This window comes from Rana temporaria, chromosome 4, assembly GCF_905171775.1.
Source record: "Rana temporaria chromosome 4, aRanTem1.1, whole genome shotgun sequence".
In the NCBI taxonomy this organism is placed as follows: Eukaryota; Metazoa; Chordata; class Amphibia; order Anura; family Ranidae; genus Rana; species Rana temporaria.
This window is the reverse complement of record NC_053492.1, coordinates 13,923,575-13,995,663: the sequence shown is the minus strand read 5'-3', so window position 1 is coordinate 13,995,663 and position 72,089 is coordinate 13,923,575. Positions and strand designations below refer to the sequence as shown.

Below are 72,089 nucleotides of genomic sequence, written 5' to 3'. Positions count from 1 at the left end.
TATCTATCGGCGGGCGTAACGTATGTCAGATACGTTACGCCGCCATAAATTAGGGCGCAAGTTCCGTATTCAGAACTTGCGCCCTAAGTTACGGGCGGTGTAACGTATGTGGTCCGGCGTAAGCCCGCCTAATTCAAATGTGGATGATGTGGGCGTGTTTTATTTAAATTAATTGTGACCCCGCGTATTTGCCGTTTTTACGAACAGCGCATGCGCTGTCCGTGAACGTTTCCAAGTGCGCATGCTCCAAATTACGCCGCAAACTGTCAATGCTTTCGACGCGAACGTAATTTACGTACAGCCGTATTCGCGAACGACTTACGTAAACGACGTAAAATACGACGCTGTTCGGTCGTTTCCGACGTCCATACTTAACATGAATAAACCCCTGCTTTATGAGGGGTAACTTGACACCGGAAAAAGCGTTACGCAAACGACGTAAAAAAATGCGCCAAGCGGACGTACGTTTCTGAATCTGCGTATCTACCTAATTTGCATATTCAACGCGGAAGTCTAGGGAAGCGCCTCTAGCGGTCAGCGTAAATATTGCACCCTAAGATACGATGGCGTAGGAGACTTACGCCGCTCGTATCTAGGCAACATAGAGGCGTATCTGATTCTATGAATCAGACGCCAAGATGCGACGGCCCGCACTCAGAGTTACGACGGCGTATCTGGGGGAGCCGTCCACCTGCTCTGTGTATGGAGATGGGTCAAGGGGAGAGGGCAGGAATGCTTGTGGCACGCGGCGGCGTCTGACGTCACCAAAAGTTGTTCCAATGTTTCAGAGCATGCACACTCTCGATGGAAGGGATAGGCGGGCTCCTTTGTCACGTTGAAAGAAAGACATAAGAAGTCCCATTTGCAAGAAGCAGCAAAGAGAAGAAGAAGGGGCTCTGGTCAGATGAGACCAAAATTGAACTTTTTTTACCTAAAAGCAAAACGCTATGTGTGGGGAAAACTAACACTGAACATCCCCCTGAACACACCATCCCCACTGTGAAACATGGTGGTGGCAGCATCATGTTGTAGGGATGCTTTTCTTCAGCAGGGACAGGGAAGCTGGTCAGAGATGATGGAAAGATGGATGGAGCCAAATACAGGCCAATCTTAGAAGAAAACCTGTTAGTCTACAAAAGACTTGAGACTGGGGGATGTTCACCTTCCAGCAGGACAACGACCCTAAACACAGCCAGAGCTACAATGGAATGGTTTACATCAAAGCATATTCATGTGTTAGAATGACCCAATCACAGTGCAGACCTAAATCACATTGAGAATCTGTGGCAAGACCTGAAAATTGCTGATCACAGACGCTCTCCATCCAATCTGACAGAGCTTGAGATATTTTACAAAGAAGAAGAATGGGGAGAAATGTCCCTCTCTAGATGAGCAAAGCTGGTAGAGACACCCCCAAAAAGACTTGCAGCTGTAATTGGAGAGAAAGGGGGTTCTACAAAGTATTGACTCCGGGGGGCGCTATACAAATACCCCACACACTTTTACAGATTTATTTGTATTTTGTATTTTCCTTCCAATTCACAATGATGTGTCACTTTGTGTTGGTCCATCACAGAAAATCCCAATAAAATACATTTACGTTTTTGGATGTAACCTGAGAAAATGTGGAGAATCTCAGGGGGTATGAATACTTTTTCCAGGCACTGTATACAGTAGGTCACGGGGGTATAATCTGTTGGGTATTGTGTATATTGGGGTACGTTAGCAGACAGGGGTTATAATATGTTGGATTACAATATAGGGTATGAACGGGCGTTATGTTGTATATTGGGGTACACTATATATATAGGTCATAAGAGTATTACATTTTAGGGTACAGGATATTATGTATATTGGAGTACAGGCTATTATTTATATGGGGGTTTATTGGGGTACACTACATACAGGTCACAGGAGTGTAATATGTTGGGGTACATATGTATGTTGGAATACAGGGGGTATAATATGTTGGGGTACAGAGAGTATATTGTATATAGGGGTATGCACAGGCCAGATGTATATTGGGGGGGGGGGGTACTATATATAATATGTTGAGGCAAACAGGTATATTATGTATTTTGGGGTACAGGGGTATATATTATATATGAGTAAGGCTCACACTGAAACGCGTCAGCTGTTTTCTTTTTAATGCTCATGTGGAGCCAATACATTTTTGCATCGTGGACTTCTGAGTTGCCGGCTCTTCTCTCTTATATATTGTATATTATATATATTGGGGTATAAAATGTTGGGGTACAGGGTGTATAATATATGTATATTGGGGTATAACATGGAGTACAGGGGAGAATATTATATATTGGGTATAAAATGTTGGGGTGCATGGTGTATAGTATATATATATATATTGGGGTATAAAATGTTGGGGGACAGGGGTGTATAATATATATATTGAGGTATAAAATGTTGGGGTGCAGGGTGTATAATATATATTGGGGTATAAATGTTGGGGTACAGGGGTGTATAATATATATTAGGGTATAACATGTTGGGGTGCAGGGTATATAATATATTGGGGTATACAATGGGGTACAGGGTGTATATTATATATATTGGGGTGTAATATGTTGGGGTACAGGTTGAATATTACATATTGGGGTACAGGTTGTATATTACATATATTGGGGTACAGGGTGTATATTATATATAATGGGGTACAGGGTGTATAATATATATTGGGGTGTAATATATTGGGGTACAGGTTGTATATTATATATATTGGGGTACAGTGTGTATATTATATATATATATTGGGGTACAGGGTGTATAATATATATTGGGGTGTAATATTTTGGGGTACAGGTTGTATATTACATATATTGGGGTACAGGGTGTATATTATATATAATGGGGTACAGTGTATATATATATATAGGGGTACAGGGTGTATAATATATATTGGGGTGTAATATATTGGGGTACATGTTTATTATATATATATTGGTGTACAGTGTGTATATTATATATATTGGGGTACAGGGTGTATAATATATATTGGGGTGTAATATGTTGAGGTACAGTGTGTATATTATATATATATATATATATATTGGGGTACAGGGTGTATAATATATATTGGGGTACAGGTTGTATATTATATATATTGGGGTACAGGTTGTATATTATATATATTGGGGTGTAATATGTCGGGGTACAGGTTGTATATTATATATTGGGGTGTAATATGTTGGGGTACAGGGTGTATAATATATATTGGGGTGTAATATGTTGAGGTACAGTGTGTATATTATATATATATATATATTGGGGTACAGGGTGTATAATATATATTGGGGTACAGGTTGTATATTATATATATTGGGGTGTAATATGTCGGGGTACAGGTTGTATATTATATATATTGGGGTACAGGTTGTATATTATATATTGGGGTGTAATATGTTGGGGTACAGGTTGTATATGATATATTGGGGTGTAATATGTTGGGGTACAGGTTGTATATTATATATTGGGGTGTAATATGTCGGGGTACAGGTTGTATATTACATATTGGGGTACAGGTGGGGTAAAGGAGGCGCTATAGTCAGTCTCTGGGTGGGTGGGCAAGCGGGGCTCAGTGTCTGGGACAGCCAATCACAGTACAGAACACAAAGAACAAAGCTCTGGTCGCTATGGGAACGCAGCCCGCCGGGGAGGAGACACCATAGGGAGGTGAGACCCCTCATAAGTATCAGTGAGCTAAACACTGTATGACGACAGGGATTCCATTCCGCCATATTTGTAGAGGGCAACGTCTTAGGTGACAAACGGCTCTCCCTCCCCCCCTGCCCACATCTGGCACGGCGGCTACGCCCCGCCTCCCTCGGTCACGTGTCCCTCCGGCTTTTCTCTTCTCCCGCCACTTCCGTTTCCGGTCCGCTGTATTAGAGAGCCGGGAGCCGCACACAGCCCGCACGTGTCCAGAGATGGGAGCCTATCTGTCCCAACCCAACACCGCCAAGTGCTCCGGGGAGGGGGGCAACGGAGGAGTCAGCTACGGATACTCCGCCATGCAGGGCTGGAGGGTGTCCATGGAGGTGAGTGACCACCCATCCCCCTCCTCCCTTCCCGCCCACCTACCTGTCTATACCACCCCCCCTAATCATCTACCTAACTATATACAACCCCCGCCCACCTACCTACTTCTATAGATCACCTACCTGACTATACCCCCCCCTCTCATCTACCTAACTGTATATACATCCCCCGCCCACCTACCTACTTCTATAGATCACCTACCTGACTATACCCCCCCTCTCATCTACCTAACTGTATATACAACCGCCCACCTACCTACTTCTATAGATCACCTACCTGTCTACCCCCCCATCTACCTAACTGTATATACAACCACCCATCCCCCGTCCACCTTCCTACTTCTATAGATCACCTACCTGTCTATATCCCCCCTCTCATCTACCTAACTGTATATACAACCACCCATCCCCCGCCTACCTACTTCTATAGATCACCTACCTGACTATACCCCCCCTCCTCTCATCTACCTAACTGTATATACAACCGCCCACCTACCTACTTCTATAGATCACCTACCTGTCTGTACCACCCCCCCTCTCATCTACCTAACTGTATATACAACCGCCCACCTACCTACTTCTATAGATCACCTACCTGTCTGTACCACCCCCCTCTCATCTACCTAACTGTATATACATCCCCTGCCCACCTACCTACTTCTATAGATCACCTACCTGTCTGTACCACCCCCCCTCTCATCTACCTAACTGTATATACAACCGCCCACCTACCTACTTCTATAGATCACCTACCTGTCTATACCACCCCCTCTCATCTACCTAACTGTATATACATCCCCTGCCCACCTACCTACTTCTATAGATCACCTACCTGTCTATACCACCCCCCCTCTCTCATCTACCTAACTGTATATACAACCCCCCCCATCTACCTACTTCTATAGATCACCTACCTGACTATACCCCCCCTCCTCTCATCTACCTAACTGTATATACAACCGCCCACCTACCTACTTCTATAGATCACCTACCTGTCTGTACCACCCCCCCTCTCATCTACCTAACTGTATATACATCCCCTGCCCACCTACCTACTTCTATAGATCACCTACCTGACTATACCACCCCCCCCCTCTCATCTACCTAACTGTATATAAAACCACCCACCCCCCGCCCACCTACTTCTATAGATCACCTACCTGAATATACCCCCCCCCTCTCATCTACCTAACTGTATATACAACCACCCATCCACCTACCTACTTCTATAGATCACCTACCTGTCTATACCCCCCCTCTCATCTACCTAACTGTATACAACCACCTATCCCCCGCCCACCTACCTGTCTATACCACTCCCCCCTCTCATCTACCTAACTGTATATACAACCGCCCACCTACCTACTTCTATAGATCACCTACCTGTCTGTACCACCCCCCCTCTCATCTACCTAACTGTATATACATCCCCGCCCACCTACCTACTTCTATAGATCACCTACCTGTCTATACCACCCCCCCCTCTCATCTACCAAACTGTATATACATCCACCTACCTACTTCTATAGATCACCTACCTGACTATACCCCTCCCTCTCATCTACCAAACTGTATATACCACCCCCCCCCCCCATCTACTTGCCTCCACTCACCTGTCTACACCACCCCCCTCTCTACCTGTATATTCCACCCATCTGTATACCATCTACCCCCCCCCCCTCTTTAACCTACCTGTATATACAACAACCCAATCTACTTAACTGTATATGCCACCCACCTTTCAATATCACCCCCTCCCTGCCTACCTACACGTATATTCCACCCATCTACCTACCTGTCTATACCACCCTCCCCCCTACTATCTACGTGTGTGTAATAAAAATATATATATTACACACCCCCTTACTTGTCTATGCCACCTACATGTGTCTATCCCCTTCCAACCTACATGTTTATAGCACCATCCATGCCTATCCACCTGTATCTCCTCACATAGTATGTGTGTGTATGTGTGTGTGTATATGTATGTATGTATATGTATGTGTATATATATATATGTATATATATGTATATATATGTATATATATATATATATATATATATATATATATATATATATATATATATATATATACTATTTTTTTTTTCTCCACCCATCCCCTGTGTGCCGCAATTTTTTTATATATATATATTAGTTTCGGGGTTCCAAGTTTTTTTTCTAGCAAAAAAACATTGACTTTTAACTTAAACAAGTGTCAGAAAAAGATTTGGGTTTTAAGTGGTTAATCTTCCTGCGTTGACATACAGAAGTTTTAGGAAGCTTTAGGCTGCATTCACATCTGAGCGTTTTGTCGCCTGAAGCGCGACGCTCAAACGCTAGAGGGGGAAAAAAAATACATTACTGTCTATGGAGATGGTTCACATCCCCACTCCAATACGCCTGAAGCTCAAACAAGTTCTGGACCCTTTTTTTGACGTGCGAATTTGGCGGTTTGAGCGTTTGTATTTCCCATAGAAAGTAATGGAAACGCTCGATTCAAGACGAGCGTTTCTACGGGCGTTTTGTCGCTTTAATCAGAACATTTCACCCAGGCAGAAGATAAAAAAAAAAATCTACCAACATAAGTGATGAAAGATGATAATTTTTCCTATTGGCTAAAATAAAAAACGTTGAAGTACAAAAACGTCGGACGACGTTGTATGCAAACGCGCAAATACGCGCGACAAAACGCCAGAAAAAACGACCGAACGACCTACGCTCAGGTGTGGATGCAGCCTAAGTGGTTAATCTTCCTGCGGTTACACAGAGAAGTTTGAAGGAAGTGTTAGTTACAATGTTTCCTGGTAAGAACTTGGCAGACTGCCCAGATTTTCTTATGTACACAGTTTATCCCTTTTGCTCCAAGAAAGGAAGTTGGTTACAATGTTTCATGTTACAAACTTGGCAGGCTGCCCTTTTTCCTTTACACACAGAGAAGTTTATCCCTTTGATCTAAGAAGGAAGAATAAGTTACAATGTTTCCTGCTAAGAACTTGGCAGACTGCCGGATATTTTCTTTTGACAGCCGAGTCTCTCCACTTGTTATATCAAAGAATTGGCAAACTCTGCATTGAAGATCATCAGGGGGGTTGAATCGAGATCACCTTTTTTTTTTTTTTTTTAAGATTAACTGCAGAAGGCCGCAAAGACGCAGCCGGCGCGGCAGGGTGTGTGTGTGTGTGTGTGTGTGTGTGTGTGTGTATTTACAAACGCCACTTTATTAGGTACACCTTGGTGGTAGTAGTGGGTTGGACCCCTTTTGCCTTTATTCCTTATGGCCTAGATACCAGGGCTCGACAAAATCCGGTCGCAATTGTGACCTGACGCCTGGGGAAGCTTAGGCCGCAAAGCCGCTCCCTCAATGGCCGGCGCGGGCCCGCCGCTATCGTCGGTGGGGGCGCACGGAGACACAGGATCCTGTGTCTCCATGCGCCCCTGCTGCACGCCGGCTGGTAATTGAGGCCGCGTCTTTGCTGCCATCTGCAGGCCTAATCTTCCTTCTGTAAACTTTTGGAGCGCCATCTTGTGGTGGCTGTTGGCATTACAAGTAAAACAGCAATCCAGCAATTCTAATGTGTTTTTCACTGCGCCCTGCGGCCTAAACAGAAGGAAGCTTAGGCCTGCAGAAGGCTGCAAAGCCGCCGCCTCATCACACCGGTAATTGAGGCCGCTTCTTTGTGGCCTTTTTGCAGGCCTAAGCTTCCTTCTGTGATCTGGCGCCATCTTGTGGCGGCCGTTGGCATTACAATTAGTTACATTACAAGTAGCCAAACGGCAGTTCTAATGTGTTTTTCACTGCCATCTCCTTCCCTCTAATTTAGAACCCTCAAATATCTCTATCTTTATATCTCTATCTATCTCTCTCTTCCTCCCCCTCTCTATCTCTCCTAGAGAATAAAATGGTGGTTGTTGCAATACTTTCTGTCGCACCGTATTTGCGCAGCGGTCTTACAAGCGCACTTTTTTTTTGGGGGGGGGGGGGGAAATACACTTTTTTTTATTAAAAAATAAGACAACAGTAAAGTTAGCCCAATTTTTTTTTTTTTTTTTTTTTTTTCATATTGTGAAAGATAATGTTGCGCCGAGTAAATTTATACCCAACATGTCACACTTCAAAACTGCGTCCGCTCGTGTAATGGCGACAAACTTTTACCCTTTAAAATTTCCATAGGCGACGTTTAAAACTTTTTACAAGTTGCATGTTTTGAGTTACAGAGGAGGTCTAGGGCTAGAATTATTGCTCTCGCTCTACCAATCGCGGCGATACCTCACGTGTGGTTTGAATACCGTTTACATACGGGGGCGCTACCCACGTATGCGTTCGCCTTCTGCGCGCGAGCTTGGCGGGACAGGGCGCGTTTTTTGGCTCCTAACTTTTTTAGCTGGCTTCGCGATTCCAAGCAAATTTGTCAAACCCTGATACAACAAGGTGGAAACATTTTGGAGTGCAGGGACCTCATTGTCCAGTGGTGAGATGATTGGATCTTTGTGACATGGTGACATTATCCTGCTGGAAGGAACCATCAGAAGATGGGAATACTGTAGTCATAAGGGAAGGACATGGTCAGCAACAATACTCAGGTAGGCCGTGGTGTTTAACCACATGCCAACCGCCGCACGCAGATATACGTTGGCAGAATGGCACACGGGCATGCACAAGGACCTAGATCTATATATCCCCTTTTAAGAAGCAGCATTGTGGAGGAGCGCGCACCGTGACTCCGACTGCGGGTCCTGCGGACTCTATGTCCGTGGGCATACCCGCGATTGTGTCACGGCGAGGGAAATTCTGATGTAAACAAGCACTTCCCCAGTCTTCCTAGTGACGGGACACTGATCGCAGCTCCCTGTAATCAGAAGCTGTGATCACTGTCGTGTCACACAGAGCCCCTCCCCCCCCACAGTTGGAACACATCCCTAGGCACACTTAAAGCAGAGTTCAACCCAGTGCTGTGGAGTCGGTAGATAAATGTTTAGACTCCTGAATGTTCCGACAATCTAAATTTAGTCGGAGTTGGAGTCGGTGCATTGTTTGCGGACTCAGACTCCAGGTACCCAAAATTTCCTCCGACTCCACAGCCCTGCTTCCACCCAAAAGGGGAACTTCCGCTCGATCCACTCCTTGCCGCCTTGCATGCCACATTTGGCATGTTATTTATTTTGGGGGGGGTTGGAGTGGGACATCCTGTCCCACTTCCTCCTTCCGCCCAGGGGCCGCTAAGGAGATACGTCATATCGCCTTTTGGCGGCCCCTCCCTGTAGGTGATCGCTTTGGACACGTGACAGGTCCCAGGCGATCGCCTGTCCAATCAGATAGCTTAACGCCGTTTACGCATGCGCAGTGAGTGCCCGGCCATGAAGCCGAAAGCTGTCACGGCCGGGTGACCCAAGTCAGTGTTTTTCAACTCCAGTCCTCAAGGCCCCCCCAACAGGTCATGTTTTCAAGATTTCCTTTAGATGAAACGACTGTGGTGATTACTAAGGCAGTGAAACTGATCAAATCACCTGTTCAAAATAATGGAAAGCCTGAAAACATGACCTGTTGGTTTGCCTTGAGGACTGGAGTTGAAAAACACTGCCCTAAGTAACAATGAGGACACCGGCCAGAGGGGGGGAGGAGTGGAGCTCCGGGCAACGCGACGCTGGACCATGGAGCAGGTAAGTGTCTGTTTATTAAAAACCAGCAGCTACACTATTTGTAGCTGCTGACTTTTAATAAACATTAAAAATGCCTGGAACTCCCCTTTAAAGCGTTTTTTTTTAAAAGCCTGCAAGGCAAAGGCATAATGAGCTAGTATGACTAGCATACTAGCTCATTATAAATTACTTGCCTTAGATCGAAGCCCCCGCAGCGTTTGTATGAAAATCCGACCGTTTGTACGCTCCATCGGACAATTGTCAGATTTTCCGCGGACGAACGTGGGATAGCATGCTTTTAAAATTGTCAGCCAACAATTGTGTGTCGGATTATCCTATAGTGTGTACACAATTCCGCCTGGACAAAACTCCAAAGTACAAACACGCATGCTCAGAAGCAATGCTCACCATAACACAAGGTTAGCAGAAGTTTCCCAAAGGGTGGCGCTAAAGAGCTGAAAATAAAAATCAGTTTTGTGTGTGTTGGCCAACAATTCTTTGCCGTTTGTAGGCAAGACAAGTCCTACCATTTGCAGAAAATCCTATCGTGTGTACCAGGCTTAACTGTTGTTTTCCTATCATTTGGACCCAGTCTGCCCATTCTTCTGACCTTTTCCTCCACACAACTGCCACTCACTGGATATTTTCTCTTTTTCTGACCATTCTCGTCTATATTCCATCCATCGAGAATATAGATATATGGTCAGGTAAGCGTGGAGGGCCATTCAATGGTATCAATTCCTTCATCCTCCAGGAACTGGCTGCATGCTCTCACCACATGAGGCCGGGCATTGTCGTGTACCAGGAGAAACCCAGGCCAGGACCCACTGCACCAGCGTAGGGTCTGACAATGGGTCCAAGGATTTCATCCCGATACCTAATGGCAGTCAGGGTGCCATTGTGTAGCCTGTAGAGGTCTGTGCGTCCCTCCATGGATATGCCTCCCCAGACCATCACTGACTCGCCACCAAACCGGTCATGCTGAACGATGTTACAGGCGGCATAAAGTTCTCGCGGCTTCTCCAGACCCTTTCATGTCTGTCACATATGCTCAGGGGGAACCTGCTCTCATCTGTGAAAAGCACAGGGTGCCAGTGGTGTACCTGCCAATTCTGGTGTTCAATGGAAAATGCCAATCGAGCTCCAGTGTCCGGCAGTGAGCACACTAGAGGACATCGGGCCCTCAGGCCACCCCCCATGAAGTCTGTTTCTTGTTTGGTCAGAGACATTCACACCAGTGGCCTGCTGGAGGTCATTTTGTAGGGCTCTGGCAGCGCTCATCCTGTTCCTCCTTGCACAAAGGAGCAGATACCGGTCCTGCTGATGGGTTAAGGACCTTCTACGGCTCTGTCCAGCTCTCCTAGAGTAACTGCCTGTCTCCTGGAATCTCCTCCATGCTCTTGAGACTGTGCTGGGAGACACGGCAAACCTTCTGGCAATGAAACGTATTGATGTGCCATCCTGGAGGAGTTGGATTGCCTGTGCAACCTTTATAGGGTCCAAGTATCGCCTTGTGCTACCAGTAGTGACACTGACCCTAGCCAAATGCAAAACTAGTGAAAAACAGTCAGAGAAGATGAGTAGGGAAAATGTCAGACACCTCCACCTATAAAAACATTCCTGTTTTGGAGGTCGTCTCATTGTTGCCAATCTAGTGCACCTGTTAATTTCATTAACACCAAAGCAGCTGAAACTGATTAACAAACCCCTCTATACCCCCCCTCTGTGTACACCCTCTTACCCCCCCCCCCCCCCCCAGGAGTTTAATTGACTCACTTTGACTCTGATTAAAATTATTCCTCTTAATTTTTTTTGAGCAGTGTATATCACCCACCTATATCCTATCACCCCCGTCGCGCACCTATATCTCATCACCCACCTATATCCCCCTTGACTCTGTCTCCTACTTGGTGTGTGTATACCCCTTTCATAATTTATAACCCCTCACCTACTCATCAAAGGGGACTGGAACAGCACACTGTACTTGCCTACATCACTACTAAACCTCCCTCAGAGGGTATGGCCCCCGTATTCCCCCCCCCCCACATTTGTACTCTCATACTGCTTTTGTCATGTAGAGATGAAGGTTGGGGGACCCCTCCCTATAACTCCTCATTCACATTGTGTACCCTCACCTAGACACCCGTCCCAAATGCCTCATCGGGCTACGAACCCTTTACACAAATACCCCCCCACCTGGGAGTACGTTATTTGTAGCCCTCCATGGTACACTCTTCATCCTGATTACAAGAAGGCATTGTTCAGCTTCTCTCTCTTCTCTCTGCAGGACGCCCACAACTGCATCCCGGAGCTGGACGGGGAGACGGCCATGTTCTCCGTTTATGATGGACACGGAGGTCAGTATTCTATTCTCCAGGGGTTAGTAATGACAACCCAACCCCTACGCTGCCCCTCCCACACAGGGGGCAGAAATTACCCCCTACCTCCTAGTATGGGGTCAGCAGTCTGTCCCCCATGCAATGCTGACCCATCTATGCTTTTGGCATGTATGTGATGTATTCTCTGTTCTCTCTATTCCAGGGGAGGAGGTGGCTCTCTACTGTGCCAAGTACCTACCCGACATCATCAAGGATCAGAAAGCCTACAAGGAGGGAAAATTACAGAAGGTTGGTTTCCACACTGGGAGGGGACATGTCCCTGAGATGTGTCAGGAGGGAGATGTCAAGGCTGGCTGGTGTCCCGTAGATTTGGAAGGGGGGGGGGGGGGCGGGCAGACAATGTCCTGTAGATATTGAGGGGGGCCTCAGTGATAAAGGGGCTGTATCCTGGAGATGTAGGAAAGGGGCAGGGAGGGGCACCAGTTGGGTTGCATCCTTGAGATGTCATTTAGGAAAAGGACTGCAGGCCATATTTTAGCGTTTAGGGGAAGGAGAGAAGGGCTGTGTGTTGGGGTGTATCCCAGATGATTGATTGGAGAGGGGGGGGGTTTGAGAAGCCGTATTCTAGAGCTATTGAAGAGGCGTTGGGGGCTATAGCTTGGATATGTGGAGGAGAGAAGGGCGGTGTGTTTTGTAGTGTATCCCAAAGATGTGGGGTCTAAGGGGCTGCATTCTAGAGATATTGGGCCAGATTCACGTAGCGCAGCAGATCTATAGATCCGCTCGTTCTACGTGAATTAAGATCCGCTCCCGCAAGTTTAGGAGGCAAGTGGATAATTCACAAACAACTTGCCTCCAAACTTGTGACGGCGGATCCTAAATCCCCCGGCGGAATTCAAATTCCGCGGCTAGGGGAGTGTACTATTTAAATCAGGCGCGTTCCCGCGCCGATTTAAATGCGCAGGTGCCGTCCGGGGAATTTCCCGGCGTGCATTGCTCCCACTGACGTCACTAGGACGTCAGTGGTTGCGACGTGAGCGGGACTTGCGACGCGCGTGTTCATGAATCGGCGTACGCAAACGACGTAGGAAAATTCAAATTCGACGCGGGAACGCCGGCTATACTTAACATTGGCTGCGCCTGATAAAAGAAGGGATAAGTATACGACGGAAAACCGCTACGAAAACGACGTAAGAACACTGCGACGGGTCCGCGTACGTTCCTGAATTTGCGTATCTCGCTGATTTACATATTTATCGTAAATCAGCGGGAACGCCCCCGGCGCCATTTTTAAATTGAAAAAAAGATCCGACAGTGTAACACAGTGTAACACTGTCGGATCTAGCCCTATCTATGCGTAACTGATTCTATGAATCAGGCGCATAGATAGGACCAGTGTAAGTCAGAGATACGATGGTGTATCTGTAGATACACCGTCGTATCTCTTTGTGAATCTGGCCCGTTGGAGGTAGGTTGGTAGTGAGGGGGCCGTATCATAGAGATGAGGGGAAGGAGAGAAGGGCCATGTGTTTGAGTGTATCCCAGAGATGTGGGTGGGTGGGGGTTTTGAGGAGCCATATTCTGGAGATATTGGGGAAGGGAGAGTGAGGGGGCCTTATTCAGGTGCTATTGAGGGGGGTTGTTGTGAGTATAAGGGGCCATATCCTGAAAATGGGGTTTTGAGGAATAGACGTGTGTCTCAGATGTTGGGTGGGAGGTTTGAGGTGACTGCATTATAGAGAGATGGGGAGGGGGGGGGTCGTGAATAATGAACCATATCCTGAAGATGGGGGGGGGGGTCTGAATAGGGGAAGGGGTGTATCATCAAGGGATCCTTGATGATACGAGCCGTATCTGATATTGGGGATGGTGGGGTAGTAGCTGGGCGTGAGGGGCTATATCATGGAAATGGGTGTAAGAGAAAAGTGCTGTTTCAAAAATGGGGGGGGGGGGGGGGGTGTCAAGGGGCCATATTCTAGAGCTATTAAGGGTTTGGAAGTGAGGAGCCATATCTTGGAAAGGGGGGCTTGGAAAAGGTGAGAAGGGCTGTGAAGGGATGTATTCTAGAGCAGTGGTCATCAACCCTGTCCTCAGGGCCCACTAACAGGCCAGGTTTTATGTATTACCTTGGGGGAGAAACAGACTAGAATACTGCAACAAATGGGATCACCTGTGATATATTTCAGTTATCTTGCAAACTTGGCCTGTTAGTGGGTCCTAAGGACAGGGTTGATGACCACTATTCTAGAGGTATTGGAGGAGGGTTGAGGGGCACTTTCTTGGATATGTCAGGAAGGCAAGAATTGCCCTGCATTGGGGTATATCCCAGATATGTTGGGTGGGAGGTTTGAATTCTAGAAATATTAGATTGGGGTTGGGAGTAATGGACTGTATCAAGGTGGAGATGAGGAGAGATGGCTCTTGTGTTGGGAGTGTATCCCTGAGATGTTGAGTAGGGGTTTGAGGGGCTGCATTATAGAGATATTGGTAAGACTTTCGGTGCAAGAAGCCCTATTTGGAATGTTGAATGAGGGGCTGCGTTCTAGAGATGTTGGGGTGAGGAGCCGTATCCTGGATATGATGGAGAGAAGGGCTGAGTGTTGGGGTGTATCCCAGAGATAGTGGGTGAGGAAGAGGGTTGAGTTGCATGTTAGAGATGTGAGGGTGAGAGAAGAGCCGTATACTAGGATGGTTAGCAGAGATGTTGGGTTGGGGGGGGGGGGGGGGGGTTTGAGGCGCTACATTCCAGAGATATTGGGTGGGAGGGGTTGGAAGTAATGGACCGTATCCTAAAGATGGGGGGGGGGAGAAAAGGGCCATGTGTTGGGCTCTATCTCAGAGATGTTGGTGTGTGTTTGAGGGTCTGTATTCTGGAGATATTGGAAAGGGTTTGGGGGGGGGGGGGCCCTATTCTGGATATGGTGGGAAGGATAGGACTAGTGTTAGGGATTATCACAGATGATTTAATGGGGGAGGGTCTGCATTCTAGAGATATTGGGGAGGCAATGGAGGTAAGGGGCCATGTCCTGGTCACGAGGGGAGAAGGACCATTTAGAGTGGTGTTTCCCGGAGAGGTCTTTGAGGTCTGCACTCTGAAGATACTGGGAAGGATAAGGGGGTTGCCAGGAGTGAGAAGCCATATCCTGGATATATTGCAGCGGGTGGGGGACTTGGAAATTATGCCCTGGGCTTAGGGCTATGTGGTAACACTTGTCATCCTTTGCTAGGCTCTAGAAGACGCCTTCCTCGCCATCGATGAGATGCTGACTCAGGAAAACGTGATCAAGGAACTAGCCCAGATGGCCGGACGACCCATCCATGACCATGATGATAAGAATAAGGTGGCAGATGAAGATGATGGTACGTGTTTGGATAGACTTGATGTGGGGTTCTATTTAGGGAGGCCCCTTTGTATAATTCCTGTCTAATGCTGCTCTTTTATTTCAGTTGACAACGAGGAGGCAGTTCTGTTACACGAGGAAGCCACCATGACTATAGAGGAGCTGCTTACCCGTTATGGGCAGAATTGTGGCAAGGCGCACCGACATAAGTGCGCAGATAAGAAAGATCCCGAGGAGCCGGCCAAGGAGGCCAGTGTGAACGGAGAGCTGGAATCTGAGAAGCAGTGCAAGAATGGCAAGAAGGAGGAGGCCTCCTCTGGGATCTCCTCATCCTCTGATGGAGCTGTAGGGGGCTCCTCATCCTCGGATGGAGCTGTAGGGGGCAGCAGTGCAGCTTTGGGGAGCTCCTCTAAGGCGGGAGAGGAGGCCGTGTCCTCCTCCACCGGAGAGGCTGGCCCATCCTGCTCCTCCTCCTCCGCCCAGCCCCAGAGCACCGACAAGTCCAAGTTCTTCGAGGACAGTGGAGAGTCCGGGGCAGAAGAGGAAGAGGAGGAGAGTGAGGTAAGTGTCTGCTGTACTTCTCCATGACACGTGTTGGTTGACTTGTTTCGTACCTTTGGCATAACTGTAGAAGTTCATTGAACTGCCTGCAAATATTTACACTGGCAAGCCTGTGAAGGTTCCTCCTTCCACCTGATAATATTGAATACAGCGTTTTGTTTTCATTGCGTACCTTATTTTAGACCCAGTGATGTCATCGCTGCAGGCAGATTATGGCTGATGGGAGGGGCCAGCAGGGAGCTGTACATGGCTTTCTGAAACCATCGCAGCCACCCTGACTCGGTACTCCTCCAAAGAGCTCTCTCCTCTGATGCAAGCAGTGGGTTGGTTCTTGGGAGGGGTTTTGCAAATATTAATATGCTTTGCACGTGGGTTCCTTTGGTGGCTTGTCACTTTTTGGGGGGCATGTCACTGGGTGGGCTCCCTTTTTGGGGGGCATGTCACTGGGTGGGCTCCCTTTTTGGGGGGCATGTCACTGGGTGGGCTCCCTTTTTGGGGGGCATGTCACTGGGTGGGCTCCCTTTTTGGGGGGCATGTCACTGGGTGGGCTCCCTTTTTGGGGGGCATGTCACTGGGTGGGCTCCCTTTTTGGGGGGCATGTCACTGGGTGGGCTCGTCACTTTTTGGGAGATCTGAAGCTCAGAATGTCATCTGGCAGAACTGACATCCCCAGTGCTATGGTATTGATCACCAAGCCTTGGGTGTGGAATTAAAGGATGCGTCCAAACAAATACCATACCACCACTTCCTGTTCTGGTGACAATGTTGTCCCAAATGGGGGAGGTAAAAAAATCAGAGCTTCTGATTGGCACAAATGTTTAACTCTAGCATGGTGTTGCAGGGGACAACTTGCCTGTATGTGATTGGCTGACTGGTCCTCTTCACATATCAGGAGTCTGAATATTTTACTGATCATGAAATTCGGCTTTAAGTCTTCTATGTTCTCCAGTCCATGGCCATCTGTTTTGGCCTCCTGCAGATGTGGTCCCCATTTTTGTGTTGTGGGACTCTACCACAGGACAAGCGGGGATGTGAGTTGTGGGGTTTCGGTACCATCTGCTCATGTATGATATACAATACACATGATGATGTCTTCTCTTCCAGGAGGGCAGCGAGGAGGATTACAGCAGCGAGGAGGCGGAGAATGAGGAAGAAGAGGATAGCGAGGAGGTGGAGGATGAAGAAGAGGAGGAGGATGAGGAGGATGATGAAGAGGAAGAAGAGGGGATGCTCCCAGGAATGGATGGAAAGGAAGAGGTAGGTGCTCTTTGAAGGATGAAGCTTTGCTCAGGTTGTTGGGATTGGTCCGTTTGAAGGTCCAGAGACTTGAAGTTGATTTGGTAGCTGGTGCAATGGAGTGTTCACCTTCTGCTGCGGTTTGTAGCACTCAGACAAGGGGGCTGGCGTTGCGATTGGGTGGTGAAGAGCAAATGGTCAACAAATGCAACACAGCTTGAACACTCGCCACAAGGCCTCAGGGTGGGCTACACCTTCTGGTCATTTGACTCTGGCTGCACCGTACCACCACCATGTATAAGACCTGGCTGGTATATCCGCCTGAATGGTGTTTCTTGGCATTGGTAATAAAGATTTATGGGGGCTCTGTATTGGCTCACAAACAGCCATTAACTTTTTTTTTTTTTTTTTTTTACCAAAACCTTGCATTTTCTAGATCTAGACCTTTTGCACGAATACCGTGCATCGTAAAATCGGGAACTACCACCATTTTATTCTCTAGGGTAGTAATGGCAAACCCCTTTGGAGCCCGCATGCCCAAACTGCAACACAAAACCAACTTATTTCAAAGTACCAACATGCAGCCCATCACACTGTAAACTTCAGCACATATTCTGTATCGGCCTACAGCTCACACCTCTGTCCAACCACATGAGTGAGCCACACGTCATCATGTAACTCATAGCACATCACCTCGCCATGCAGCTCATGGCACACTTTTCTCTCCATCATACATCTGATCCTCCTCGCCCTCCCGTCGTGCTCCCCCTCTGCCGCTCGCTGCCTCGCCCTCCCGTCGTGCTCCCCCCTCGCTGCCTCGCCCTCCCGTCGTGCTCCCCCCTCGCTGCCTCGCCCTCCCGTCGTGCTCCCCCCTCGCTGCCTCGCCCTCCCGTCGTGCTCCCCCCTCGCTGCCTCGCCATGGCACAAAACAGTCACGTGGCTCGGCTTTCTCACCAATGGAATAAAGCGGCTGCGCTCAGGCACCCCCCCCGGCAAACGCCACTTCTCCTCCTGTGCCATTCGATTGGCTTTTCATTCCCCAGCCGAAGGAGGCATTTCATTCCTGAGTTGGTCCCGCAGCAATTTCTCCAAAGAGTTGTGCTCTGAGTAAGTGCTGTGTGTGTGATCTGGTGGAGGCAGGTGGTTCGGGGAAGCTGGGCGACTTGTCCTCCTAATAAAGTGTGTATGCGGTTCCTTTGCCCGAAGCTGCTCAGAAGACTGTAGTTCACGTGCCCACAGAGAGGGCTTTTCCATGGCATGCGTGCCATGGGTTTGCCGTCACTGCCCTAGGGTGTCTGCTTTCAGAAAACATATTTGGGGGTTGTATGTTATCTTCAGGGCTCAAGTGATTTATTTTAAACGTGCAAAAATGGGGGGGGGGGTGGCTCTAGCAGAGAAAAGGTTAATGCCTTGGTTTTATTCAGTGCCTGGTATTGGGTTGTTGCCTTTTGATGGTATGATTATCTTTGGCATTAAGTGGGATGTCCTTTTAGTATCTGGTCTAAAGCCCCCATACACACTATTCGATTTTTGTCTTCAGATTTACCAAAATCATATAATATGAGGTCAAACCTTAAGAGATTTAATTTGCATGCAATCAGGCAGGCCCTTGCACGGTTTTGGTAAACCTGAAGACAAAAATCTGCAGAAAGTATAATGGTGTGTGTATGGGGGCTAAGGCTCAGTTCACACTAGGGTTGTCCCGATACCACTTTTTTAGGACCGAGTACAAGTACCGATACTTTTTTTTTTTTTTTTCAAGTACTCGCCGATACTTTTGTCCCCCCCCCCCCCCCCCCCCCCCCCCCCCCCCCCCCCCCACAGATGCAGCTATGTCCCCCCATACCTAGATGCCGCCGCCTAGTTAATCAGCGTGCGGGGAACATTACAGCTTTCATTTGAATAGCTGTCTGTTCCCCGCCGCGTATATAGACACTCCCCCTTGCTCGGGATTGGACGGGTGATCTGCAGTTTGATAGACAGATCACCCGTCCAATCCCGAGCAAGGGCGAGTGTCTATACGCGGCGGGGAATAGACAGTTATTCAAATGAAAGCTGTAATGTTCCCCGCACGCTGATTAAATAGCGGGGGCGTTGCGGTATGCGGCGGGGGAAGGGGGGGTAGTATCGGATCTGGCATCTGGGGCATTTGCGGGAGTGCAAGTACTCCCGTAAATGCTCAGTATCGGTCGCGGTACCGATACTGGTATCGGGACAACCCTAGTTCACACTGCTGACATGGGATTTCCGACTTGTGAGACCCCAAGTTGTATTGTGGGGATATGCAATTAGCGGACCTCCAGCTGTTGCAGAACTACAAATCCCATGAGGCATAGCAAGGCTCTGACAGCCACGAGCATGACACCCAGAGGCATGATGGGATTTGTAGTTTTGCAACATCTGGAGGTCCGCTAATTGCATATCCCTGTTGTATTGCATGTCAAATTCAGAGTTTCCCATGAGAGCCGTCATAACTGATACTACACGAGTCGCTCCGACTTTAGAAATGGTTCCTGCACTACTTTGGTCTGACCTGGGTGCGATTTCAGCCCTTCTACAGACACCTAAATGACATTCAAGTCGGAAGGAAGTCGCAGGCAAAGTCGTAGGACTTTATCATCGCAGCAGTGTCAACCGAGCCTCATCCTTGGTGAATGAATGAAAACTTGTATATCGCGGCGCATGCAAACTAAATCGCCTCTGGGCGCTTGTTGTTCCTGTCTCCTTTGGTATCAAAAGAGATGAGTCTTGATCTTTCTCCTGAATGCTAAGTGGTTCTCCTCCAACCAAATGCTGGTTGGTAAAGCGTTCCATAGTCTAGGCCCTTGGACAGCGAATCTCCTTTCTCCTTTGGACTTGTATCTGGCTTTGGGTATCTGGAGGAGATTTTGATTGGTGGATCGCAGAACGCGATTGGGTTTATGAGCTTTTATTTTTTCGCATAGATAATGGGGAGCATTCCCATAGATACATCTATGCGTTAGACAGAGTGCTTTAAAAGCACTGGTGGTATTGTATTCTTGGTATCTTGACCCCAGTGTATCTCATCTGGTATTTTGTTGTATTCTTGTTTGACAGAGTTGGGAGTCTTATTATCTTGGCATTATTGGTGTAATTTAATGTCTGGTAGGTTTGGAGTTTCTAGAGATGTTCCTCTCAGTATCATCTTGAAATTATTGGTGTCATTTAATGTCTGGTAACTTGTCATATCCTTGTCTGGTAGGTATGGAGACGGTTTCTAGAGATGTTCCTCTCAGTATCTTGAAATTATTGGTGTCCTTTTTTAATGACTGGTCTTCTCTTTGGTAGAGTTTTAAGGGTCTCTCAGTATCTTGGGATTTTATTTAGCTGGTATTAGGTGCTATCCTTATGTGGTACAGTTGTCAAGCTATGAAGACTCCTATAGCCCCATCAGATGGGGATAGCACCCAGTATCCGCTAAATGGCATCCCCAACGATGTCAAGATGCAAAGGGGTGCCTCTCAGAATCTTGATATCGTTGGGGTTGCCATTTAGCAGGGGTTGGGTGCTTTCCCCATCTGGTGGGGCTATAGGAGTCTTCGTAAGTCGACAACTCTACCACATAAGGATATGTCCTTTTAATCCCTGGTATGGGTCCCATCTTTGGTAGGGTTGGAAACGTATTCTGTAGATCTTCCTCCTGGTATCTAGACGTTATGGTGATGTCATTTAATGTCTAGTGGTCACATCCTTGTCTAGTAGGTTTGGAGTATCTCTGGAGATGACACTTGCAAACCCACCAGATAAGGATAGCACCAAAAGTCAAGATTTTTTTTTGATGGCGGGTGGTGTCATTTTAATCCCCGGTATGGGTCCTATCCTTGTCTGATAGGGCTGGAAATGTTTTTAATGTCTAACTGGTTCTATCCTTGTCTAGTAAGGTTGAAAACACACTGGAGATGTTCTCATTATCTTGACATTATTGGGGTGTCATTTAATGCCCGGTATCTTTAGTAGCGTTTTAGGATTTATTTAGCTTGTATTAAAGTGGATGTAAACCCTTTCTTTCTTTCTTTCCTTCCTTCCTTCCTTCTTTCCTTCTTTCCTTCTTTCTTTCTTTCCTTCCTTCCTTCTTTCCTTCTTTCCTTCCTTCCTTCCTTCCTTTCTTTCTTTCCTTCCTTCCTTCCTTCCTTCCTTCCTTCCTTCCTTCCTTCTTTCCTTCTTTCCTTCCTTCTTTCCTTCCTTCCTTCTTTCCTTCCTTCCTTCTTTCCTTCCTTCTTTCCTTGTGGTAGGAGGGGAGTCTTGGCATACACTGTGATAGCTTATTGGAGGAAAGGTGGGCGCACACCCCCTCTACATAGGCGAAGGAATGTGCTGTGAATAGACCAGCTCTCTGCTAGTTTATAGCAGCCACCCGACACACGTTTCAGGCTGGTGATATCTTGTCAGAACTTGTCAGTTATCATACTGATAATAGAAAAACGGAGCAGCAGAAAGATGCAGGACTTGGGGCTTTGCAGAGAGAGAAGAAAACACTACAGATATGTGCCTATGTCAAATGTTATGAATCGGGTTCACATCCACAATGTCAAGATGCTGAGGATTTTACCTTGCATGGGTGTCCTCCTTTTATTCCATGGTATGGGTTGTCTCCTTGGTATGGTTAAAGACTTTCTCTGGAGATGTCCTTTTTCAGTCTCGACATTTCTGGGGTGCTATATCTGGTTGTCTTTGTGAGCGTAATAGTCTCAATATCTTGGGGTGTCATTTGGCTGATATCGGGTGCTATCCTTGTCTGGTAAGACTGTCCAGATGATGCCTAAAAAGATGATCCTACCAGACAAGGACAGTACCCCATACTACCCAAAAACGGAAACCCCCCCCCCCCCCTTGCAACCCTACCAGACAAGGACAGTACCCAAAAATGGAGACCCCCCCCCCCCCCCCCTTACAACCCTACCAGACAAGGACAGTACCCAATACCAGCCAAATGACACCCCAATACTACCCAAAAATGGACCCCCCTATGACTAGGGTTGTCCCGATGCTAGTATCGGGACCGATACCAAGCATTTCCCCAAGTACTTGTACTCAGGGAAAACGCTCCGATACTTTACCGATACCTGAATCCTCCTCCAGTTCCCCCATCCGTTCTGCTCTCTCCCTCCATGCTCCGTGTCCCCCCTCTGTGCCGCTGCCGTTCTGCTCTCTCCCTCTGTGCTCCTGTGTCCCCCCTCTGTGCCGCTGCCGTTCTGCTCTCCCTCCGTGCTCCTGTGTCCCCCCTCTGTGCCGCTGCCGTTCTGCTCTCCCTCCGTGCTCCTGTGTCCCCCCCCCTCCCCTCCGTGCCGCTGCCGTTCTGCTCTCCCTCCGTGCTACTGTGTCCCCCCCTCCGTGCCGCTGCCATTCTGCTCTCCCTCCGTGCTCCTGTGTCCCCCCCACCCTCCGTGCCGCTGCCGTTCTGCTCTTCCTCCGTGCTCCTGTGTCCCCCCTCCGTGCCGCTGCCGTTCTGCTCTCTCCCTCCGTGCCGCTGCTGGTCCTCCCTTCTGCGCTCACCTTTCAAGCTCCATGTCCCCCCTCCGTGCTGCTGTTCCCCCCCCCCCCCCCCCTCCCTGCTCTGTGTCCCCCTCCATGTCCTCCTCCGCCCCCCTCTGTCAGGATGGAGAGCGGCGGTAGGAGCCGCAAAACCCAGCTCCTACCTTTTCCGAATTAACAGTCAGTGATCACTGACTCCGTCCATTCATATGACTGAGCATTGTAAACTGTTTACGTTGCTTCAGTTTATGAATGGATAGGAGCCTCTGTCTCCTGTCCATTCATTTCCAGTGCAGCTGAGAAAGGGACTGAGGAATCTGTGTCCTTGGTCCCTTTCTCAAAGGCGAGATATCGGGGGTCTGTTATGACCCCTGATATCTCACCAAAGCCCCCCCAACAGGGCTAAGGAAAAAAAATGGCAAATATGTATTTTTTACATTTTTTTTTTTTTTTTTTTTTTCTCTCAATTCTTTGTTTATTTCAAGAATTACGCATTACAGCATATAACATTTCAATATTATCAGAAAATTGGGAGTGAGATGGATATATACCTCCTATACATAACACACTGACACATCCACCCCCCTCCCCCAAGAAAGCATTGTAAAAAAAAAAATTTTTTTTTGAATAATAAAGTTGTAAAATAAAAAAAAATAAAAAAAAAATCGGTACTTGTACTCGGTCTTCAAAAAGTGGTATCGGGACAACCCTACCTACAAGACGAGGAGGGTGGCACCAATAGCTAAATGTCACCCCAATAATGTCAAGATACTGAGCAACTTTTTTATTTTTTAATGAGTTGTATACTCGTCTGGTAGGGTTGGAGATTCAGTATCTGGAGATGTTCCTCTACTAGTCTCTTTATCTTCAGTTTTATTTTTTGGTTGTCATGAGCTGTGGTGTCATGGCAATGCCTTCTTTCCTTCTGTTATCTTTGAGCATTATTATCCCAGTCTGTCTGTCTGCAGGTCCCTCCTCTGTTGGGTATGACTGTACCTGTTTGAGTTATTTTATGGTGGACATCAATTCTTAGCTGTGTGATAACTGGTTTTCTTTTACTCCCCAGCCTGGTTCGGACAGCGGGACCACAGCAGTCGTAGCTCTGATCAGAGGAAAACAACTGATTGTTGCCAACGCCGGGGACTCGCGCTGCGTGGTATCAGAGGCTGGTAAAGCGGTGGATATGTCTTATGACCACAAACCAGAGGATGAGGTGGAGCTGGCCCGAATTAAGAACGCAGGGGGGAAAGTGACCATGGACGGCAGAGTGAATGGAGGACTCAATCTCTCCCGGGCTATTGGTAAGTGCTCGGTGGGACTGTATAAAGCAGGGCTCGACAAATCCCAGTCGCCAGGTCGCCATTGCCAATAGAAATGGGGTCCTGGCGACTTGGCTTGGAAGGGGGGGGGCAAAATTATTTTTTTTTTTTGTGTGAGCTGGAGCCATCTGGTGGTGAGCCGTTGGTATTACAAGTTACCACCAGATGTGTGAGCTGGCGCCATCTGGTGGTGGCCGTTGGTATTACAAGTTAAGCATTACAAGTTAAACAGCAATTCTAATGTCATTTTTCACTATTTTCCACTATTTTCACTGCCATCTTCTTCCCTCTAAATAGAACCCCCAAACATTTATATATATTTTTTTATCGTAACACCCTAGAGAATAAAATGGCGATCGTTGCAATACTTTCTGTCACGCCGTATTTGCGCAGCGGTCTTGCATACGCACTTTTTGGGGAAAAAAAATACACTTTTTTTTTAATAAATAAATACGACAACAGTAAAGTTATCCCCATTTTTTTAATATTATGAAAGATAATGTTACGCCGAGTAAATTGATACCCAACATGTCACGCTTCAAAATTACGTCCGCTCGTGGAATGGCGACAAACTTTTACCCTTTAAAATCTCCATAGGCGACGTTTAAAAAATTCTACAGGTTGCATGTTTTGAGTTACAGAGGAGGTCTAGGGCTAGAATTATTGCTCTCGCTCTACCAATCGCGGCGATACCTCACATGTGTGGTTTGAACACCGTTTACATATGCGGTCGCTGCTCACGTATGTGTTCGCTTCTGCGCGCAAGCTCGTCGGGACGGGGTGCGTTTTCTGGCTCCTAACTTTTTTAGCTGGCTCCTAGATTCCAAGCAAATTTGTCAACCCCTGGTATAAAGCCATGGCTCATGGTGTTCTATGTTCATTCCTCTGCGCTCGGGCTGTGATGCTCCCAGTTGTCTGGGGGGGGAGGGGGTGGAACGACATCTCCCCAGCTTACCTCCTGAGCCCAGAGGCTTCCTGCTGACTTCTATATGCATTCTGATGTATGATGTGGTTCTCCCATAGGCGATCACTTCTACAAGAGGAACAAGAACCTTCCTCCAGAGGAGCAGATGATCTCGGCTCTGCCTGACCTCAAAGTGCTGACGCTGAACGAGGAAAATGACTTCATGGTCATAGCCTGTGACGGCATCTGGTAAGGCGTCCATCCACTTCTCGCCCACAATACATTGCAGTGGTGGTTGGCAGGGGTCTGATGTGTTTTTTTTTTTTTCCTCTTCCAGGAATGTGATGAGCAGCCAGGAAGTGGTGGAATTTGTTCATGAGAAGCTTAAACTGCAGGAGCAGTCTGGGGACCCTGTCTGCCTGTCATCCATAGTGGAGGAGGTGAGTGATTACATGACACTTTGCACCTACAATACTAAACTGCACCAATTCCTTTTTACTGGGTGAGGGCAATCTTCTCCCCTCCTGAGAGACCAAATGGTGGCTGTACGCTGTCCGTAGCCAGCTAACACTGGCTTGGTTTTGCACTCCGATGTTTGCCACTTGGCTGCACAATATGTTGGAGGTATGAGGTGCCCCAGTTTTGACAGGTTGCAGGGGTGATATGGGGTATCTGGTGATATGGGGTATCTGGTGATATGGGGTATCTGGTGATATGGGGTATCTGGTGATATGGGGTATCTGGTGATATGGGGTATCTGGTGATATGGGGTATCTGGTGATATGGGGTATCTGGTGATATGGGGTATCTGGTGATATGGGGTATCTGGTGATATGGGGTATCTGGTGTCTTACAAGGAGGGAGTAAGACTGTATTGCGGGGATATGCAATTAGCGGGCCTCCAGCTGTTGCAGAACTACAAATCCCATGAGGCATAGCAAGGCTCTGACAGCCACGAGCATGACACCCAGAGGCATGATGGGATTTGTAGTTTTGCAACATCTGGAGGTCCGCTAATTGCATATCCCTGCTGTATTGGGTCTGTGTGTGTGTACAGGAACATTATGTGACAGAGATTTTAGACATCTAGTTGGGGTGGCGGCATAAAAAGGTAGGTAGGGAAAGGGCAGTATGGTGGATTGAAAGTGGGGTGTATTTCCGCGCCAATGTGGTAATCAAACATAATTATATCACTATGTGAAATAAAAATAACTACTTATAATAACAAGCAGCTCCTCTGAGAACAAAATATAAATCTATACTGTGCAATGGAATAGAGGTGTGGAAGAGGGCGCTAGTGAGATAAATCACCTAATGTGAATAATTCCTAACAATTGGGACACACTCACTAGGGAGGATCCCAAATGGCGGGGTGATACTACTAAAATAAACACTCTGATAGGTATGGATCCAACAGTCAAATCTCTACCTAGAGATATCTTAAGTGTACACAGATAAATCCAAAGAATAAAGTCCGTGAAGAAAATTGAATAAATGCAACAAATAAAGTAGTGAGTGTGTCCCAATTGTTGTGAATTATTCACATTAGGCGATTTATCTCACAATTGGGACACACTCACTACTTTATTTGTTGCATTTATTCAATTTTCTTCAGACTTTATTCTTTGGATTTATCTGTGTACACTTAAGATATCTCTAGGTAGAGATTTATTGACTGTTGGATCCATACCTATCAGAGTGTTTATTTTAGTAGTATCACCCCGCCATTTGGGATCCTCCCTAGTGAGTGTGTCCCAATTGTTAGGAATTATTCACATTAGGTGATTTATCTCACTAGCGCCCTCTTCCACACCTCTAGTATGGTGGATTATATGGGGTGGGGGTGGTAGTATGCAGGTAGAGGTAAGGGACGGATCTATGAAGGGGATGGTGGTCTGTGATGGAGGCATAGGGGTGGTATGGGGGTTGAGTCACTTTGGAGGTATTGGTATGATGGAGGGGGTCAGTATGTTGCTATAGGAATGGAGGAGGATGGTAAACTAAAGGGGCATATGGATGGGGGGAGGGTTAGAATGAAGGGATGGGAAGGGTCAGGATGGAGGGGGCATTATGGGGGTGGGGGAAGTGTCTGTATGGTGGGGGATGGTAAACCTATGGATGTGGGAGGGATTGTATGAGGGGTCTGGATGGAGGTTTAGGGGTGGCGGAAGGGTCCGTATGGAAGGGGGGGGGGTAAACATATGGAGGCATGTCGGAGGGGGTTGTATGGAGGGTCAGGGTGGACGTTTGGGGGGTGGTAAACCTATGGATTCATAGGGATTTTGGAGGCGTTAGGGTGGGGGGGAAGGGTCAGTATGGAGGGGGTGGGAGAATGGTAAACCTATGGAGGCATAGGGATGTGGGAGGGGGTCAGGGTGGAGGTTGGAGGGAGGGATGGTAAACCTATGGAGGCATAGGGATGTTAAAAGGGTTGTATGGAGGTTTGTGGGGGTGGGGGGTAAACCTATGGAGGCATAGGGATGTTGGAGGGGTCAGGATGGAGGCGATGAAGGGGGGATTATGGAGGCATAGGGGTGGGGGAAAGGGGTCAGTATGGAGGGGGGGGGGGAAAACCTATGGAGGCATAGGGATATTGGAGGGGTCAGGGTGGAGGTTTGGGGGGGAGGGATGGTAAACCTATGGAGGCATAGGGATGTGAGGGGGTTGTATAGAGGTATGTGGTTCAGAGAGAAGAGTGTTTTAGGATGGAGGGTAATACGTCGGTATGCAGGCATAGCGGTGGAGGGGTTAGTATGGAGGTATAAGGGGAGTTGGAGTGCTCAGTCTCTTTTGCCACTTTGATGAGTGCCTCTGCGGCACTTGTTGCCGCTATGAATAAGGGATGCCATTAGCGGACATGACTTTATTTTTTTTCTTCTCTCGGCAGCTCTTGGACCAGTGCTTGGCTCCTGACACCTCCGGCGACGGTACAGGCTGTGACAACATGACCTGCATCATTGTGCGCTTCAAGCCCTTCTGCCCCAGCAAGAGGAAACTGGAGGACGGGGAGATGGGCAGCGCGGACTGCAGCGACAGTAATAAGAAGGCGAAGAGGGATTAGCAGGACGCTGCGGCGCCCTCATTGGACTTTGAACACTCTACAGACTTTTACGAGTATTTGTCCCTTTAATTTTTTTTTTTTTTAGAGTTGGTTCTAAAGGCCGCTGTACAAATGTGTTTCGATGTTGGGTCTGGGCCAAATGGTGCTCATGTTGGGGAGGGAGGGTTGGGAGTCGGATTGGGGGAGGGAAGGGAAATGGGGGGCTCGCTATCAATTTGTGTATAATTTTTTGTAATCATTCCATGATCCCCTCCCGCTGGCCCTGGAACCTGTGGATGAATTTTAACATGCCTTTTTATAAACCTGTGTCTCCTGAATCAATCTGGCGCCGGTTGGGCGATTTACGTCGGCCAGTATGAACTGTGGATGGCTGTGGTGGAACTCTTGAATGATGGCGGTGTAGCAAGTCCTGTGGCACTGGCATTAAATGGTTAATGAGGCTCCTGTGTAAATCACTGCCGATTCGCATTTACCAAGGGCATGTCGTGGGGAGGAGGTGTGTACTGCTGCTGACTGAAGAGGGGAGTGGTGTTGGTGGCCTCAGCGGTCAATTAGGGCCAATATCTCTATTAATGGCAGTGAATGTTGGCTTATTTGCCCAGTGCCATCGTGTGTTGGGTGGAAGCAGAAGCCCTGAGGTAAGGTTTGATTGCATTGTTTGTCCAGCTGACAGAAGAAAAGGATCCTTCCTTTGAACATGCGCTCACATCTGGGTCGGGCAGCCTGAGAGTCGGCACTCCACTGTGATGGGACCAATGTCTTCCTGGTTGGGTTATCTGAGAAGGTGAATGGGTCTCAAACTGGCTGCCCTCCAGCTGTTGAGAAACTACAAGTCCCATGAAGCACTGCAAGGCTAACCGTTACAAGCATGACTGTCAGGCAGAAGCATGATGGTACTTGTAGTTCCGCAACAGCTGAAGGGCCACTGTTAGAGACCCCTGGTCTAGAGCAGTGATGGCGAACCTTGGCACCCCAGATGTTTTGGAACTAAATTTCCCATGATGCTCTTGCACTCTGCAGTGTAATTGGGCATCATGGGAAATGTAGTTCCAAAACATCTGGGGTGCCAAGGTTCGCCATCACTGGCCTAGAGGTAGGTTCCATACAAGGTGATTAGGGCTGGACCCCAGCTGAGTACAGGTAGAAGGGTGCTGTCACTGCACTTCAACATTCTCCATTAATGTCTCATCATATCTCCAGCAAGTGCTAGAGGCTTCTATGGGTGCAGGAGTCTGAGTCTGGCATTGTGGCTTGGTTTCCCTCCTGGCATGGGGGGGGGGGGGGGGGGGGGTTAAGTGCCTGGCAGGCTAGTGGTCTGGCAATGGGTGGGGGTTTGGGTGCCTGCCAGGCTGGGCTGGTGGTCTGGTCTGGCATGGGGGGGGGGGTTGGGTGCCGACTGGGCTGGTGGGAGGTTGGGTGCCTGGTGGTCTGGTGGGGGGTTGGGTGCCTGCTGGGCTGGCATGAGGGGGGGGGGGGGGGGTTTGGGTGCCGGCTGGCATGAGGGGGGGGGGGGTTGGGTGCCTGCCAGGCTGGTGGTCTGGCATGGGGGGGGTTGGGTGCCTGCCAGGCTGGTGGTCTGGCATGGGGGGGGTTGGGTGCCTGCCAGGCTGGTGGTCTGGCATGGGGGGGTTGGGTGCCTGCCAGGCTGGTGGTCTGGCAATGGGGGGGGGTTGGGTGCCTGCCAGGCTGGTGGTCTGGCATGGGGGGGGGGTTGGGTGCCTGCCAGGCTGGTGGTCTGGCATGGGGGGGTTGGGTGCCTGCCAGGCTGGTGGTCTGGCATGGGGGGGGGGGGGGTGCCTGCCAGGCTGGTGGTCTGGCATGGGGGGGGCGGGGGGTTGGGTGCTCGCCAGCTCTGAGTCTCTCCTTTGTAAATGGCAACCGGGTAGTGTGGTTTCACAATAAGGTGGCTCCCCCCCCCCCCCCAATTTTCTAAGAACATTTTCTTAGGTTTCAAATGACGGCCTTAAAATAGGGTACATCAGTCAGTTGTCAGACACTGATGAACTGGGTCTGGTCAACGGTGACTTCTGGTCATGAAGGGGTTTACATGTTTTCCCGGGGGGGGGGGGGGGGGGGTGCATGCCATTGGCTCAGGGACAGAATTTTTTTTTTTGGGGGGTGATGGAGGCAATGGGTAATGAGAAGGTTGGGATATGTGAAAACGGGGGAATGAGTAGATTGGGGATAGGATGGGGTGAGGGGACAATGAATAGAGGGGGGTGGCTTGTTCGGATAAGGGTTGGTAATGAAGTGAGGTATGACGGTTGGTAATTGAGTAAGGGGTGAGAGTGTTAAATGGTAATTTTGGTACAAAGGGACACGGGGTCGGTGGGCATGGGATGAGGGTCATAGATGGGGTGTGTTTGTAGGAAAAAAATGCTCTGAAAAATCAAGAGAAAAAAAAGTGGGGGCTTCTAAAAAGGTTATTGGGTAAAGATGCTTCTCTTGCTCACATGGTTTGGCCCTTTAACAATTGAGCTGTGGGGTCAGTTTTTTTCTCGGGCTGAAGTTTTGGATGGAGCTGGCTTGCAGTTTTTCTATATTGGAGATGTAATGGGCCTGTACGTGGCTTGCAAGGTGTGCAGACCCATCTTCACCAAACCCTCTGCAATGACCTAGCTGGCTATTCTGCCTGGACACCAAGCTGTACCTGGGCTCACCTATTGGTTAGGACAGGAGGGCTCATCCAGAGGAGGCCACAAAGGGTATACGTTAAACATTTGCACCTTTCCCAAGGTTCTTGGTGGGCTTTGACATTAAAGTGATACTAAAGGTTCGCTTTTTTTTTTTTAAAGTGGAGTTCCACCCATAAATATAACATTACATCAGTAGTTTTAAAAAAATGTCATTAGTCCTTTAAGAAAAAAACAATTTTTTTTTAGATGCCTTCAAAGTGTTGTTGCTAGGCAGAATGGTTAATCTTCCTGCACCTAGGTGCTTAAGCTTCCTAACCTACACCGCACAGACTCCTGGGAATGTAGTGGGTGTAACTTTCCAGGAGTCTGTGCACTCCCCAGTCTCGAAGAATCATGTGACTTGGACAGCACAGGTGCTGAAACCTGATCTGAAAAAACTATTACATTGCTGAGCATGTGCGAGATCTGCAAGGCTGAAATCCAGGAAGTCATACAGTCTGGCTTCATGATGCCCACACTTAAGATGGCCCCAGTCAATTTCTTTTTTATAAAGTGTCTAAATGCTGTAACAACCTAACAAAACGGACCTTAGTTTACAGACTAACTTTACTAGAATACATTAAGCTTGTGTATTACAGGGGTATTTATATTTAAAAAGTGAAATTGTGGCCGGAACTCCGCTTTAAATAACAAACATGTCCTACTTGCCTCCACTGTGCATCTCGTTTTGCAGAGTGGCCCCAAACTGTGTTTTCTGGTGGCTCTCGGCTCCTCCCTACCACATAAACCCCCCCCCCCCCCCCCCCCGGGAAGCACACCCCCAAGAGGGTAATCTTTGCGCTCCCAAGTACTGCATTTGGCATCCATAGCTGCTGAGTGCAGGACTCGGCCCTGCCCCCCCGCTTCATTGGTTTTGATTGACAGCCGCATAGGATGTATTAAAGCGGAGGTTCACCCGTACAATATACTTTTTCCCTCTAGATGGATGCTCGTTTTGTCTAGGGGAATCGGCTAGGTGTTTTAAAATATGAGCTGTACTTACAGTTTACGAGATGCATCTTCTCCGCCGCTTCCGGGTATGGGCTGTGGGACTGGGCGTTCCTATTTTGATTGACAGTCTTCCGAAGAGAGGCTTCCGACGGTCGCATCCATCGCGTCATGATTTTCCAAAAGAAGCCGAACGTCGGTGCGCAGGCGCAGTATAGAGCCGCACCGACGTTCGGCTTCTTTCGGCTACGAGTGACGCGATGGATGCGACCGTCGGAAGCCTCTCGGAAGAATGTCAATCAAGAAGGAACGCCCACTCCCGAAGACCCATACCCGGAAGCGACGGAGAGGATGCAGCTCGAAAACGGGTAAGTACTGCTCATATTTTAATACAAATAGCCGATTCCCCTAGACCGAACGAGCAGGAATCTAAGGGGAAAAGAGAAAAAAAAAAATGGGTGAACTCCCGCTTTAAGGTGAAAAAACGGGAACCTTTACAGCCCCCTTATTAAAATATAACTCTTGATTGGGAACAGTTCAAACTCAATCTGGAGTCACTTGAAAACACAACAGAAAGTGAGAGGGAATCTTCCCAAAGTAAGAAAAAAAAAAACGCTCACACTGACCACCAGAGCAAGTGTCCCCTTACTGCCTATAGCGAACACCATGGCTTTCTATCCAAGGGACAAGTATAGAAGGTGAATCTCCCAAGTAGGTCCTTGCACACCAAGCTCACCCCTGAGGGAGTTGGCGGGATGGATCTGTAAGGTGGTGTCCTCTTATTACTCTAACAGTTGTGGGGGGGTCCTGACTGTTGGCAGTGCTAGACCCCGGTGTAGGGTCACATTCACCCGGTTTCAACTGTCATTGCTGGATGGGAAGGATTGATGTGGTGGGAGATGGGGATGTCCCGATACCAAGCATTTCCCCTTGTACTTGTACTCGAGGGGGGCGCGAAATGCTCCGATGCCTCAGCCGATACCTGGGCAGGCATGGGAGTTCCAAGTCGACCCCCCGTGCTGTCTTTTAACCACTTAACAACCGCCTTACGTATAGTAACGGCAGCAGCTGCTGCCACAACCGAGGTATCTATCTTTAGTGCCAACGGTCCTGTAAACGATAACGGCGGTCTCCGCAGCGGATTCGCCGCGAGATCGCCCTTATCGGTGGCGGGCGAGGGGCCCTCCCGCCGCTCTCCCGCGCCCTCCGCCGCTTACCGGAGCAGTCGGTAGCTGCGGAGGTGATCGGGTCCGTTGCGAGTGAGGGAAAAATCGCCCCCACCCATCTCCATAGCTCTGCTGGGCGGAAGTGATGTCAAAACGTCAGTCCCGCCCAGCGTCTTAAAGCAACATTTTTTTTTTCTGTCATTTGAAAAAATGACAGTTTAATTTTTTTTTTATTTTTTTGCATTTAAGTCTAAATATGAGATGTGAGGTCTTTTTGACCCCAGATCTCATATTTAAGAGGACCTGTCATGCTTTTTTCTATTACAGGGGATGTTTACATTTCTTGTAATAGGAATAAAAGTGATACATATTTATTTTTTACACTAAAATAAAAAAAAAAAGAAAACAAAACATTTTTTTTTTTTAAAATGCCCCGTCCCGACGAGCTCGCGTACAGAAGCGAACACATACGCGAGTAGCGCCCGCATATGAAAACGGTGTTCAAACCACACAAGTGAGGTATCGCCGCGATCGTTAGAGCGAGAGCAATAATTCTAGCCCTAGACCTACTCTGTAGCTCAAAAAATGCAACCTGTAGAATTTTTTAAACGTCGCCTATCGAGATTTTTAAGGGTAAAAGTTTGACGCCATGCCACGAGCGGGCGCAATTTTTAAGCGTGTCATGTTGGGTATCATTTTACTCGGCGTAACATTATCTTTCACGATATAAAAAAATTGGGCAAAAATTATTGTCGTATTTTTTAATTCCAAAAAAGGATTTTTTCCCCAAAAAAGTGCGCTTGTAAGACCGCTGCGCAAATACGGTGTGACAAAAAGTATTGCAATGACTGCCATTTTATTCCCTAGGATGTCTGCTAAAAAAATATATAATGTTTGGGGGTTCTGATTAATTTTCTAGCAAAAAAATTGTGATTTTTACATGGAGAGAAGTGCCAAAATAGGCCCGATTGTCAAGTGGTTAACCACTTCTATAACAGGTACTTACGCAGCTTCCCGCCCAAGCCAATTTTCAGCTTTCAGCACTGTCGCACTTTGAATGGCAATTGCGCGGTCGTGCTACACTGTACCCAAACAAAATTGGTGTCCTTTTTTCCCCACAAATAGAGCTTTCTTTTGGTGGTATTCGATCACCTCTGCGATTTTTATTTTTTTTGCACAACTAAAAAAAGGCTGAAAATTTGGAAAAAAAAATACGTTTTTATTTTTTTCTGTTAATTTTTTTGTAAATAAGTTTTCTCTTTCAATTACGGGCACTGATATGGCGGCACTAATGGGCACCGATGAGATGGCACTGATGGACATTGATGAGGTAGTACTGACGGGCACAGATGAGGTGGCACTGATTGGCGGCGCTGGTAGGCGGCACTGATGGGCACACATAGGCGGCACTGATGGGCACACATAGGTGGTACTGATGGGCACTCATGGGCGGCACTGGGCACTCATAGGCGGCACAGATGGGCACTCATGGGCGGCACTGATGGATACTTATGGGTGGCACAGATGGGCACTGGGCATGGATGGGCACTGTGGGGTGGCACTGATGGACACTGGGGTGGCGCTGGCGCTGATGGACACTGGGGTGGCAGCACTGATTTTTGCCAGGTTGCCAGTCAGTGCCCATTTGTGGGCACTGACTGGCATCTTTTTTTTTTTCTTTATGCTTTTTTTTTTTTTCTGTCTTTTTTTTTTTGCCCACCCTGGTGCTCCAGGGTGGGCATCCCTGGTGGTCCAGTGTGGCGATCCGAGGGGGGGCTGCGCTGATAAACAATCAGCGCTAACCCCCCCCTGTCAGGAGAGCCGCCGATCGGCTATCCTCTCCTCGCGTCTGTTAGACGCGAGTGAGGAAGAGCCATCGGCGGCTCTTCCTGTTTACATTGTGATCAGCCGTGGTTGGACACGGCTCATCACGTGGTAAAGAGTCTCCGCCGGAGGCTCTTTACCGAGATCGGAGATGCAGGGTGTCAGTCTGACACCCCGCATCACCGATCGCCGCGATGCGCGCCCCCACGGGCGCGCGCGGCATGAAATCCTGCAGGACGTTCTAGAACGTCCTGTCAGGATTTCATAACCACTTCCCGGACGTAAATCGGCCATAGGCCGGGCGGGAAGTGGTTAAAATAACATGTAAATAAAAAAACCACACTAACAATCCACCCCCCCAAAAAAAAAAAAAAAACACAGAAAATCACTGTAAAAAAATACTGTCACATGACATAAACAAAAAAAAAAAAGTATCGGTACTTGTACTCGGTCTCAAAAAAAATGGTATCGGGACAACCCTAGTGGGAGACCTACAGTGGAGGGGGGGATTTGACCCCCTGCTAAATTTGTTGGTTTGCTCGCTGACAAATGGTCGGTCTATAATTTTAATGGTAGGTTTATTTTAACAGTGAGAGACAGAATAACAAATATCCAAAAAAAATGCATTTCTAAAACGTTATAAATTGAATTTCATTTTAATGAGTGACATAAGTATTTCACAAAACATGACTTTGTACTTGGTGACAATCGGAGAGGTCGGACGTTTCTTGTAGTTGGCCACCAGGTTTGCACACATTTCATTGGTGACTTCCCCCCCCCCCCCTTCTCTTTGCCGATCCTCGCCAAGTCGTTAGATTTGCTGTAAACCCTTACAGACCACTTTAACCCCCGGACCATATTGCTGCCCAGAGACCAGAGCACTTTTTGCGATTCGGCACTGCGTCGCTTTAACAGACAATTGCGCGGTCGTGCGACGTGGCTCCCAAACAAAATTGGCGTCCTTTTTTCCCCACAAATAGAGCTTTCTTTTGGTGGTATTTGATCACCTCTGCGGTTTTTAATTTTGGCGCTATAAACAAAAATAAAGTGACAATTTTGAGAAAAAATTAATAATATTTTTTTACTTTTTGCTATAATAAATATCTCCCAAAAATATATCAAACGTTTTTTTCCTCAGTTTAAGCCGATACGTATTCTACCTATTTTTCGTAAAAAAAAATCGCAATAAGCATTTATTGATTGGTTTGCGCAAAAGTTATAGCGTTTACAAAATAGGGGATATTTTTATGGCATTTTTATTAACTTTTTTTTTTTTTACTAGTAATGCGGCGATCCGCCATTTCCCCCCCCACCCCCTGGTACTGCGACATTATGGCGGACACTTCAGAAACTTTTGACACATTTTTGGGACCATTGGCATTATAGCGATCAGTGCTATAAAAATGCATTGGATTACTATAAAAATGCCACTGGCAGTGAAGGGGTTAACACTAAGGGGGCGGGGAAGGGGTGAAGTATGTTTCCTGGGTGTGTTCTTACTGTGGGGGGGTGACCTCACTAGGGGAAATGACTGATCGCTGTTCATACATTGTATGAACAGAGGATCAGCATCCCCCCCCCCCCGACAGGACCGAGAGCTCCCGGTCCCCGCTCTGTAACGAGCGATCGCGTGTGCCTGGCGGTGATCGCTCCCGCCGGGCACAAGCGCACAGGACTGGGGGGGGGGGCACGCGCGCCCCTAGTATCCTGCGAGAGAGCCGACGTAGAGCTACGGGCTCTCGCGCAGGGGAGCCAACCTGCCGCTGTAAAACGGCGGCGGCAGGTCGGCAAGTAGTTAACCTACGGGTAAGGCTAGATTAAGTCTTACCTGTAGCTGCAACAAATATCTCCTAAACCTACACGGTTTAGGAGGTATTTGCAAAAGAAAGGCACAGATGTGCCGTAGACAATGGCGCACTGAGCGTGCCGCTTTCAACAGTGATCATGCAGTTAGTGGCGGCACCCGCACATGTGCGGGGGTGATGTCATTGCGGCTCCGGCCAGTCACAGCGCCGGAGTCGCATAATGCGGAAGTCACTCGTGGAGAGAGACGGAGGACAGCGAGCACCGCTGCTGGGGCATCGATCTTGGGTAAGTACTACATAATGAGCCAGTATGCATACTAGCTCATTATGTCTTTGTCTTGCAGGATGTTTTGGGAAAAGAGGGTTTACTTCCTCTTTAACCACTTAAGGACCGCCTCCTGCAGATATACGTCAGCAGAATGGCACGGCTGGGCACAAACACGAAAGTCCTCTTTAAGTGCCTAGTCGCGGGCCCGCGACCTGGTCCGAAGCTCCGTGGACCCGATCACCGCTGGAGTCCTGCGATCGGTCCCTTGAGCTGAAAAACGGGGCGAGCTGCGTCTTAACGAGTGCTCCTAATCAGCTTGTTGCCCATATAGAAGACACCTGGGAGACCTTGCTGATTGGGGATCAAATACTTATTTCACTCATTAAAATGCAAATCAATTTTATAACTTTTTTGAAATGTGCTTTTTTGTTTCTGTTTTTTGTTCTGTCTCACTGTTTAAAATAAACCAACCGTTACAATTATAGCCTGATCTTTTATTTGTCAGTGGGCAAGTGTAAGAAATCAGAAGGGGATAACATACTTCCGCCTCCCTGTATTAAAGCAGTTACTGTCCATAGCAAGGTGGGTCCCACATAATCCTCCTATGATCTTTAACACCTACACCCAACTCTACCCACATACTAAACCCCCCCCATCTCTACAACTCCCCTCTAATCCTCCCTATATCTCTCACTCAACCTCCATCATTCCCCTCAATACTCTATCACCATCCTGCCCCTAGAACCCATCAGCGCAGTTCAGAAAATTTCAAAAATTCTCAGTTGCTGAGGTGTTCAGCTGTGTTGTCCTCGGGCCTTTCTAAGTGTTTTACAAGGCTATCTGGCGCCCCCTACCTCTGGTCACATGCGGTATTGCATGACATTGAAATCAATGCGGAACAAATTTTTTTTTGTTTCCATTGACTTCAATGGGGAAAATCGCTTTGATATGAGAGTGATTTGGATTACCAACATTCTCCTGGAACGGATTATACTCGTAATCCGAGGTTCTGCTGTATCTCTACCTCCTAGATCTCTAGAAATTTTGATCTCCCTCCTTTTCATATCCCCTCTAGTGCTCCAGAATTACAAGATCTCTTGAATTCCCTTCATCCATTTTATATTTCTAGAAATCCCTTGGCCTCCATCCTTTCCCCTCCCCCCTCAACCGTTTTTTTCAGTCTCTCAAAGGTTGGGCTTGTCGTCATGTTTTTTTTCCAACCTCACCTAAGACGTTCCTATATCTCTAGAATTATCTTCATCCTGCTCCCCCTCCTTCTCAATCCTGCCCTTTAACTAGATCTCTAGAATTCTCTTGGCTTTCATTCTGCTTGCCACCATCCCTCTATCTCTACAATTCCACCCCGCCCCCTACTCCACCTCATCAATTCTTCCAACCTCACCCCCCCCCCCCCCCCAATTCCCTATATTTTTTGAACCTCCTTCCCCCCTCTTGGGTTTTTTTTTTCCCCCCCTCAGAATTCCTCCACCCTTGTTACCATATTTCTAGACTCTACCTTTTAACCCCCCCCCCCATAGATTTCTATATCTATATATGTCCTGTGCCTCCAACTATCTGTCTATCGCTCCCATCAATTCCTATAGCTCCAATTTTCCCCTTTCTTTGGATTTCCCCTGACCTACATCCTCTGTTCCCATATATCTCTAGAATTTGTGACTTTCATCCTTTGCACCCCCCCCCCCAAATATTTTTAGAATTTACCCAACCTGTATCCTACCCCCTCCCCTATATTGCTATAGATTTACCATGGCCTTCATCTTTCCTATAGCTCTAGACTTCCCCTATGTATGTCCTAGGATTACTTTCCATCTATTCCCATTCTTGCATGTTTTATAATAATTTTCTTCATTCCCTCTATCTAGATTTTTCTACTGCCCCCATTCCTCTATCTCTGGATTTATCCTCTCCTATATCTCTTAAAATTCTCCTGCCTTCCATCCTTCCCTCTGTGTCTTGGATGATTCTTCTGGCTACCACATGTTCCCCATCCTTTATTTTTCTAGGGTGCCTCTTTTCCCTATAACGCTAGAATGCCTTCTGCCACCTTTGCCTCTTCCCGCCTCCGTCTCTTGCCTCCTCCGTTCTGCCCACCTTCCCTCGAAGGGATATGCACCTTCCCTCGAAGGGATATGCACCTTCCCTCGAAGGGATATGCACCTTCCCTCGAAGGGATATGCACCTTCCCTCGAAGGGATATGCACCTTCCCTCGAAGGGATATGCACCTTCCCTCGAAGGGATATGCACCTTCCCTCGAAGGGATATGCACCTTCCCTCGTCCCTTTCCCCAGACTTCCCTAGTGAGACACGCTCAAATTATCTCTGGTGAAGAGAGCAAGTCATTGGCAACCCTACTAGCGATCTACGCCTATTAGTGGGTTCAGTTGTGGAACAAACCAAGGTGCCCATCTTTGAGGATTGGGTCCTTCCTAGCTGGACCTCCCAGCCATCCCATGCGGTGGCTTCTATGAACTTATCTGCCCCCTTTTCCAGGGTGGCATTGCCGCCCCTCCCATCCTTCCATCCCCTTGGAGAAATATTATCTCTGTGCTTTCACCTAGAAGGAATGGGAGTACTTTCTACATGATAGGTGCAGCTACAGACATTGGGCCAGATTCAAGAAGCAATTGCGCCTGTGTAACCATAGGTTACACAGCGCAATTGCTTACTTGCTCCGGCGTAGCGATTGCTCCTGATTCAGGAACATCGCTACGCCGACTGCAGCCTAAAATCTGCGTGGCATAAGGCTCTTATGCCTCGCAGATTTTAGGCTGCATTCTTGCGTTGGCCGCTAGGGGGCGCTCCCATTGTGCTCAGTGTATAGTATGCAAATTGCAAACTAACACCGATTCACAACGTTGTGCGAGCCCTGCGTACGCAAATTACGTAGTTTGCGTACGTCGGGTTTCGCGTAAGGTTACACATCCTAATAGCAGGCGCAGCCAATGCTAAAGGATACCCACGTTCCTGCGTCGCGATATTTAAAATCTACGTCGTTTGCGTAAGTGAATCGTGAATGGCGCTGGACGCCATTCACGTTCACTTTGAAGCAAATGACGTCCTTGCGACGTCATTTGCCGCAATGCACGTCGGGAAAGTTTCCCGACGGAGCATGCGCTCGGCGCAGGAGCGCGCCTAATTTAAATGATTTCCGCCCCCGGCGGGATAATTTACATTGCGTTCGCTTACGCCGGGCAATTTTGCCGGCACGCCCTCGCAATTTACGGAGCTACTGCTCCGTAATTCGAGGGCAGCACAAAATATTTGCGGGGGCGCAGGGCAAAATCGGTGCCCTGTGCCTCCGCAAATAAAGCGCAAGTGTACCTGAATCTGGGCCAATGTCCAGATATTGGATTTTTCAGATGGCGATTCCCTACACCAGGGATATTCAATAAGCGGACTTCTAGCTGTTGCAGAACTACAAGTCCCATGAGGCATAGCAAGACTCTGACAGCCACAAGCATGACACCCAGAGGCATGATGGGACTTGTAGTTTTGCAACAGCTGGAGGACCGCTAGTTGCATATCTCTGATCTACACCATAAGAACAATCATAGCGGCTGATCGTCCTTACTAGAGGCTGCCATCGGTGAGTCGGAGAATGGATCCCCGGCCCCGAATGTTTACCATAGAGATTTCCGAGTGACCAGATGGTCGCCGGAGTCTCCATGATCGTTCTTGCTGGAGGCTGCCATCGGTGAGTCGGAGAACGGATCCCCGGCCCCGAATGTTTACCATAGAGATTTCCGAGTGACCAGATGGTCGCCGGAGTCTCCATGATCGTCCTTACTGGAGGCTGCCATCGGTGAGTCGGAGAACGGATCCCCGGCCCCGAATGTTTACCATAGAGATTTCTGAGTGACCAGATGGTCGCCGGAGTCTCCATGATCGTTCTTACTGGAGGCTGCCATCGGTTAGTCGGAGAACGGATCCCCAGCCCTGAATGTTTACCATAGAGATTTCCGGTGGACCAGATGGTCGCCGGAGTCTCCATGATCGTTCGGAGGACGGGCGCCCAGCCTCTGTATTCAAACAAATGGCGCCAAAAATCGTTTTTGGGGGATTTCAGGCTTTCCAGTCTCGTGGTGAAATGTGAGGTCTTATTGTGACCCCCCTCCCCCCCCCATATCTCACTGTAAAGAGGACCTGTCATGCCCTATTCCTATTACAAGGGATGTTTACATTCCTGTAATAGGAATAAAAGTGATCAAAATTATTAATATTATTATTTTTTAAGTGTCAAACTAAAAAAATAAAAGTTAAATTAACTAAAATGTAATTAAAGGGCCCCTGTCCCCGCACACAGAAGCAAACGCATACGTAAGTCCCGCCCCCATAGGAAAACAGTGTTCAAACCACACATGTAAGGTATCGCCGCAAACGTTGGAGCGAGAGCAATAATTCTATCCCTAGACCTACTCTGTAACTCAAAACATGTAACCTGTAAAAAAAAAATATGTAAAGGGTTAACTATGTGGATTTTTTAAGTTTGGCGCCATTCCACGAGCGTGTGCAATTTTAAAACGTGACATGTTAGGTATCTATTTATTTGGCGTAATATTATCTTTCACATTATGCAAAAAAAAAAATTGGGCTAACTACTTTATTTGTATTTATTTTTTTAAAGCACAAAAAAAAAAAAAAACGCTTTGAAAAAAAATGCTGCGCAAATACCATTCAAGTTAAAAAAAAGTTGCAAAGACGGCCATTGTAATCTCTAGGGTCTCTGCTAAAAAAAAAACATAATGTTTGGGGGTTCTGTGTAATTTTCTAGCCAAAAAATACATGTAGGAGAGAAGTGTCAGCATTGATCTGGGTAGCAAGGGGTTAAATCCGCCGCTAGGGGGCGGGGGCGGTCGCAGTTTTACACACGCTGACGTGGCCACACCTTTACAATGCGGGGGCGGGGCCAGAACTAATAAAGGTCGGTGGAGAGAGCTGGATCCCCCTCTCCGGGTGGATTGGAGGGGGCGGGGACAACGGGATCTTTTGTGACGGAGAAACGTCGGATTGGTCGTTTTAAGTGTAGGCGGGGGGAACCTGAGGTCATGTGACTCGTAGGAGGGTGCTGGTCGGAGTGAGGGGGCGTATCCGTCTTAGAACTACACCTCCCAGGAGGCAGCGCGCCACCGGAAGTACACCGGCGATCTCAGCTGTACGGACCGGAAGTGCCGGAGAGAAGATAGAATGCCGAGGAGGAAACAGTCCCACCCCCAGCCTGTGAAATGTGAGGCATCAGAAACCTCGTACCTCCCTCATATTACCATCCCCCAACATACTGCACCCCAGGACTGACCCTCCCCCACCTGTCTTCAGCCTGAGACTCCTTATATTACCATCCCCCAATACCCCCTCATATTACCCCACCCCCATTACACCCTCAGAAACTACCCCCCTCATTTTACCATCCCCCATTACACCTGCTACTACCTCTCCCCCAATACTCCCCCCCTCCCCCTACACCCTCCAACTGTCCTGAGACACCTCCCCCCACCATATATCCGTCCTTCATTCTATCCCTCCCACCATATATCCGTCCTTCATTCTATCCCCCCCACCATATATCCGTCCTTCATTCTATCCCCCCACCATATATCCGTCCTTCATTCTATCCCCCCCACCATATATCCGTCCTTCATCCTATCCCCCCACCATATATCCGTCCTTCATTCTATCCCCCCACCATATATCCGTCCTTCATTCTATCCCCCCCACCACATATCCGTCCTTCTCTCTATCCCCCCACCACATATCCGTCCTTCATCCTATCCCCCCACCATATATCCGTCCTTCATTCTATCCCCCCCACCATATATCCGTCCTTCATTCTATCCCCCCACCATATATCCGTCCTTCATTCTATCCCCCCACCATATATCCGTCCTTCTCTCTATCCCCCCACCACATATCCGTCCTTCATCCTATCCCCCCACCACATATCCGTCCTTCATCCTATCCCCCCACCATATATCCGTCCTTCATTCTATCCCCCCCACCATATATCCGTCCTTCATTCTATCCCCCCACCATATATCCGTCCTTCTCTCTATCCCCCCACCATATATCCGTCCTTCATTCTATCCCTCCCACCATATATCCGTCCTTCATTCTATCTCCCCCCACCATATATCCGTCCTTCTCTCTATCCCCCCACCATATATCCGTCCTTCATTCTATCCCCCCCACCATATATCCGTCCTTCATTCTATCCCCCCACCATATATCCGTCCTTCTCTCTATCCCCCCACCATATATCCGTCCTTCATTCTATCCCTCCCACCATATATCCGTCCTTCATTCTATCTCCCCCCACCATATATCCGTCCTTCTCTCTATCCCCCCACCATATATCCGTCCTTCATTCTATCCCCCCACCATATATCCATCCTTCATTCTATCCCCCCCACCATATATCCGTCCTTCATTCTATCCCCCCACCATATATCCGTCCTTCATTCTATCCCCCCCACCATATATCCGTCCTTCATTCTATCCCCCCACCATATATCCGTCCTTCATTCTATCCCCCCACCATATATCCGTCCTTCATTCTATCCCCCCACCACATATCCGTCCTTCATTCTATCCCCCCCACCATATATCCGTCCTTCATTCTATCCCCCCACCATATATCCGTCCTTCATTCTATCCCCCCACCATATATCTGTCCTTCATTCTATCCCCCCACCATATATCCATCCTTCATTCTATCCCCCCACCATATATCCGTCCTTCATTCTATCCCCCCCACCACATATCCGTCCTTCATTCTATCCCCCCACCATATATCCGTCCTTCATTCTATCCCCCCCCACACCATATATCCGTCCTTCATTCTATCCCCCCACCATATATCCGTCCTTCATTCTATCCCCCCACCATATATCCGTCCTTCATTCTATCCCCCCACCATATATCCGTCCTTCATTCTATCCCCCCACCATATATCCGTCCTTCATTCTATCCCCCCACCATATATCCGTCCTTCATTCTATCCCCCCACCATATATCCGTCCTTCATTCTATCCCCCCACCACATATCCGTCCTTCATTCTATCCCCCCACCATATATCCGTCCTTCATTCTATCCCCCCCACCATATATCCATCCTTCATTCTATCCCCCCCACCATATATCCGTCCTTCATTCTATCCCCCCCCCCACACCATATATCCGTCCTTCATTCTATCCCCCCACCATATATCCGTCCTTCATTCTATCCCCCCACCACATATCCGTCCTTCATTCTATCCCCCCACCATATATCCGTCCTTCATTCTATCCCCCCACCATATATCCGTCCTTCATTCTATCCCCCCCCACCATATATCCGTCCTTCATTCTATCCCCCCCACCATATATCCATCCTTCATTCTATCCCCCCCACCATATATCCGTCCTTCATTCTATCCCCCCCCCCCCACACCATATATCCGTCCTTCATTCTATCCCCCCACCACATATCCGTCCTTCTGTCTTTCCCCCCACCACATATCTGTCCTTCTGTCTCCCCCCCCCCCCACCACATATCCGTCCTTCTGTCTTTCCTCTCACCACATATCTGTCCTTCTGTCTTCCCCCCCCCCCACCACATATCCGTCCTTCATTCTATCCCCCCACCACATATCCGTCCTTCTGTCTTTCCCCTCACCACATATCTGTCCTTCTGTCTTTCCCCCTCACCACATATCTGTCCTTCTGTCTCCCCCCCCCCCACCACATATCCGTCCTTCTGTCTTTCCCCCCCACCACATATCTGTCCTTCTGTCTTTCCCCCCCACCACATATCCGTCCTTCTGTCTTTCCCCTCGCCACATATCTGTCCTTCTGTCTTTCCCCCCACCACATATCTGTCCTTCTGTCTTTCCCCCCACCATATATCCGTCCTTCATTCTATCCCCCCACCATATATCCGTCCTTCATTCTATCCCCCCACCATATATCCGTCCTTCATTCTATCCCCCCACCATATATCCGTCCTTCTCTCTATCCCCCCACCATATATCTGTCCTTCATTCTATCCCCCCACCATATATCCGTCCTTCATTCTATCCCCCCACCATATATCCGTCCTTCATTCTATCCCCCCACCATATATCCGTCCTTCTCTCTATCCCCCCACCATATATCTGTCCTTCTCTCTATCCCCCCACCATATATCCGTCCTTCATTCTATCCCCCCACCATATATCCGTCCTTCTCTCTATCCCCCCACCATATATCCGTCCTTCATTCTATCCCCCCACCACATATCCGTCCTTCTCTCTATCCCCCCACCATATATCTGTCCTTCATTCTATCCCCCCACCATATATCTGTCCTTCATTCTATCCCCCCACCATATATCTGTCCTTCATTGTATCCCCCCACCATATATCCTTCCTTCATTCTATCCCCCCACCATATATCCGTCCTTCATTCTATCCCCCCACCATATATCCGTCCTTCATTCTATCCCCCCCACCACATATCCATCCTTCATTCTATCCCCCCACCATATATCCGTCCTTCATTCTATCCCCCCACCATATATCTGTCCTTCTCTCTATCCCCCCACCATATATCCGTCCTTCATTCTATCCCCCCACCATATATCCGTCCTTCATTCTATCCCCCCACCATATATCCGTCCTTCATTCTATCCCCCCACCATATATCCGTCCTTCATTCTATCCCCCCACCATATATCCGTCCTTCATTCTATCCCCCCACCATATATCCGTCCTTTATTCTATCCCCCCCACCACATATCCATCCTTCATTCTATCCCCCCACCATATATCCGTCCTTCATTCTATCCCTCCACCATATATCCGTCCTTCATTCTATCCCCCCACCACATATCCGTCCTTCATCCTATCCCCCCACCATATATCCGTCCTTCATTCTATCCCCCCACCATATATCCGTCCTTCATTCTATCCCCCCACCATATATCCGTCCTTCATTCTATCCCCCCCAAGACATATCTGTCCTTCTCTCTATCCCCCCACCATATATCCGTCCTTCATTCTATCCCCCCACCATATATCTGTCCTTCTCTCTATCCCCCCACCATATATCCGTCCTTCATTCTATCCCCCCACCACATATCCGTCCTTCTCTCTATCCCCCCACCATATATCCGTCCTTCATCCTATCCCCCCACCATATATCTGTCCTTCATTCTATCCCCCCACCATATATCCGTCCTTCATTCTATCCCCCCACCATATATCCGTCCTTCATTCTATCCCCCCACCATATATCCTTCCTTCATTCTATCCCCCCACCATATATCCGTCCTTCATTCTATCCCCCCACCATATATCCGTCCTTCTCTCTATCCCCCCACCATATATCCTTCCTTCATTCTACCCCCCACCATATATCCGTCCTTCATTCTATCCCCCCACCATATATCCGTCCTTCATCCTATCCCCCCACCATATATCTGTCCTTCATTCTATCCCCCCACCATATATCCGTCCTTCTCTCTATCCCCCCACCATATATCCTTCCTTCATTCTATCCCCCCACCATATATCCATCCTTCATTCTATCCCCCCACCATATATCCGTCCTTCATTCTATCCCCCCACCATATATCTGTCCTTCATCCTATCCCCCCACCATATATCCGTCCTTCATTCTATCCCCCCACCACATATCTGTCCTTCATTCTATCCCCCCACCATATATCCGTCCTTCATTCTATCCCCCCACCATATATCCTTCCTTCATTCTATCCCCCACCATATATCCGTCCTTCATTCTATCCCCCCACCATATATCCTTCCTTCATTCTATCCCCCCACCATATATCCATCCTTCATCCTATCCCCCCCACCATATATCTGTTCTTCATTCTATCCCCCCACCATATATCCGTCCTTCATTCTATCCCCCCACCATATATCTGTTCTTCATTCTATCCCCCCACCATATATCCGTCCTTCTCTCTATCCCCCCACCATATATCTGTCCTTCATTCTATCCCCCCACCACATATCCGTCCTTCATTCTATCCCCCCACCATATATCCGTCCTTCATTCTATCCCCCCACCATATATCCGTCCTTCATTCTATCCCCCCACCACATATCCGTCCTTCATTCTATCCCCCCACCACATATCCGTCCTTCATTCTATCCCCCCACCATATATCCGTCCTTCATTCTATCCCCCCACCATATATCCGTCCTTCATTCTATCCCCCCACCATATATCCGTCCTTCATTCTATCCCCTCGCCACATATCTGTCCTTCTGTCTTTCCCCCACCACATATCTGTCCTTCTGTCTTTCCCCCTCACCACATATCTGTCCTTCTGTCTCCCCCCCACCATATATCCGTCCTTCATTCTATCCCCCCACCACATATCTGTCCTTCTGTCTTTCCCCTCGCCACATATCTGTCCTTCTGTCTTTCCCCCCACCACATATCTGTCCTTCTGTCTTTCCCCCTCACCACATATCCGTCCTTCTGTCTTTCTCCTCACCACATATCGGTCCTTCTGTCTTTCCCCCCCCACCACATATCTGTCCTTCTGTCTTTCCCCCCCACCACATATCCGTCCTTCTGTCTTTCCCCTCGCCACATATCTGTCCTTCTGTCTTTCCTCTCACCACATATCCGTCCTTCTGTCTTCCCCCCCCCCCCCACCACCACATATCTGTCCTTCTGTCTTTCCTCTCACCACATATCTGTCCTTCTGTCTTCCCCCCCCCCCCACCACATATCCGTCCTTCTGTCTTTCCCCCCCACCACATATCCGTCCTTCTGTCTTTCCCCTCGCCACATATCTGTCCTTCTGTCTTTCCCCCCCACCACATATCTGTCCTTCTGTCTACCCCCCACCACATATCTGTCCTTCTGTCTACCCCCCCCCCACCACATATCTGTCCTTCTGTCTACCCCCCCCCACCACATATCTGTCCTTCTGTCTTTCCCCCACCACATATCCGTCCTTCTGTCTTTCCCCTCGCCACATATCTGTCCTTCTGTCTTTCCCCCCGCCACATATCTGTCCTTCTGTCTTTCCCCCCCACCACATATCCGTCCTTCATTCTATCCCCCCCACCATCTATCCGTCCTTCATTCTATCCCCCCACCATATATCCGTCCTTCATTCTATCCCCCCACCACATATCCGTCCTTCATTCTATCCCCCCACCATATATCTGTCCTTCATTCTATCCCCCCACCATATATCCGTCCTTCATTCTATCCCCCCACCATATATCCGTCCTTCATTCTATCCCCCCACCATATATCCGTCCTTCTCTCTATCCCCCCACCATATATCTGTCCTTCATTCTATCCCCCCACCATATATCCGTCCTTCATTCTATCCCCCCACCATATATCCGTCCTTCTCTCTATCCCCCCACCATATATCCGTCCTTCATTCTATCCCCCCACCATATATCCGTCCTTCTCTCTATCCCCCCACCATATATCCGTCCTTCATTCTATCCCCCCACCATATATCCGTCCTTCTCTCTATCCCCCCACCATATATCTGTCCTTCATTCTATCCCCCCCACCATATATCCGTCCTTCATTCTATCCCCCCACCATATATCCGTCCTTCATTGTATCCCCCCACCATATATCCGTCCTTCATTCTATCCCCCCACCATATATCCGTCCTTCATTCTATCCCCCCACCATATATCCGTCCTTCATTCTATCCCCCCACCATATATCCGTCCTTCATTCTATCCCCCCCACCACATATCCATCCTTCATTCTATCCCCCCACCATATATCCGTCCTTCATTCTATCCCCCCACCATATATCTGTCCTTCTCTCTATCCCCCCACCATATATCCGTCCTTCATTCTATCCCCCCACCATATATCCGTCCTTCATTCTATCCCCCCACCATATATCCTTCCTTCATTCTATCCCCCCACCATATATCCGTCCTTCATTCTATCCCCCCACCATATATCCGTCCTTCATTCTATCCCCCCACCATATATCCGTCCTTCATTCTATCCCCCCCACCACATATCCATCCTTCATTCTATCCCCCCCACCATATATCCGTCCTTCATTCTATCCCCCCACCATATATCTGTCCTTCTCTCTATCCCCCCACCATATATCCGTCCTTCATTCTATCCCCCCACCATATATCCGTCCTTCATTCTATCCCCCCACCATATATCCTTCCTTCATTCTATCCCCCCACCATATATCCGTCCTTCATTCTATCCCCCCACCATATATCTGTCCTTCATTCTATCCCCCCACCATATATCCGTCCTTCATTCTATCCCCCCACCATATATCCGTCCTTCATTTTATCCCCCCACCATATATCCGTCCTTCATTCTATCCCCCCACCACATATCCGTCCTTCATTCTATCCCCCCACCATATATCCATCCTTCATTCTATCCCCCCACCATATATCCGTCCTTCATTCTATCCCTCCACCATATATCCGTCCTTCATTCTATCCCCCCACCACATATCCGTCCTTCATCCTATCCCCCCACCATATATCCGTCCTTCATTCTATCCCCCCACCATATATCCGTCCTTCATTCTATCCCCCCACCATATATCCGTCCTTCATTCTATCCCCCCCAAGACATATCTGTCCTTCTCTCTATCCCCCCACCATATATCCGTCCTTCATTCTATCCCCCCACCATATATCTGTCCTTCTCTCTATCCCCCCACCATATATCCGTCCTTCATTCTATCCCCCCACCACATATCCGTCCTTCTCTCTATCCCCCCACCATATATCCGTCCTTCATCCTATCCCCCCACCATATATCTGTCCTTCATTCTATCCCCCCACCATATATCCGTCCTTCATTCTATCCCCCCACCATATATCCGTCCTTCATTCTATCCCCCCACCATATATCCTTCCTTCATTCTATCCCCCCACCATATATCCGTCCTTCATTCTATCCCCCCACCATATATCCGTCCTTCTCTCTATCCCCCCACCATATATCCTTCCTTCATTCTATCCCCCCCACCATATATCTGTCCTTCTCTCTATCCCCCCACCATATATCCGTCCTTCATTCTATCCCCCCACCATATATCCGTCCTTCATTCTATCCCCCCACCATATATCCGTCCTTCATTCTATCCCCCCACCATATATCCGTCCTTCATTCTATCCCCCCACCATATATCCGTCCTTCATTCTATCCCCCCCACCACATATCCATCCTTCATTCTATCCCCCCACCATATATCCGTCCTTCATTCTATCCCCCCACCATATATCTGTCCTTCTCTCTATCCCCCCACCATATATCCGTCCTTCATTCTATCCCCCCACCATATATCCGTCCTTCATTCTATCCCCCCACCATATATCCTTCCTTCATTCTATCCCCCCACCATATATCCGTCCTTCATTCTATCCCCCCACCATATATCTGTCCTTCATTCTATCCCCCCACCATATATCCGTCCTTCATTCTATCCCCCCACCATATATCCGTCCTTCATCTATCCCCCCACCATATATCCGTCCTTCATTCTATCTCCCCACCACATATCCGTCCTTCATTCTATCCCCCCACCATATATCCGTCCTTCATTCTATCCCCCCACCATATATCCGTCCTTCATTCTATCCCTCCACCATATATCCGTCCTTCATTCTATCCCCCCACCACATATCCGTCCTTCATCCTATCCCCCCACCATATATCCGTCCTTCATTCTATCCCCCCACCATATATCCGTCCTTCATTCTATCCCCCCACCATATATCCGTCCTTCATTCTATCCCCCCCCAAGACATATCTGTCCTTCTCTCTATCCCCCCACCATATATCCGTCCTTCATTCTATCCCCCCACCATATATCTGTCCTTCTCTCTATCCCCCCACCATATATCCGTCCTTCATTCTATCCCCCCACCACATATCCGTCCTTCTCTCTATCCCCCCACCACATATCTGTCCTTCTGTCTTTCCCCTCACCACATATCTGTCCTTCTGTCTTTCCCCCCCACCACATATCTGTCCTTCTGTCTTTCCCCCCCACCACATATCTGTCCTTCTGTCTCTCCCCCCACCACATATCTGTCCTTCTGTCTCTCCCCCCACCACATATCTGTCCTTCTGTCTTTCCCCTCACCACATATCTGTCCTTCTGTCTCTCCCCCCACCACATATCTGTCCTTCTGTCTTTCCCCTCACCACATATCCGTCCTTCTGTCTATCCCCTCGCCACATATCTGTCCTTCTGTCTCCCCCCCCCCCCACATATCTGTCCTTCTGTCTCCCCCCCCCCCCCACATATCTGTCCTTCTGTCTTTCCCCTCACCACATATCTGTCCTTCTGTCTTTCCCCCCACCACATATCCGTCCTTCTGTCTTTCCCCTCACCACATATCTGTCCTTCTGTCTTTCCCCCACCACATATCTGTCCTTCTGTCTTTCCCCCCCACCACATATCTGTCCTTCTGTCTTTCCCCCCCCCCACATATCTGTCCTTCTGTCTTTCCCCACCACATATCTGTCCTTCTGTCTTTCCCCTCACCACATATCTGTCCTTCTGTCTTTCCTCTCACCACATATCTGTCCTTCTGTCTTTCCCCTCACCACATATCTGTCCTTCTGTCTATCCCCCCTCACCACATATCTGTCCTTCTGTCTTTTTTCTCACCACATATCTGTCCTTCTGTCTTTCCCCCCCACCACATATCTGTCCTTCTGTCTTTCCCCCCCCCACCATATATCCGTCCTTCTGTCTTTCCCCTCGCAACATATCTGTCCTTCTGTCTTTCCCCTCGCAACATATCTGTCCTTCTGTCTTTCCCCCCGCCACATATCCGTCCTTCTGTCTTTCCCCCCACCACATATCTGTCCTTCTGTCTACCCCCCCCCCACCACATATCTGTCCTTCTGTCTTTCCCCCCGCCACATATCCGTCCTTCTGTCTTTCCCCTCACCACATATTTGTCCTTCTGTCTTTCCCCTCCCACCACATATCTGTCCTTCTGTCTTTCCCCCCACCACATATCTGTCCTTCTTCTGTCTTTCCCCCTCACCACATATCTGTCCTTCTGTCTTTCCCCTCGCCACATATCCGTCCTTCTGTCTTCCCCCCCCCACCACCACATATCTGTCCTTCTGTCTTTCCCCTCACCACATATCTGTCCTTCTGTCTTTCCCCTCACCACATATCCGTCCTTCTGTCTTTCCCCCCCACCACATATCTGTCCTTCTGTCTTTCCCCCCCACCACATATCTGTCCTTCTGTCTTTCCCCTCGCCACATATCCGTCCTTCTGTCTTTCCCCCCACCACATATCTGTCCTTCTGTCTTTCCTCTCGCCACATATCTGTCCTTCTGTCTTTCCCCTCGCCACATATCTGTCCTTCTGTCTTTCCCCTCGCCACATATCTGTCCTTCTGTCTTTCCCCTCGCCACATATCCGTCCTTCTGTCTTTCCTCTCACCACATATCCGTCCTTCTGTCTTTCCCCTCACCACATATCTGTCCTTCTGTCTTTCCCCCCCCCCCACACATATCTGTCCTTCTGTCTTTCCCCTCACCACATATCTGTCCTTCTTCTGTCTTTCCCCCTCACCACATATCTGTCCTTCTGTCTTTCCCCTCGCCACATATCTGTCCTTCTGTCTTTCCCCTCGCCACATATCCGTCCTTCTGTCTTTCCTCTCACCACATATCCGTCCTTCTGTCTTTCCCCTCACCACATATCTGTCCTTCTGTCTATCCCCCCTCACCACATATCTGTCCTTCTGTCTTTCCCCTCACCACATATCTGTCCTTCTTCTGTCTTTCCCCCTCACCACATATCTGTCCTTCTGTCTTTCCCCTCGCCACATATCCGTCCTTCTGTCTTCCCCCCCACCACCACATATCTGTCCTTCTGTCTTTCCCCTCACCACATATCTGTCCTTCTGTCTTTCCCCCCCCCCCCACCATATATCCGTCCTTCTGTCTTTCCCCTCTCCACATATCTGTCCTTCTGTCTTTCCTCTCACCACATATCTGTCCTTCTGTCTTTCCCCTCACCACATATCTGTCCTTCTGTCTTTCCCCTCGCCACATATCCGTCCTTCTGTCTATCCCCCCCACCACATATCCCTCCTTCTGTCTTTCCCCTCGCCACATATCTGTCCTTCTGTCTTTCCCCTCACCACATATCTGTCCTTCTGTCTTTCCCCTCGCCACATATCCGTCCTTCTGTCTTTCCCCCTCACCACATATGCGTCCTTCTGTCTTTCCCCTCGCCACATATCTGTCCTTCTGTCTTTCCCCTCGCCACATATCTGTCCTTCTGTCTTTCCCCTCGCCACATATCCGTCCTTCTGTCTTTCCCCTCACCACATATCCGTCCTTCTGTCTATCCCCCCGCCACATATCTGTCCTTCTGTCTTTCTCCTCCCCTACATATCGGTCCTTCTGTCTTTCCCCCTCACCACATATCTGTCCTTCTGTCTTTCCCCCCCACCACATATCTGTCCTTCTGTCTTTCCCCTCACCACATATCCGTCCTTCTGTCTATCCCCCCGCCACATATCGGTCCTTCTGTCTTTCCCCCCACCACATATCCGTCCTTCTGTCTTTCTCCTCACCACATATCCCTCCTTCTGTCTTTCCCCCCACCACATATCCATCCTTCTGTCTTTCCCCTCGCCACATATCGGTCCTTCTGTCTTTCCCCTCGCCACATATCCGTCCTTCTGTCTTCCCCCCCACCACCACATATCTGTCCTTCTGTCTTTCCCCTCGCCACATATCTGTCCTTCTGTCTTTCCTCTCACCACATATCTGTCCTTCTGTCTTTCCCCCCACCACCACATATCTGTCCTTCTGTCTTTCCCCTCGCCACATATCTGTCCTTCTGTCTTTCCTCTCACCACATATCTGTCCTTCTGTCTTTCCCCTCACCACATATCTGTCCTTCTGTCTTTCCCCTCGCCACATATATGTCCTTCTGTCTTTCTCCTCACCACATATCCCTCCTTCTGTCTTTCCCCTCACCACATATCTGTTCTTCTGTCTTTCCCCTCACCACATATCTGTCCTTCTGTCTTTCTCCTCACCACATATCTGTCCTTCTGTCTTTCCCCCCACCACATATCTGTCCTTCTGTCTTTCCCCCCACCACATATATGTCCTTCTGTCTTTCTCCTCACCACATATCCCTCCTTCTGTCTTTCCCCTCACCACATATCTGTTCTTCTGTCTTTCCCCTCACCACATATCTGTCCTTCTGTCTTTCTCCTCACCACATATCTGTCCTTCTGTCTTTCTCCTCACCACATATCTGTCCTTCTGTCTTTCCCCCCACCACATATCTGTCCTTCTGTCTTTCCCCTCCCCACATATCCGTCCTTCTGTCTATCCCCCCCACCACATATCCGTCCTTCTGTCTTTCCCCTCACCACATATCCGTCCTTCTGTCTTTCCCCTCGCCACATATCCGTCCTTCTGTCTTTCCCCTCGCCACATATCTGTCCTTCTGTCTATCCCCCCACCACATATCTGTCCTTCTGTCAATCCCACTTACACATATCTGCCCTTCTGTCTGTACCCCCCACCCACGCACTTACAGTTAGGTCCATATATATTTGGACACAGACACAATTGTAGAATTTTTCAGGTATTTAACAAAGCATATTTAAGCTATAGCTATGTAATGGATATGGGCTGAAAGTGCACACCCGCAGGTTTAATTTGAGGGTATGTACGTCCAAATTGGAGGAATGGTTTAGGAATTACAGCTTTTAAGAATATCCACCCTCCCCCTTTTTTTCAAGGGACCAAAAGTAATTGAACAATTGAATCAAAAGCTGTTTCATGTCCAGGTGTGGGCTACTCCTTCGTTATTTCTTCATCAATTAAGCAGGTAAAAGGTCTGAAGTTGATTCTAAGTGTGGCATTTGCATTTGGAATCTATTGCTGTGAGCCTACGTCATGCGTTTAAAGGAGCTGTCCATGCCATTGTAAGGCTTCAAAAAGGAAACAAATCCATCAGAGAGATAGCAGCAACATTAGGAGTGGCAAAATCAACAGTTTGGTACATTCTGGAGAAAGAAGAACGCACTGGTGAGCTCAGCAACATAAAAAGTCCTGGATGTCCATGGAAGACAACAGTGGTGGATGATCGCAGGATCCTCTCTATGTTAAGGAAAAACCCATTCACAACATCCAGACAAGTGAAGGACACTTGTCAAAGTCTACATTTAAGAGAAGACTTTACAAGAGTACGAGTGGGAAGAAGATAAGTTCACAGAGTCCTGTTTTAGGCGAGGAAACTTATTATGGTACACTGGAAGGATGAGGCTCCCCCAAACCTTGAAAGAATGGATTGCTAATATTGGGACAGTGCTGAGATTGGAGAAACTGATATATCAACATAGGGGTAGTGCTCATAAGTTCAAGAAATTGTTGGCAAGATGGTTGGATTCATTCGTGAATCGGCGTATATACCTAATTTACATATTCGGCATGTAAATCTACGGAAGCGCCCCTAGCGTCCAGCGTAAATATGCACCCAAGATACGACGGCGTACTAAGACTTACGTCGGTCGGCTGAAGGCAGATTTCAGGCGTATCTACGTTCAAGAATACCGCGCATAGATACGACGGCGCATCTTGTTACTTACGCGGCGTATCAATAGATACGCCGGCGTAACCTGTACGTGAATCTGGCCCATACTTTCAGCCCAGATTCAGCCAAATGCAGCAAACTTGATTGGACGGCGCTTCACAGAACAGATGGACAATGATCCAAAACGCAAAAGAAACCCAGGAGCTTTTGAAGGAAAAGAAGTGGAATATTCTGCAATGGCCGAGTCAATCACCTGATCTCAACGCAATTGAGCATTTCACTTGTGTTCACTGTGTATAAAAATGGTTGCACTTCCTAAAATTTGTATTTGATATTTATGTTCAACCCCTTGAATTAAAGCTGAAAGTCTGAACTTCAAATTCATTTGGGTTGTTTTGTTTTAATTTTTATTCTGGTGGCATACAGAGCCAAAAAGTATGAAAATTGTGCCTGTGTCCAAATATATATATATATATATATATATATATAGACCTAACTGTATCTTTACTCCTGTCTAGAACACCCCCCGCCACTTCCACCAACATATACATTACCCCCCCCCCCCCTTTACATATCTGTCCTTCTGTCTATTCCACCTTCACCACATATACGTCGTTCTGTCTATACCCCCCCACCATCCGTGTCTGCTCTAATTAATGTCTCTCTCTGATTTGACAGGCGGTGGAGGGGCGGAGCCTTTAGGTTCTGGCGCCAGCACTGTTGTCCTGGAGTCAGATCTTCTCCTGAGCGATGATTTAGAGCTGTGTGGTGGCACTGAGCGTCTTCTCTCCTTCTCCCGGGACTCGGAGGGTGAGTCTCTTCTCTCCCTATAGGGTGCTGTACACCAGAAGAGGGTGATTGTCTCCTCCCTGTATACAGATATAATGTATATAAAGGCCTCAGCTGCATAAACATAGGCCTGCATATACAGTATCTCCCAAAAGTGAGTACACCCCTCACATTTTTGTACATTTTTTATTCTATCTTTTCATGCGACAACACTGAAGAAATTACACTTTGCTACAATGTAAAGTAGGAGTGCAACGGATCGTCATTGTTCCGTGATCCGAACGGGTCAACGTCCGCGGATCGGCACACCACCCGATCCACGGATTGAGCCCATAGGAAAGACCACGGCTTCGCCCTAGCTCCGGAGCGGCGGCCATTTTGGTACACCCGGCGGCGGCCTAGGTGAGCTTCCCAGAGCGGTGCTGACTGGGGAGATGTGGACATTACAGTCGGGGAGATGGGGGGAAGATGCGGAGATTGCAGTGGGGGAGATGTGGACATTGCAGTGGGGAGATGGGGGGGAGATGTGGACATTGCAGTGGGGGAGATGTGGACATTGCAGTGGGGGAGATGTGGACATTACAGTGGGGGAGATGTGGACATTACAGTGGGGGAGATGTGGACATTACAGTCGGGGAGATGGGGGGAAGATGTGGACATTGCAGTGGGGGAGATGGGGGGAAGATGCGGACATTGCAGTGGGGGAGATGGGGGGAAGATGCGGACATTGCAGTGGGGAAGATGTGGACATTGCAGTGGGGGAGATGTGGACATTACAGTGGGGGAGATGTGGACATTGCAGTGGGGGAGATGTGGACATTACAGTGGGGGAGATGAGGGGAAATGACGTGGACATTGCAGTGGAGGAGATGACGTGGACATTGCAGTGGGGGAGATGACGTGGACATTACAGTGGGGGAAATGTGGACATTACAGTGGGGGAAATGTGGACATTACAGTGGGGGAAGATGAGGGGAGATGACATGGACATTACAGTGGGGGAGATGACGTGGACATTACAGTGAGGGAAGATGAGGGGAGATGACGTGGACATTACAGTGGGGGAGATGACGTGGACATTACAGTGGGGTAAGATGAGGGGAGATGACGTGGACATTGCAGTGGGGGAGATGTGGACATTGCAGTGGAGGAGATGTGGACATTACAGTGGGGGAGATGTGGACATTGCAGTGGGGGAGATGTGGACATTGCAGTGGGGGAGATGTGGACATTGCAGTGGGGGAGATGTGGACATTACAGTGGGGGAGATGAGGGGAAATGACGTGGACATTGCAGTGGAGGAGATGACGTGGACATTACAGTGGGGGAAATGTGGACATTACAGTGGGGGAAATGTGGACATTACAGTGGGGGAAGATGAGGGGAGATGACGTGGACATTACAGTGAGGGAAGATGAGGGGAGATGACGTGGACATTACAGTGGGGGAGATGACGTGGACATTACAGTGGGGGAGATGACGTGGACATTACAGTGGGGGAGATGACGTGGACATTACAGTGGGGGAAATGTGGACATTACAGTGGGGGAAGATGACGTGGACATTACAGTGGGGGAAGATGAGGGGAGATGACGTGGACATTACAGTGGGGGAAGATGAGGGGAGATGACGTGGACATTACAGTGGGGGAGATGACGTGGACATTACAGTGGGGGGAGATGACGTGGACATTACAGTGGGGGGAGATGACGTGGATATTACAGTGGGGACGATATATCGTGGTGATCCGAAAAATGATCCGATCCGTGGCTCTGATCCGAGGAACGATCCGAACTGTGAGTTTTTTGATCCGTTGCACCCGTAATGTAAAGTAGTGAGTGTACAGCTTGTATTAGGCTTCTTCCACACGAGGCAGAGTCCACCAGCTCAGCAGGAGATCGCTCTGTTGATCTCTGCTGAGCCGGGCGGATGACAGGTCTGTCTTTGCTTACTGAGCAGGGAGGGGCCTGTCAGAGTGCCGCTGATCCCTATGGAGAGATTGGATGAAAACGGACAGCATGTTCCGTTTTCATCAGATCTCATCCGATCCGCCAAAACGCATGGCGAACGTATCACTATACATCTGATTTTAGCAGATCAGATGGCAGACTGGTGTTAGCGGACACATCTCCGCTGACATCCATCTCCCCATAGGAGTCAATAGATGGCCCGCTTGGATCTGCCTGAAAAAAGGACAGGTGAATCTGAGCGGGCTTGCGATGTGAAAGGGGCCTAACAGTGTAAGTTTACCGTCCCTTCAAAATAACACACAGCCATTAATGTCTAAACTGCTGGTAACAAAAGTGAGTACACACCTAAGTGAAAATGTCCAAATTGGGCCCAGAGTGTCAATATTTATTGTGGCCACCATTATTTTCCAGCACTGCCTTAACCCTCTTGGGCATTGAGTTCACCAGAGCTTCACAGATTGCCACTGGAGTCCTCTTCCATTCCTCCATGATGACATCACAGAGCTGGTGGATGTTAGAGACCTTGTGCTCCTCTACCTTCTGTTTCAGGATGCCCCACAGACGCTCAATAGGGTTTAGGTCTGGAGCAGTGGCGTACCGCGCGCAGGGGGTGGGGGACAGACCACCCTGAGTGCCACACACTGGGAGTGGCACCCCAGTGACAGCTGACGCAGTGGCGCGGTGACAGGCAGGTTAGAGCAGGGAGAGAGGCTAGCTGCAGTTGCAAGGGGGGGGTGCGGGGTGACACCACTGCACCTGACTAACCATCCCCTCCTCTCGCAGCCGCGGGCTGTCTGAGCGGACCCGGATGTCACACAGACACAGCCGAGCAGAGTGAAGCCGCCTCCCCCTCCTCTCTGTTTATGTGTACACAGGGGAGGGGACCTGCTGTGCGTGTGCCACGCTGATCTGAGATACTGAATGGGGGGTCTGCACTGAAGGGAGGGGGTCTGTGCAACATGCAGGGGGTCCAGAGCTGTGAGTGCAATGTAAATGGGTGCAGGATACTGCATAATGTAAAGGGGAACAGAGATACAGGGTGCTGTGTAATGGAAAGGGGTCCAGAGATGCAGGGTGCTGTGTAATGGAAAGGGGTCCAGAGATGCAGTGTAATGTACATGGGTTCCAGTAATCCATGTCCTTAGTCTGCTTGTCTTCAGAAAACTGTTTGCGGGCTTCTTTGTGCATCATCTTTAGAAGAGGCTTCCTTCTGGGATGACAGCCATGCAGACCAATTTGATGCAGTGTGTGTCGTACGGTCTGAGCACTGACAGGCTGACTCCCCCACCCCTTCAACCTCTGCAGCAATGCTGGCAGCACTCATACGTCTATTTCCCAAAGACAACCTCTGGATATGACGCTGGGCACGTGACCTTAACTTCTTTGGTTGACCATGGCGAGGCCTGTTCTGAGTGGAACGCTGTATGGTCTTGGCCATCGTGCTGCAGCTCAGTTTCAGGGTCTTGGCAATCTTCTTATAGCTTAGGCCATCTTTATGTAGAGCAGGGGTCTCAAACTCAAATTACCTGAGGGCCACAAGACAAGTTTTCATATGCCATGGGGGGCCGCATGCAAACTTTCAAACTTCAAAAACAACAGTACTGGTGTCAGCGAACACATTATTAACCCCCAGCACTGGTGTCAGCGAGTGCATTATTACCACCAGCACTGGTGTCAGCGAGCGCATTATTACCACCAGCACTGGTGTAAGTCAGGGTTTGACAAATTTGCTTGGAATCTAGGAGCCAGCTAAAAAAGTTAGGAGCCAGAAAACGCACCCCGTCCCGACGAGCTTGCGCGCAGAAGCGAACACATACGTGAGCAGCGCCCGCATATGTAAACGGTGTTCAAACCACACATGTGAGGTATCGCCGCGATTGGTAGAGTGAGAGCAATAATTCTAGCTCCTCTGTAACTTAAAACATGCAACATGTAGATTTTTTTAAAGGTCGCCTATGAAGATTTTAAAGGGTAAAAAAGTTTGTCGGCATTCCACAAGCTGACACAATTTTGAAGCGTGACATGTTGGGTATGAATTTACTTGGCGTAACATTATCTTTCATAATATTAAAAAAAAAATGGGGATAACTTTACTGTTGTCTTATTTTTTTATTAAAAAAAGTGTAATTTTTTCCCAAAAAAGTGCGCTTGTAAGACCGCTGCGCAAATACGGCGTAACAGAAAGTATTGCAATGATCGCTATTTTATTCTCTAGGGTGTTAGGATAAAAAATATATATAATGTTTGGGGGTTCTAATTAGAGGGAAGAATATGGCAGTGAAAATAGTGAAAAACAACATTATAATTGCTGTTTAACTTGTAATGCTTAACTTGTAATACCAACGGCCACCACCAGATGGCGCCAGCTCACATCTGGTGGTAATAACTTGTAATACCAACGGCTCACCACCAGATGGCACCAGCTCAAAAAAAAAAAAAAAAATGTTTTTCTTTCTCGTACATCACGGGACACAGAGCGGCATATTCATTACTATATGGGTTATATGGAGTACCTTCAGGTGATGGACACTGGCAATCTCAAACAGGAAGTGCCCCTCCCTATATAACCCCCTCCCATAGGAGGAGTACCTCAGTTTTTTCGCCAGTGTCTTAGGTGTTGGTCATGGTTTAGCTTACCTCCACATCCTTGGGATTAAGGTGGGCTAACCGGTTCTGTCCAAAGGCCTCAGTGCTAAAGTGGTCAGCAACCGGACCCCAAACCATTGGGGTGTAGCCCATAATGCTTTCTGTTCAGAGAGCTGGGCCCAGAACTTAGAAACCTTTGGGGGCCTAATGTTTCTGTTGCCAGGGTGCTATATGGGCCCAGGACAGTGGCTCCTTCATAGGAACCCAGGGCCTGAAGGTCTAGACACCACCCACGGAGATGGGGGAAGATTGGACCTCTTGCTGTGCAAAAGTCCTGCGGCATGGAGCAGGTAAGTATTGGGGGAGCTTGCGGAACTTGGTTCTTAGCAGGTTCCCTACAGGGGGTGCACAGGGGGACAGGCCTGGGTATGCTCTGCATTGGCAAGGAATCACTATGTCTATGACAGAGACAGGATGATTCAATCTTTTTTCCCCAGTAATATGTGACCTCCCTGGTAAGTGTTGTTTAGCTGGGCTGCTGGCGCTAGGTGTGGGATCTCTGTGAGAGGGGAGCCTTTTCCCATGCTAAAAGGAGGTCTGTGACCTACCTAAAGGGCTTACCTGCCTGGGTGCCTGCGTTGCTCCGTCCTCCTCCATGTGTGATGGCCCCCGCTGACGGGCGCGCGTGCCCGAGATATAAACGATGTTCGCGCCGTTTCCGTGGTGGGGGCGCGTCCCGGTGGGCGGCGAATCACAAATAAAGGAAGGGGAGGTCCTTCCATTAGCTGCCAAGAGCTCAGTGTCATCCTGAGCTAGAGGAGAGGAGGACACAGAGCGGAGCACGCCGAGGACACCCGGTGGCGAAAGGAAGAATTGCAGTTTTTTCTAAGGACTGTCAAACCTACAGATAGGTTTTCTTTTCCTTTTTTCAGCAGATGGCTATTGGCAATACTTAGTGGGAGACAGAGTGGTTTCTTTTCCTCTTCAAAAAAAAAAGAAAAAAGAAGAAGGGAAAGAACTGCTGATCTCCCTTCTCAGTTTGGGCGTTAGTCTCTATCGCTCCCAAACCGACAGATCCCCTTAGCTACGTCTGTGGCTGGGTGATAGCAGGTGTACCTCGGTATTGTACCATGCCTTCTGGGTCAGAGGATACAAAGGGTGGGGATTCCCCCGCAAAATCCGAGGGCTCAGACACGGCTATGCCGCTGCTCTCCCCACAGGACATATCAGGGCACGCCTTGATGGGACCTGGGGGATCTGGTGCTGGGGCTGATCCAGGTCAGTCCAACCCCGGCTTTGTCACTGAGAGAGTTCTTGCTGTTTCTTTAGGTGAACTAGAGAAAAGAATGGCAAAAAGGATAGCTAAAGCTATATCGGGTAGAAAGCGGACTAGGTCTCCGTCACCCGAGCAAGAACCCTCAGACACAGAAATCCTTTCCCTAGGGGAATTGGATAGACTTGACGCTTTGGACCAGGGTGGTTCAGAGATCGAGGATCTGGATACTGAGGGGTCTGGTTCAGCCTCCCAAGGGGAAAGTTTGTGGGTTCAGGCCTTAACGGACATGGTCCATGAGGCATTTAAGTTACCCATACCAGAACCTCAAGTATCGGCGGTTTCAGCTTTAGGCTCTTTAAGAACGCCTCAAAGCAACGCAGTTTTCCCGATCCATCCTCTACTCGAGGAGGTCATGTTTCAGGATTGGATTAAGCCAGATAGAGTCTTTTTACCACCTAAAAAATTCTCTGTTTTATATCCTATGGAGGAGAAATTCTCCAAAAGATGGGCGCCCCCGGCGGTGGACGCAGCCATCTCCTATGTGAACAAATCTTTAACTTGTCCGGTGGAAAACGTACAGGTGTTTAAGGATCCGGTTGATAAACGCTTGGAAACATTACTGAAAGCCTCCTTTACTTCAGCAGGGGCGATAGTTCAGCCCGCTGTGGCTGCTATTGGAATTACCCAAGCATTATCAGATAAGACTAAGCAAATGCTTAAACTTATCCCTGCCCAGCAGGCAGAGGAATTTTCGGATATACCGAGGGCTATACGCTTTACGGTGGATGCTATCAAGGACTCCATCCAGCAGGCATCACGTTTATCCTTATTTCTAATCCATATGAGAAGGCTCTTATGGTTGAAGAGTTGGGAGGCTGAGCCCCCATGCAGAAAGCTCCTGGTAGGGTTTCCCTTCCATGGAGGACGACTCTTCGGAGAAGATCTGGATAGATATATTCAGACTATATCAAGCGGCAAAAGCACTCTCTTGCCAGTCAAGAAGAAAGCCCGAGGGCCCGCGTTTAAACGCCAGCCCTCCCCGGGACAGGGGCCCTCTAATACCAGACAGTATCGACGGCCTCCTGCAAGATCAGGCTTTAACAATAAGTCACAAGGCCAAGCCACTGGGGGCAAGAAGCAGTGGTACCGCAAGCCTGCGAAGCCAGCCCCCAAGTCGGCCTTATGAAGGGGCGCCCCCACCCACGATGGTGGGGGGAAGGCTACGTCTCTTTGCAGAAGTTTGGGAGGCCAGCATTCCCGACTGCTGGGTACGGTCTTCCGTGGCCACGGGCTACAAACTAGAATTTTCAGAATTCCCTCCTCCTCATTGCCAGGAGTCAAGAGTACCAGGCGACCCGGTGAAGGGAGCCGCGTTGATGGCGGCATTGAATCATCTGCTGTGCCAGAAGGTGATAGTAGAAGTACCAGTCCAGGAACAGGGCTTGGGGTTCTACTCCAACCTGTTTATCATCCCAAAGCCCAACGGCGATGTCAGGCCAATTTTGGACTTAAAGGGAGTAAATGCGTACCTAAAGGTCCGCTCATTCCGGATGGAAACTATTCGGTCAGCTGTCGCCGTGCTCCAGAAGGACGACTTCATGGCGTCCATAGACATAAAGGATGCTTACCTTCATGTGCCAATTTTTCAGCCACATCAGGTATTTCTACGCTTCTCGGTGGCTCAGCGTCATTTCCAATTTGTGGCGCTCCCCTTCGGGTTGGCTACGGCCCCCCGGGTATTCACGAAGGTCCTAGCCCCAATCCTAGCCAATCTAAGGACCCAAGGGGTCACGGTCCTAGCTTACCTGGACGACCTCTTGGTCGTAGACCACTCGTTTCCTGGCCTGGAACGAGCAGTCGCCCTCACGGTTCAGTACCTCGAGAGGTTCGGCTGGGTCCTAAATCGAGACAAATCAGCATTTCGGCCCACAAGGCAGCTGGAATATCTCGGCATGAGATTGGATACAGAACAACAGAAGGTGTTCCTACCTCTATTAAAGGTCAAGGCCATCAAAGAGCTAATACAAATAGTTCTGAGCAAGAGAAAGCCAACTGTTCGCCTATGTATGCGGCTACTAGGCAAGATGGTGGCCACCTTCGAGGCGGTACCGTATGCTCAGAGCCACACTCGCATCTTGCAGGCAGCCATCCTGTCAGCATGGAGCAAGAGGCCTCAGGCCTTGGAGATTCCTTTGCCACTCTCACCAAGAGTCCGGCAAAGTCTATCTTGGTGGTTAAACCCTCAGAATCTCCTGAAGGGAAAGACGTTCAGTCCTGTGACCTGGAAGATAGTAACCACAGACGCCAGCCTGATCGGCTGGGGAGCAATTTTGGATGGTTGCACTCGCCAGGGCACTTGGGCAGCGGCAGAGAAGCAGTTGCCCATCAATATCTTGGAGCTCAGAGCTGCCCGACTAGCCCTCAGGGCTTGGACGTCCAAACTGCAGGGGTTCCCGGTGAGAATACAATCGGACAATGCCACGGCGGTGGCATACATAAATCACCAAGGGGGAACCAATAGTCAAGCCGCTCAGAAAGAAGTGAGCTTGATTTTCTTGTGGGCAGAAGCCCATGTGCCCTGCATATCGGCTATATTCATTCCCGGAGTGGACAACCTACAGGCGGACTTCTTAAGTCGCCAGACTCTATTGCCGGGGGAGTGGTCTCTGCATCCACAGGTCTTTCAGACACTCTGCCAGAAGTGGGGAGTGCCGGACGTGGATATCATGGCATCGAGACTAAACAAGAAGCTAGACAGGTTCATGTCCCGCACAAGGGATCCCAGAGCCTGCGGAACCGATGCGTTAGTTTGCCCTTGGCATCAGTTCAAACTTCTTTATGCATTTCCCCCGCTCCAGTTACTACCCCGCCTGCTGCGCAGGATCAGGGTGGAGCACATACCAGTCATCCTGGTAGCTCCAGCATGGCCCAGAAGGGCATGGTATTCACTAATCCTGAAGATGGTAGTGGGAGACCCTTGGACTCTTACTCTACGGCCAGACCTGCTATCGCAAGGTCCGATCCTCCACCCTGCCTTACGGCATCTAAATTTGACGGCCTGGAAGCTGAATCCCTGATTCTCAGGGGTAGAGGTCTGTCTCAGAAAGTAATCTCTACCCTAATCAGAGCCAGGAAACCGGTCTCTAGGGTGATTTATTACAGGGTCTGGAAGGCCTATGTAGGCTGGTGTGAGTCCAAGCGATGGCTTTCTCGCAAGTTTACCATCGATAGAGTATTAAGTTTTCTCCAGCTCGGAGTGGATAAAGGACTGGCATTAAGCACAATCAAAGGACAGATTTCAGCTTTGTCAGTGTGGTTTCAGCGGCCGCTGGCCACCCACTCGCTAGTTAAGACCTTCCTTCAAGGGGTCTTACGTATTAATCCTCCAGTTAAATCCCCGCTTTGTCCGTGGGATTTAAATCTTGTTCTGTCAAGTTTACAGAAACAACCTTTTGAGCCGTTGGCTGAAATTCCTTTGGCTTTACTAACAAGGAAGTTAGTATTTTTGGTCGCCATAGTTTCCGCCAGAAGAGTCTCGGAACTGGCAGCCTTATACTGTAAGGAACCATATCTTATTTTACATAAGGACAAGGTCGTTCTCCGCCCTCATCCTTCCTTCCTACCAAAGGTTATATCCCGTTTTCATCTAAACCAGGATTTGGTATTACCATCCTTCTTTCCTAAACCTACTTCCAGAAAGGAAGGGTTGCTGCATAACTTGGATATTGTCAGGGCCATGAAAGCCTATCTTAAAGCTACAGAGAAGATCCGGAAAACAGATGTCTTGTTCATTTTACCGGATGGGCCCAAGAAGGGGCAGGCAGCTGCAAAAATCCACCATCTCAAGGTGGATTAAACAGTTAATCACTCAGGCCTACGGCTTGAAAGGGTTGCCTCCTCCGTTATCATTAAAGGCTCATTCTACTAGGGCCATGGGCGCCTCCTGGGCAGCACACCACCAGATCTCTATGGCTCAAGTTTGCAAGGCGGCAACCTGGTCTTCTGTCCACACGTTTACAAAATTCTACCAGTTGGACGTAAGAAGGAATACTGATACAGCCTTTGGGCAGGCAGTGCTGCAGGCTGCAGTTTGAGACCCTCGGATTCCGGGGGCTCCCTTTTGAGTTAAATTTAAAAATTATTTTTCTCAACTAAGTTGGATTTATTATGATTTGAGTATATCTCTAAATTAAATCCTTTTGTCTTGGGAAGATGTCTCCCTCCCCTCATTGTAAGCATTGCTTTGGGACATCCCACATAGTAATGAATATGCCGCTCTGTGTCCCGTGATGTACGAGAAAGAAAAAGGGATTTTTAATACAGCTTACCTGTAAAATCTTTTTCTTGGAGTACATCACCACATGTACATGTACTCCAAGAAAAGGATTTTACAGGTAAGCTGTATTAAAAATCCCTTTTTTTTTTTGCTCCCCTCACTTCCACCCTGCCTGAGGGCCATTTATAACTGGTCCGCGGGCCGCAAATGGCCCGCGGGCCGGTACTTTGAGACCACTGATGTAGAGCAACAGTTCTTTTTTTTCAGATCCTTAGAGAGTTCTTTGCCATGAGGTGCCATGTTGAACTTCTAGTGACCAGTATGTGAGAGTGAGAGCGATAACACTATTACATTGTAGCAAAGTGTAATTTCTTCAGTGTTGTCACATAAAAAGTTAGAACAAAATATTTATAAAAATGTGAGGGGTGTACTCACTTTTGTGAGATACTGTAGATGTGGCTCCTGGGTAATTATCTGTTCTATATTGTCCCCACAGATTCAGTAGAAAGTAAGTTGGAGATCCCGCGTTACCCGCTGAGCGAGGATGAATATTCGGCGTACCAGCCGCTCAGCACGGACAGCGATCCAGAAGAGGCGGGTGTGGGGGGTCTGCCCTCTCCCTGTGGGCCCTGCGAGTCAACAGAGAGCAGCCGCTGTCAGTACCAGGAGCACCATGAGGACGTGACCTCAGAGAAGGAGAGGCTACTCTTCACCTGCCGCCTGTGTCCCTTCTCCACCCATTACTCCAGCCACCTCAAGAGGCACATGAAGACTCACAACGGGGAGAAACCCTTCTGCTGCCCGCACTGCCTCTACGCCTCCTCTCAGCTTGTCAACCTCAAACGTCATCTTCTGACCCACACCGGGGAGAAGCCTTTCCACTGCGAACTCTGCACCTTCTCCTGCAGCAGTCCGGGCAACTTGAAACGCCACCAGAAGGTCCACACACAGGACAAACCCTTCACCTGCCACCTGTGCCCTTACCGCTGCAACCAGAGCCGCAATCTGAAACGCCACATCCTGGCGCACCGGAGGGGGCAACAGAAGGAAAGGCGTGAAGAGGCCAAAGAGACGAGGAGCAGCCCCCCCCCTGATGGTCAGTTGCAGGACTCATCTCATCTCATTTCTGTCCCACCCTCCATGATATGCCCATGTACCCTGACCAAAGGTGTCTGTGATGCAGAGTCTGTCCCTCCCATTGCAGGGTGACATAAATGGAATATCCTCTGACTACTTCAGGGGAACACAATGGGTTGTTGTAAGACATAATGCCGCCCCCTAGGATAACACACACACACACAGCAGGGACCTGTGTGAAATACTTTGCCCCACCCAAAGAAAGATAACAAACAAGCAGGATAGACATGGGGTATGCTCCTCCCATTACAGGGGGACTCAAACTAGACCTGTGGGCAGCTCCTCCCTCTGCAGGGTGACTACGATGGGATCAACAAGACATGGAGTCAGCCTCTCCTTTCACTGCATGGTGACTGAAACAAGACCTCTAACACAGCATGTACCTGTAAGACCTTGTCTGCCCCTTTCACTGTAGGGTGACATGGAAGGGATCAGCATGGTGACAATGAATGGAGCTACAGGACATGGAGTCAGCCCCTTCTCCTACTGCATGGTTACACAACTGAGACCTGTAAGCCAGTTCCTCCCACTACAGGGCGGCACTGCATGGATTCATAAGACCTTGTCTGTCCTTCCCCTTACAGGGTGACACAGCATAGACCTGTAGGACCTTTTTCGTTCTTCCCATTAGAGTGACACAGCATAGACAACCTGTAGGACCTTGTTTGCCCTCCCACTGCAGGGTGACACAGCATGGACCTCTAGGACCTTTGTCTGCCCCTCCCACTGCAGGGTGACACAGCATGGACCTCTAGGACCTTGTCTGCCCCTCCTACTGCAGGGTGACACAGCATGGACCTCTACGACCTTGTCTGCCCCTCCTACTGCAGGGTGACACAGCATTGACCTCTAGGACCTTGTATGCCCCTCCCACTGCAGGGTGACACACCATTGACCTGTAGGACCTTGTCTGCCCTCCCACTGCAGGGTCACAGCATAGACCTGTAGGACCTTATATGCCCCTTTCACTGCAGGGTGACAGAGCATTGGCCTGTAGGACCTTGTCTGCACTCCCACTGCAGGGTCACAGCATAGACCCGTAGGACCTTGTCTGCCCCTTCCACTGCAGGGTGACAGAGCATGGCCCTGTAGGACCTTTTATGCCACTGCGGGGTGACACACCATGGACCTGTAGGACCTTGTCTGCCCTCCCACTGCAGGGTCCCAGCCTGTTGGACCTTGTCTGCTCCTCCTACTGCAGGGTGACACAGCATGGACCTGCAGGACCTTGTCTGCCCTCCCACTGCAATGTGACACAGCATGGACCTGTAGGACCTTGTCTGCCCTCCAATTGTAGGGTGACACAACATGGAGCTGTAGGACCTTGCCTGTCCCTCCCATTGCAGGGTGACACAGCATTTACCTCTAGGACATTGTCTGCCCCTCCCACTGCAGGGTGACAGAGCATGGACCTGTATGACCTTATATGCCCCTCCCACTGCAGGGTGACACACCATGGACCTGTAGGACCTTGTCAGTCCTCCCACTGCAGGGTCATAGACGTGTAGGACCTTATATGCCCCTCCCTCTGCAGGGTCCCAGCATAGACCTGTAGGACCTTGTCTGCTCCTCCTATTGCAGGGTGACACAGCATGGACCTGTAGGACCTTATCTGCTCCTCCCAATGCAGGGAGACACAGAAAGGATCAGCTAAGCATGGGATTCTTTCCATCCCACTACAGGGTGACTATGAAGGGAGCTACAGGACATGGAGTCAGCCTCTTCCATTGCATGCTGACCTAAACAAGACCTGTGAGCCAGTTCCTCCTACTCCAGAGTGACATGGCATGGACTTTTGAAAACTAGTCTGCCACCTCCCATTGCATGATGTCTCTAACCACTCCCACTACAGGGTGATACAGCATGGACCCTGTAAGAGCTTGTCTGCCCCTCCCACTGCAGGGTGACATGAAAATGGTCAGTTTGCTCCTCCCATTCGGTGAGAGTTTCCATCCCCAGTGTCTCCACCTGTTCGTAGGGCCATCCTCCCCATCCCAGGTGACATGTTGGGAGGTCCTCATCATTCCTCTGGTGTCCCCAGCCTCATCTAATGTTTCTCCTCCTCTCACTGCAGATGTGTCTGTGGCAGCCCTGGCCCTCCCGGTGACCTCCGATGACCTGGAAGTCTTTCTGCCAGCTTGTGTCCACTTAAGCCGTGCTCCGTCTTCGCCCGTTCTGCAGCCTACGGCAGATGACGGCCTCCCAGAGCTGCTTTTCCCCTTCACGTGCCGCTCTTGTGGCACGGTTCTGGATGAAGGCAGCCCTCAGGACGATGATGGTGAGATGGATGGACAGTTCTGCTCCCGTTGTAGCTCTTCGGGGAGCCCAGACAAATGCTTTTCTTGCGTTTTGTGCCCGTTTGTCACCCACTACCAGAACCATTTATCCCGCCACATGAAAACGCACAGCGGGGAGAAGCCCTACAAGTGCCACCTATGCTCCTATGCCTCGGCACACTATGACAACCTAAAGAGACACCAGCGGGTTCACACCGGGGAAAAGCCCTACAAGTGCCAGCTGTGTGACTATGCCTGTGGCAACCTCGCCAACCTAAAGAGGCATGGGCGCATCCACTCTGGGGACAAGCCCTTCCGCTGTGGCCTATGTAACTACAGCTGTAACCAAAGCATGAACCTCAAACGTCACATGCTGCGTCACACTGGCGAGAAGCCGCTCCGCTGCCCGCAGTGCCACTACACCACCGGCCACTGGGACAATTATAAGCGTCACCAGAAGACGCATGGACACTCTGGAGAACTCAGTGAGCCCCCGAGGTCTGACGGATCTTAGAACCTTTAACTGCTCTGCACAAGTTTGGTTTATAGCGCAGTCTAGTATGCTGCGGCAGAAGTGTAAGCTCCTTGGGCTAAGGCTGGCCGCACAATACTGACCCCCTCTGTTATGCTGTATGTCCTCATATTGTGAATATTATGGAGTATTGCATGGCTGGTTCATGTGCTCGTCCCATAAACATTCCAGGATGTCAGATTGTGAGTGGAGCTAATTTTTTATGGTATTCCATGGTGGAGAGCGTTCTGTCCTCACACGTCTTATTCTGGCCAATGCTGGGTGAGGCATCCTTCACTCGCACCTTATTCTATCCAGTATTTGGTGGAGCATCCTTCACCGACACCGATTCTATCCAGTACTGGGTGGAGCATCCTTCACCGACACCGATTCTATCCAGTACTGGGTGGAGTATCCTTCACCGACACCGATTCTATCCAGTACTGGGTGGAGCATCCTTCACCGACACCTCTTATTCTATCCAGTACTGGGTGGAGCATCCTTCACCGACACCTCTTATTCTATCCAGTACTGGGTGGAGCATCCTTCACTGACACCTCCTAACTATTGCAGGGAGCCTGCCCTTACACCTTGTATTCTATCCAGTGCTGGGAGAAGCCTTTGGGGGCCCACACACAAGACAGTATACCATACATTTTGGCTACACGTTACCATATTTTTGTTGGCCAATCTACTTATCAGTGATCAATCAATAACACCGACATTACTGACGTTCTTATCAGTGACCGATCAGTAATGCTGATGTTCTTGGTGACCAATAAATGATTCTGATATGTTCTTATCAGTCACCGTATGGGAGACCGATCTATAACGCTAACACGTTCTTATCGGGGACTGATCAATAACGCTAACGTGTTCTTATCGGGGACTGATCAATAATGCTAACGTGTTCTTATCAGGGACTGATCAATAATGCTAACGTTCTATCGGCGATCGATCAATAACGCTAACGTGTTCTTATCGGGGACTGATTAATAATGCTAACGTGTTCTTATCGGGGACTGATCAATAATGCTAACGTGTTCTTATCAGGGACTGATGAATAATGCTAACGTTCTATCAGCGATCGATCAATAACGCTAACGTGTTCTTATCGGGGACTGATTAATAATGCTAACGTGTTCTTATCGGGGACTGATTAATAATGCTAACGTGTTCTTATCGGGGACTCAATGCTAACATGCTATCGGCGATCGATTAATAATAATGCGTTCATAACAGAGTCCGATAAATAATGCTAATATGCTCTTATCATAGTCCGATCAATAACGCTAAAGTGTTCTTATCGGAGTCAGATCAATAACGCTAAAGTGTTCTTATCGGAGTCCGATCAATAATGCCAAAGTGTTCTTATCAGAGTCAGATCAATAACGCTAAAGTGTTCTTATCGGAGTCAGATAAATAACGCTAAAGTGTTCTTATCGGAGTCCGATCAATAACGCCAAAGTGTTCTTATCGGAGTCAGATCAATAACGCCAACGTTTTCTTATCGGAGTCAGATAAATAACGCTAAAGTGTTCTTATCGGAGTCCGATCAATAACGCCAAAGTGTTCTTATCGTAGACCGATAAATAATGCTAACGTATTGTTTTTGGAGACTGATCGCTAATGCCAACGTTCATATTGGAGACCGATTAATAACGCTCATGTGTTCTTATCAGAGACAGATGACTAACGCTAAAATGCTCTTACCGGTAACATATCGATAACAATGACGTTATCGGTGACTGTCAATATTGCTGACGTCATTTTGCTCCCTGGAATTGTACAATTATCACTACTGTTAGCTAACCAATATGAAATATTGGCCTGTATATGGCACCCACACCACAGACCCTCTACAAGTCTCACACATATCTCCCTCACACGCGGCTCTGTCACATCTCCCTCACATGCACGGCTCCTCCACACGTAGTTCCCTCGCTCACCTCTCTTACCTGCGGCTCTCTTACATTAACCTCTCTCACATCCGGCTCCTTCCCACACATCTTCCCTCACTCATGGCTCCATCACACACATCTCCATCACAAGCG

At 48.8% G+C, this 72,089-nt stretch overlaps 2 protein-coding genes across 2 annotated transcripts; both read left to right on the top strand.

The window, feature by feature from the left end:
- Window positions 1-3,876: 3,876 nt before the first annotated feature.
- PPM1G (protein phosphatase, Mg2+/Mn2+ dependent 1G) lies at window positions 3,877-28,387 on the top strand. Its single transcript, XM_040347980.1, has 10 exons — window positions 3,877-4,055; window positions 11,981-12,050; window positions 12,235-12,320; window positions 15,260-15,392; window positions 15,480-15,934; window positions 17,039-17,191; window positions 23,730-23,964; window positions 25,006-25,135; window positions 25,224-25,326; window positions 27,774-28,387. The coding sequence occupies exons 1-10, from the start codon at window positions 3,945-3,947 to the stop codon at window positions 27,945-27,947; spliced, it is 1,650 nt and encodes a 549-aa protein (XP_040203914.1). The 5' UTR covers window positions 3,877-3,944; the 3' UTR covers window positions 27,948-28,387.
- A 13,346-nt stretch (window positions 28,388-41,733) lies between these two features.
- ZNF513 (zinc finger protein 513) lies at window positions 41,734-71,727 on the top strand. Its single transcript, XM_040347979.1, has 4 exons — window positions 41,734-41,879; window positions 55,893-56,024; window positions 66,608-67,207; window positions 69,323-71,727. Exons 1-4 carry the CDS (start codon window positions 41,840-41,842, stop codon window positions 70,036-70,038), a joined length of 1,488 nt encoding a protein of 495 aa, XP_040203913.1. The 5' UTR covers window positions 41,734-41,839; the 3' UTR covers window positions 70,039-71,727.
- The last annotated feature ends 362 nt before the right edge of the window (window positions 71,728-72,089 follow it).

Coding starts and splice junctions, on each gene's coding strand:
- ZNF513 (XM_040347979.1), top strand. CDS start 41,840: ATGCCGAGGAGGAAACAGTCCCACCCCCAGCCTGTGAAAT. Junction 41,880..55,892: donor CCACCCCCAGCCTGTGAAAT/GTGAGGCATCAG, acceptor CTGATTTGACAG/GCGGTGGAGGGGCGGAGCCT. Junction 67,208..69,322: donor GAGCAGCCCCCCCCCTGATG/GTCAGTTGCAGG, acceptor CTCTCACTGCAG/ATGTGTCTGTGGCAGCCCTG.
- PPM1G (XM_040347980.1), top strand. CDS start 3,945: ATGGGAGCCTATCTGTCCCAACCCAACACCGCCAAGTGCTCCGGGGAG. Junction 12,051..12,234: donor CGTTTATGATGGACACGGAG/GTCAGTATTCTA, acceptor TCTCTATTCCAG/GGGAGGAGGTGGCTCTCTAC. Junction 23,965..25,005: donor CAATCTCTCCCGGGCTATTG/GTAAGTGCTCGG, acceptor GTTCTCCCATAG/GCGATCACTTCTACAAGAGG.